Below are 72,089 nucleotides of genomic sequence, written 5' to 3'. Positions count from 1 at the left end.
AAATAGAGAACTGTGGAAGAAACATGATGAAGAAAGAAAAAGAAGAGAAGATGAAGCAATGGAAAGAGAAAGGATCAGGAATCTCATTGAAGACCTTTCTAGTGTAACCAAAGACTCCCCACAGAATATCATTCACAATGCAGCTTTCAAAGTGCACAAGGAATCAGGAAAGAGTTATCAAGAAGGCATGAATTTGTTTGAGCTAATTTCGTGGTGGAAGTCTGGAATTGTCGAAGGTAGCAACATTCGTGAAGCCTATAACAATTACACAAGCCTGAATATCAAAGGAGAACATGAAGAGCTTGTCAGGACCAATCCAATTAAAGTCTTCAGAGCAAGAATCAATGAGAAAATAGACTTCAACAGGATGCTAAAGCAACAAAAGGAAAGGGATGACCGAGAACTCAAGGAAGCTGAATAACAGAAATCAAAGCTCTTAGAAATGTAAGTTAACTTTCGTTTTGTTTCTTCATAAAGTTTTTGTAATGATCACATCTTTATATATAAAACTCTCATTGTCACACATCTCATGTCACTTGTCTGAGTTAATTGTCCTTGTCTTTCTTATTAATGCTTTGATCTAGAAAAAGACTTGTAAACTCTCAAGTATGGCTATTTTATAATAGAAAAATCCTTATGGAACTTTTATCAGCCTTATAAGAAGAGTATAGGTTTTGGCATCATCAAAAAGGGGGAAATTGTTAGGAACTTTGTATTAGGATTTTGAGGATTTTGCCATAACTCCTCTGTAATTTGTGTTAAGCTAGACAAACACACGAAAATGAGTTATGACTAGATGATAGGGTCTCCAAGGCGAAAGAAGACACGAGACATGAAGAACAACAACGAGAGTCAAGCAGAAGTTGTCAACAAGCACGAAAGGACATTCTTGTTAAAAGACGATCTTTATCAAGCATTACTTCTCTTCAACAACGAGAAGAATGTTCTACCTGTCAGATTTGACAACATCCTAGGACTATAAGGACTTCATCTTATGGGACACATTTTTCAAGAAGCATTAAATGAAGATGTACCATCTCCTGGAGCTAAAGGACAAAACCCTAATGCTTTCCATACCTTCAACGACTACATGGTACAACCTCATTAATGGAGCATTTAATGCATGAAGCTCCCCGGTCCTTGTCCACTTGTTAAAAGGTTCAAAAATTTCATCTCCCTCCAACGGATGAATTTTCATCACCTATATAAACCCACCTTCATCAACAAAGAAGGTGCTGGTTCATTATCACTCGACTCATTTACTTGTAAAAGCTCTTGAAACGCTCTCAAATTTCCAAAAGCCTTTGTGAATTCCCACCACAAGATTGCATATGACTATGAGTATATTATTGCACGAGATTGCATATGAGTATGAGTATATTGTTGCACGAGATTGCATATGAGTTTGTTTATAGTATTGCACGAGATTCCATATGAGTATGGATATATTATTGCACGAGATTGCATAATGAGTATGAGTATATTGTTGCACGAGATTGCATATGAGTATGTTTATAGTATTACACGAGATTGCATTTGAGTAAAGTATCGCATGAGAGTACATAATGAAAATGTTGATTTATAATTGTTTTGTTGTATTAGAAGTCTTGTTTATCGAATTATGATATGAGAATATGAAAGCATGAGAATACCTGTTATATGGTTTATTAGCATGATCCTATCTGTATGCATGAATTGCTTGTTAAGTTATTTGAGGAGTTTATATGCTGATGAATTTAAGTGAACAATCTTATATATATATATAAGCATGACAGCAGATATAATAGGGTGTAAGAATCTAGAAAGTATGTGTTCGATCTAAAGATGTTTTGAGTTGAGTTTATTGTTTATAAAGAAATCAAATTTTTTCAAAGTAAATGCCAGAATGCTTTACATGGTTGAGTGTGGTTATACTTAGCTTCGTGCTAATGGGTGTTTTCCTATTTGTCTATGTGTTGCTTGCAAAACCCCTTTCAGGTGGGCCCAGCAATGAGAAGAGATCGAGTTAGATTAGTCTCTTAGTTTGAGATGTCTAAACTCTAGTTTTATTGATGATCATGATATGGATTTTAGACTTATTGACTCTATGTTTTTAGCATGATGTAGACTTGTGGGGTGACGTTTTTCCCCCTTATGATTCCAGTATTTTATTTGGATGCCAGATTTTTATCTTATTTCTAGTTTTACCCCTTAGCCTGTGCAATCACCACGGAGTGGTGGTTGTGGCGGTGACACTCCCACAAATTATCTTTTTAATTATTATTTCCGCTGCTTAGTTATGTAAATGGCTGTTTACAGTTGTATTAAAAGTTAGAAAAGTGGGGTGTTACAAATTGGTATTAGAGCGGTACGAACCGCGGGAGACTTAGGAAGTTTGCCCTTAAGATTGAGTATAGAAACTCTAAGTGAAAGTCCTAGGAAGAACAAGTTAAGGAAAGACCTCTAAGTTGAAGTCTTAAGAAAGACAAGATAAGAAGAGAACATTAGGTGGAAATCCTAAGAAGGATAAGATTAGGGAAAGAGCCCTAAGTTATAAAGATTGAGATAAGAAAGGCTCTAAGTTCAGTGACTAAGTATGAGAATCAGAGTTAAGAGAAGCTCTAAGTATCAGTTAGGAACGCGGTGAGGTTATGAGTTCCCTTGCGTTTTCCTATCTGTTTATGTGCTTTATCAACGTGTTTAAAGTGCTTTTATCTACCTTTTGAAAGTAAAGTAGAGAAGTTAAAAGTGAGAAGTTGAAAGAGAAAAACCAAGAGTTCCAAGGTTGAAAGTGAAAAGCTAGAAGTTGAGACTTTGAAAGCTAAAGTTTGAAAGTGAAAAGCTAGTGTGAAAAGTATAAGAGCTTATACTTGATTCTTGTTTATGTGCCTTACTTGTTGTAAGCCTTGCTTAAAGAATAGAGAAGTTAAAAGTAGTTAATTCCTGAGTATCTTGTTGTACTCATTGTGCCAAATTTCCATTCCAAATCCCTTGTTATTAATGGCATGATAATTCTTGAAATTTTATCATCGAGTTTGAGCTTATGCTTCTGGAAATTTTCTCGTAGCTTGATATTGATCCCTGAGTCATTCTGACTACTTTCAGTTTGCTTTCAATATCTATCGAAGCTATCTAATGTGTAGAGTTGAGTATGAGAAGTTGTTTTGTTTGAGTTAAGGCTTGAATCATTGCTAATGTCTATTCTTGACATTCCACAATTTATTGTTGATCCTGTATCTAGAATGCTTATAAATTCCTTCTAAGTATTCTCGTGAGCTTCCGTTGACTTGCAATGCTAGTATAATTGAATCTTGAAGCTAGTAAGATCTTGTTGAAAGCCTTATTCTTGGGATCTCATTGTATTTGAATTAAGCTTATATCCCTTGAAATCCATATTGTTGGAATCTATTGAGACGTTGAGTCAAGATCTATTCGTTGTTGTTATGCCGTTGGAATCCATATTTATTGAGTAATTCCTATGAGCTTGTATTTATTGAGTATTCTTGAAAGTGTTTTGTTCTTGAAGAGCTATTTTATTGACCATGTGTTCTTTTTGTACACTCGGATCAAGTTGCCATAGTATTGAGATCGTCCAGTGTGACATCCTTTCCTTGTTATTGAGCTATTGAGCTATTGATTCTAGATCATCTCTCTTTTATACCTCCATTTGGAATCCACTAACATTGATCTATTGTTTTGAGATTAAATCCCTATTGCATCTTCATTTGGAATCCGTTAGTATTAAATTATTTCATTGAGATTATTCGTTGTTGTGTCCTTCTCTTGGAATTTGATCCACAGCTTTCGTTTCACAAGACTTTGTTGAATCTTTGGCGTTGATAAGCAGAACTTCGGTTGAAACCCGTAGTACTCTTGAGTTTCAAGTTTAGAAACCTCTTACTTTCTTCTTCTATGGAGTCAATTTCCTTCAAATCAAGTGTACACCTATTTGGTTAATTCAAGTTTGTTGATAAGAAGTTTCTTTGCCCAGTCTTCTTATCATCCTTGAAAAGTGAAAGTTGAAAGTTGAAAGTCGAAAATCGAAAATCATTATGTAGCTCCTTACCAACACCATGCTTACCCAGTTCAAGATCAACAACCAGAGTGCTCTATTATGTAAACATGAATGTTGAGGTTCAATTTGGTTTTCAATTGAGTGATTAGGATTTAATTTAGGAAGTTGGGATTGGCTATTAGGCTTGGCTTGTAGGTGTTCTATGTTTTTTCTTTCTTTCTATCTGCTCTTTGGAAGTCAAAGGCAATGTAAAGAAGGGTAGTTGATGTTATGGTTCTACCAGAAAGTCATGTTAATTAAATATATAGACTTGTTGAAGGATACGCATATGGCAGCAGTAGAAGAGAGCACGTGGCAGCAGAGGAGATGACAAACCAAAAGAAGTTAAATCTGTTAAGAAATAGTTAGGGATTTTTCTTGTAATTTCACATAGCCTTGATATATAACTTATTAATTGTAAGAACACTCTTCATTCTTCAATACAGAGATGCTACACTCAGTTTCCATTTGATATTGGATCATAGTTCCATCTTCATATTCTGAATGTGGCAAGAAAACACCAGCATATTCTGAATGTGGCAAGGGCATTGAGCTTTGAAGCTAATGTTCATCTAGAGTTTTGGGGTCATTTTGTTATGTTTTCCACTTATCTAATCAATTACAGGCTGCCATCACCTGTCATTGATTGGTCAACCCCTCACAACAGACTATATGACAAACCACCTGTGTAACACCCCCTAAAACCATGCTATTTAAAGCCTTAAAACATGCAGATATCTAAACCAAAACATCGAACACAGCGGAAGACTGAAAGAGGATATATATAAAACAGGGGAAACGGGGTGTTATGCCACGCTCACCCAAAGGTGAACGCACAGGCTACATCTGCACTGTTTAACATCTAAACCAACATAACAGAGTAATAAATCTAAATTGGCTCACAGGCCACAAAACATAATAGGGGAGCTATACTAGCTGGCACTAAACCGCGCACTCGTCTAAGCATCACCTTAAAGAAGCATATTAAAACATGGGATGACGCCCGGTCATCGAATAATGCTGGTAACCCACCAATACATGTGAAATATCATACATAGATAAGATATAAGTCTGTAAAGACATTTTCGAAACGGAATACATATATATAAGTCCAAAACCAAGAGTAATAGTCAACACAAGACTCAAACACTATCAACAAGAACACGGGAACACATGCCAAGACTACAAGGAACAACAACGAGTCACAAGAAGTCTCAAGATACAATTTATCATCACACAATAGATTAATACCCGACATGCATAACTCAAGGAATAAAGACACAACAAATGGCAACACATGCCAAGGCAACACATGCCTTTGTGACTACACACGTCACAATAGAAGAACTCACAACATCAGCTACACAAGCCCTCGTGACATCACCTATCACGAGTTGATATGCCTTCCTTATGCCCGGTTCCAACCTTATGGCTACCCCAACCTTATGTCTAGTTCCAACCTTTACCTCCAGGACCCCTGTACACCAAGTCCAACCTTTTCCCTCTGAGGACCGTCGTCCCCTCTCCAATAGATCTCCAACAGAACCACCGATTTCATAGTACACGAGGGTACCGATCACAGACATGGCAACACATGCCTCGGCAACACATGCCTCCCCCAAAATACGTGAACCTTACACAAAGGCCACAACTCCATAATAACGTCATGGCCACCACGAGGACCACTACAATACCTTGGTGACTAGTGTCCCATAACACTAATCGTGCAATCCAGGTAAAGCCACACACACCACACCTCAACTGGAATCAATCAATGGATCACAACGAAGATATGAAACCATACTCAATCAAGGAATGGATCACAGTCCAACAACAACGATGAATAATACAAGTCATCATCAACCAATAGGAAGGTACAAACAACACACACGCTAGCATTTAAACACCGAACTAGCATGCTTATCAAACGGGTAAACCAAACGTAGTTCCGAAGAACACACAAGACTAATCACGGTTCAACGAGACACAATGTTGAACTTAGCACGATTTAAGACACCAAAACCTACATGGATTCCTACCATATAGTTCTAGACATACGAAACATCAAGAAGACACTCAAATAATTCCACCAAAGAACATCGGGAAGTCAAAAGACCAAATACCGAGTCAAAAGAATCACGGGGAACAAATCCCCAACAAGCCACATATTGTACCCCGCGGGTGGGCGACGGGTGGACCTCCAACCCGCCGTTCCGCCCGCCGGCACACACCTGTACCAAAATAAACCCTTCGGGGATTTTCAACTCCAAACTCAAATTCAAGTCCAAACCATGCCAAATCTCACCAAATACAACAAAATGACTTGAATCAAAGGAATAGCCAAGCAATGGCACACATAAACCCTAAACACAAGCTCTAGATATGCATTTTCACAAAACAATGCATAAACACTCACATTTCATAGCAAAACACATGTAGAATCCAAGAAATCATCATATAGGTAAGCAAAATAGATTTTGTAGAGCATGGGTGTGACACCCCAAAAATCCAAATTCGATTCACGGATTAATTGAGTATTTAATCCTATTTCAATTGAATAATTAATTTCTGAAATCCTGAAATTTAATAGTTGGGGACTTGTATTTGACTAGTCAACTCCAAAGTCAAGATGTACCTTAAGCTTTGAAGGGGGTTCCCTTGTTCCTTACACTTTCTAAAGATAGTAAGGCTATTCTTGACCTTTCACCAAGTGTTAGTATTGTAACCTAACCTAGAAGACATCTTCATTTCACCCCTTACACTTTCTAAAATATTAGCTCTACCTTCTCTCTAGAAAGGTGAGTAGCTTTTCCTTCAAGCTAAGTTGAGACCTTGCCAAGACTTCAAGATTTGCTTCCAAGATTCAACCTTTCGCCTATTTGGGCATCTAGGAGGGTAAGATCTAAGCCCATCTTGTGTTTTTGGTTCCATCTTAGATGCCTTTTTCTTAAAAGTAGGATCTTTATGATCTTTTGGTTTGTTCTTGAAGTGGGTTTGGAAAGTGAGCCTTGTGGAGAGCTTGTTGAGGTGTAAAGTCAAGTCTTTTAGTCTACAAGAGGTAACCAATGCTCTAAAAAATCTATTTTGCTTACCTATATGTGATTTCTTGGATTCTACATGTGTTTTGCTATGAAATGTGAGTGTTTATGCATTTGTCTTGTGAAAATGCATATCTAGAGCTTGTGTTTAGGGTTCTTGTGTGCCATTGCTTGGCATTTCCTATGATTCAAGTTATTTTGTTGTATTGGGTGAGATTTGGCATGTTTTGGACTAGAATTTGAGCTTAGAGTTGAAAATCCCCGGAGGGATTATTTTGGGCACATGGATGTTCACGCGGGCGGAACGGCGGGCAGAGCCCTACCCGTCGCCCCACCCGCGGGAACGTGGCTTGTGGGTGTTGGTACCCGTGGGTAGGGCCACGGGTAGAGGCCTACCCGTGGGTCCACCCGCGGGGTACATGTTGTGGTTGTTGGGGGATTTGTTCCCCGTGATCCTTTTGACTCGATATTTGGTCTTTTGACTTCCCGTTATTCTTTTGTGGAACTATTTGAGTGTCTTCTTGATGTTTCGTATGCCTAGAACTATATGGTAGGTATCCATGTAGGACTTTGGTGTCTTGAGTCGTGCTAAGTGTTCGACATTGTGTTCCGTTGAATCGTGATGTGTCTTGTGTGTTCCTCGGAACTATCTTTGGTTTCCCCGTTGATAAGCATGCTAGTTTGGTGTCTAAATGCTAGCATGTGTGTTGTTTGTACCTTCCGAGTGGTTGATGATAACTTGTGTTATTCATCGTTGTTGTTGTTGGACTGTGATCTATTCCTTGTTTGAGTATGTTCCATACCTTCATTGTAATCCGTTGATTGATTCCTGTTGAGGTGTGGTGTGTGTGGCTTTACCTAGATTGCACATTAGTTATTTGGGACACTAGTCACCAAGGTATTGTAGCGGTCCTCGTGGTGGCCGTGACGTGATTATGGAGTTGTGTCCTGAGTGATGGGTCCACGTATTTCTTGGGAAGGCATGTGTTGCCGTGTGTGTGTACGGTACCTCGTGTACTATGAAATTGGTGGTCTCGTTGGTGATCGTTGGTGGGGGACGATGGTCCCGGAGGGAAAAGGTTGGACTAAGAAGTACAGGGGTCCTTGAGGTAATGGTTGGAAAGAAGAAATAAGGTTGGGGGTAGCCTTAAGGTTGGAACAAGGCATAAGGCAAGCATACCAACTCGTGATGGGTGATGTTGCGAGACTATTGTAGCCGGTGTTGTGTGTTCTTCTCTTGTGACGTGTGTAGTCACGGAGGCATGTGTTGCCTTGGCATGTGTTGCCGGGTGTGTAAGTCTTATTCTTTGGCGATGTGCTTGTCGGGTTTTGATCTATTGAGTGATGATAGATCATGCATTGACTCTTTTGTGAGTCGTGTTGTTCTTGTGGTCTTGGGATGTGTTCCCGTGTTGTTTGTTGAGAGTGTTGAGTCTTATGTTGGCTATTGATCTTGGTTTTGACTTATATATATATATGTATTCCGTTTCAAAAAATGGTTTTTGTATATATACCATATCTATGTACGATACTTAACGGTATTGGTGGGTTACCAGCATTATCGCTGACCGGGCGTCGTCCCAATGTTTATCTTTGTGTTCTTTCAGGTAATGTCTAGACGAGTGCGATATCTAGTGGCCAGTAGCTTAGTACCTTTATCCTTGTTTTTTGGCCTGTGTGCCAATGTAGTTTTAGACTGATGTCTTTGGGATAGATGTATACACATTGCAGATTTGACCACCGTAGCGTTTACCGTGGTTGGTAGATGTGGCATAAAACCCTGTATGGATTCCTTTTATCCAGTTATCGTTTTATCTTCCGCTGTGCTAGTTTGTTGTTGTATGATCTGCATGTGTTAAGGCCTTTTTATATAGGTCATGTTTGGGGGGGTGTTACAGTTGGTATTAGAGCCTATGTTTGAGCCTAGGAAGAGTAAGTCTAGACTTTCTAAGTGGGTAAGTGTGGTTTGAGACCTCTAAGCGACCTTAAGAAGCTAAGTGTTAGGCTTAGGACTCTAGGTTGCGCGGTGAGCTGTGTGTTGCCTTCTGTTCTTTGCTTGTTTGCTATCTTTTGGTAACCGTGTTGTGGTTATAGAAGTTGCGATTCCTCCTCGTCCCCGAGCCCGCACCCCGGAGACCTCGACCAACGAGCAGCTCGCTCAGAACCTTCACCAGCTGACTCAGACCATGCAGACGCTCAGTGAAGCTTTGTTGAACAACAATCACGCTGTGTCGCCTCCTCCTCCTGCTGGGCACCGTGATGTAGGTCGTTTGGTGTCGGGACATTGGCCGCCAATCTTCGCCGGCGAGGAAGACCTGGTAGTCTTGGAAGAGTGGCTACGGGTGTTTGACAAGATCTTCAACGTTGTGGGTTGCCCCGAAGAGAGAAGAGTAGAACTGGCAACGTTCTACTTTTGCCAAGAAGTGGATTTGTGGTGGGTCCATGAAGGTCCGGCTCTTCTTGAAGAACCCGAGTTCGGTTGGATCACGCTCAAGGACAGAATGCGCGAGAGGTTCTACCCAGCACATGTGCGCGCCACCATGTATGAAGAGTTCCTCCACCTGCAGTAAGGATCCATGTCTGTGGTTGAATACCACAAGAGGTTCTTGGAGTTGGCACGTTTTGCGAGGATGCTTGTGCCTTTAGAGCTCGCTAAATTCGAGAAATTCGTGGCCGTTCTGAACTATGAGGCGCGAAAAGCTTTGACTGTGAGTAGGCCGAGCTCTCTTAAGGACGCATACGTGTGTGCCGCCGATCTGTATCGCGTGCAGCAGCTTTAGAGAGGATCGTTCGAGCAAGCTAGGAAGAGGACCGAGGGCGGAGGTTCTTCTACCTTTAAGAAGCCAAGACCGAGTTTCCAGGCCAAGAGCGTGTCATCTTCTTCTAAAGGACCTATCAGAATGGAGCACCGGGATAAAGCTAAGTCGGTTGTTTGCCATAGATGTGGGAAGGTGCACGCGGACCAAGTTTGTCATGGCCAGGCGTTTAGGTGTTTCCGATGCGGGGATCGTGGTCACAAAGTCGCGGAGTGTCCCCAGCTTGCCGGTCAGAGAGCGTTGCCTCCACCCCCGAGAGTCGGAGGAGCTTCGGGAGGGAGTTCGGGTCGTGGAGCAGTCGGAGCTAGGCCACCTGGAAGGGTCTTTGTGATGGCGCATTCACAGGCTGAGTCGGAGGGCTTGATGGTGGATGAGTTGGCAGGTAACCCCATTCCTCTAGCCTATCCTTGTTTTTCCGTGATCACCGTGTTCGTTGTTGTCTTGAGTGTTATCCTGTGTCTCGTAGTTGTCTTTTGCTTGGCAATCCTTGGCATGTTTTTCCTTGATAGAAATTCTTTTGGGGCTTAGCGTAAACTCTTCTTGCTAAGTGATTTCTTTAGTTTGGTATATAAGCTTCGTTGTGAAGTTAGCAATCCATCCTTGTAATGTTTTGTGATTTGGGCCAATTCTACAATCCTTATACTTGGTTGTTCTTACAACAATTCCTTGTGAACTCCCTAATTTTCCACGTATTCTTTGAATTTGCAAATAGCAAAATTCATACCAAAAACCTTTCCTTGTGTAGCTTAAAAGCCAAGCCTAATGTTTAAATTATCATAACCTTTGAGTTTCGAACCCAAGCCTATTCTTTGTCAACCCAACCTCTAAACCACTTGAGCCAATTGCCTTTCTTAGAACATATCCAATTTTAATCCCATCTAAACCATAAATTCCCACTTTACCCAAAATCCCCAAATTAAATCATCTTTTTCCCCAATTTCTCCCAAATCGCTAAAATCCCACATTCTCTTTTCTTCTTCTCTTCTCTACCCGTGAGATCACCCAAACCCCACCCCCAACCCGTAGCTTCACCGCTACCACCACCTTCCCGTCGCCCCACCGTCGCCGAACCACCGCCGGAGCCGCCGCCGCTGACCTGCTGTGCGTCGCGTCGCCGTGAGCAGCCGCGAGAGAGAGAGAGCTCGAGAGAGAGAGAGAGAGAGAGGCAGCGTGAGTGTGAAGAAGAAGTTGTGGGCTTTGTTTGTTGAGCTTTGGGTCATCTCTTGCCATGCCTAGAAGATCAAGTTTGGCTAGGAAAGTGGAATGGGTGGATGCCCACTACCTTGTTCTTGAAGGTAAAGCTTTTGACCCGGAATCTTTTCCTAGTGCCTTGTTAGATATGCTTAGATTCCAAGGTTTGTTGGATGGGTTTCTCGCCATAAGGACCGAGACTTACCCAAGTCTGGTTAAAGAGTTTTATTGTCACATGGTTGTGACAAGGGAAGGTGATAAGCTTGAGATCACTACTAAAGTGAGAGGTGTAAAGTTGGTGCTTTCTGAGAAGAGGCTGGCTCAGCTTTTGAGTTTGTCTGCTACCGGAATGGCTTAGTACAGTGGCCATGCTTGGATTAGTATGGATACCATGGGGTACCGTGACTACTTGAGCTATTTGTTGCGCCGTACGAGTGGTTTCACTCAAGCCTCTAGGCCGGAGAAGAAGTGGTTGTCTGCGGAGCAAAGGATTTTGGTAATGTTGGTATCAGATTGTTTGTTGCCTAATAACAACAAAAGCAGTTTGTTGGGAAAGTTGGAGTGCACCTTTGCCTTTTGTCTCAAGAATATGGTTAAGTTCAACTTGCCAGCTTTGATGTTGCAACACATGGTGTTTTGCTGGGATCACAATCGGAAGAGCTTACCGTACGGGATGGTGTTGAGTTGGATCTTGGTTAGGAAGGGTGTCAGTGTGGATGGTTGTCTCCCGAAAGCTGTGGGAAAGATGGTGTTAGATGCCGCCAACCTTCGGAGTTGTAATCTGTTTCAGATGGATGATGGTGAGTACATCGCGCTGGAGGAAGTTGCAAGGAAAGCACCCGAAGAAAGGGCCGAGTTGGCAGGGCATTCATGCAGGGAAGTTGAGCCTCGCCGTTCAGAGTTTGGGAGGTGATGAGGAATCCGAGGATGAAGTCGATCGTGAGGATGTGGTGGGAGCACCGGAAGCTGCCAAAGCTGATGAAAGTGATTCGGATAGTGAAGAGAACCGACGAAGAAAGGAAGCCCACACGAAGAGGGAGCATGATGCCATGGTGCACGAGGAGCGCGTTATCGTCTTGCTTCGCCAGCAGAACCGTTTGATCGAGGAGGGTTTCGCTTTATAAAGACACAGTTCGTTGCCGTGCATCAAAGGCTAGACCAGGTTGAGGCCAGTTTGAGCCGCAAAGACAAAGATGAGGAGGAGTCTGAGAAGGCTGAGGAGTCTGAAGAGGCCGAGGAGTCGGAGAGTGAAGAGTTCTAGCTAGTGTTGTGGTAATCCCGTTTCCTTTTTGCCGTTGTTAGCTTGGTGGTAGTTTTGTTGTTTGCCTTGTGTGTGTGCTTGCTTTGCTTGTTGCCTTGTTGTTAGCTAGCTTAGAAGTTGGTGTTTGGAGTTGGTTGTCTAGTTCTTGGTTGTTCTCTAGCAGTCGGTGTGGGAGTTAAATCTAGAGTTCGTGATGCTCAATTCAACCTTTGTAAACTCTTTCCAATTCTTGATTTGATATAAGCCTTCCCTCTTGTTTTGAATTCTTGTGAAACCTTTTGAGTTTTAACCAAAGAGTTTATTATTGAACCTCTTGTCACAATGTTGTTCCTATCACCGTTTGTTTTAATTCGTCGTACCCAAGCTTCGGGGACGAAGCTTCTTTGAAGGGGGAGAGGATGTGACACCCCAAAAATCCAAATTTGATTCAGGGATTAATTGAGTAATTAATCCTATTTCAATTGAATAATTAAATTTTGAAATCCTGAAATTTAATAGTTGGGGACTAGTATTTGACTAGTCAACTCCAAAGTCAAGTTGTACCTTGAGCTTTGAAGGGGGTTCCCTTGTTCCTTACACTTTCTAAAGTTAGTAAGGGTATTCTTGACCTTTCACCAAGTGTTAGTATTGTAACCTAACCTAGAAGGCATCTTCATTTCACCCCTTACACTTTCTAAAATATTAGCTCTACCTTCTCTCTAGAAAGGTGAGTAGCTTTTCCTTCAAGATAAGTTGACACCTTGCCAAGACTTCAAGATGTGCTTCCAAGATTCAACCTTTCACCTATTTGGGCATCTAGGAGGGTAAGATCTAAGTCCATCTTGTGTTTTTGGTTCCATCTTAGATGTCTTTTTCTTAAAAGTAGGATCTTTATGATCTTTTGGTTTGTTCTTGAAGTGGATTTGGAATGTGAGCCTTGTGGAGAGCTTGTTGAGGTGTAAAGTGAAGTCTTTTAGTCTACAAGAGGTAACCCATGCTCTACAAAATCTATTTTTCTTACCGATATGTGATTTCTTTGATTCTACATGTGTTTTGCTATGAAATGTGAGTGTTTATGCATTTGTCTTGTGAAAATGCATATCTAGAGCTTGTGTTTAGGGTTCTTGTGTGCCATTGCTTGGCATTTCCTATGATTCAAGTCATTTTGTTGTATTGGGTGAGATTTGGCATGTTTTGGACATGAATTTGAGCTTGGAGTTGAAAATACCCGAAGGGATTATTTTGGGCACAGGGATGTACCCGCGGGCGGAACGGCGGGCAGAGCCCTACCCGCCGCCCCACCCGCGGGAACGTGGCTTGTTGGTGTTGGTACCCGCGGGCAGGACCACGGGTAGGCATGGTCAGGGGCCTACCCGTGGGTCCACCCGCGGGGTACATGTTGTGGTTGTTGGGGGATTTGTTCCCCGTGATCCTTTTGACTCGGTATTTGGTCTTTTAACTTCCCGTTATTCTTTTGTAGAACTATTTGAGTGTCTTCTTGATGTTTCGTATGTCTAGAACTATATGGTAGGTATCCATGTAGGACTTTGGTGTCTTGAATCGGGCTAAGTGTTAAACATTGTGTTTCGTTAAACCGTGATGTGTCTTGTGAGTTCCTCGGAACTATCTTTGGTTTCCCCGTTGATAAGCATGCTAGTTTGGTGTCTAAATGCTAGCATGTGTGTTGTTTGTACCTTCCGAGTGGTTGATGATAACTTGTGTTATTCATGGTTGTTGTTGTTGGACTGTGATCCATTCCTTGATTGAGTATGTTTCATACCTTCGTTGTAATCCATTGATTGATTCCTGTTGAGGTGTGGTGTGTGTGGCTTTACCTGGATTGCACGATTAGTGGTATGGGACACTAGTCACCAAGGTATTGCAGCGGTCCTCATGGTGGCCGTGACGTGATTATGGAGTTGTGGCCTGAGTGATGGGTCCACGTATTTCTTGGGAAGGAATGTGTTGCCGTGTGTATGTACGGTACCTCGTGTACTATGAAATTGGTGGTCTCGTTGGTGGTCGTTAGTGGGGGACGACGGTCCCGGAGGGAAAATGTTGGACTAAGAAGTACAGGTGTCCTGGAGGTAATGGTTGGAAAGAAGAAACAAGGTTGGGGGTGGCCATAAGGTTGGAATAGGGCATAAGGCAGGCATACCAACTCGTGATGGGTGATGTTGTGAGGGCTATTGTAGCCGGTGTTGTGTGTTCATCTCTTGTGACGTGTGTAGTCACGGAGGCATGTGTTGCCTTGGCATGTGTTTCCGGGTGTGTAAGTCTTATTCTTTGGCGTTGTGCTTGTCGGGTTTTTATCTATTGAGTGATGATAGATCATGCCTTGACTCTTTTGTGAGTCGTTTTGTTCTTGTGGTCTTGGGATGTGTTCCCGTGTTGTTTGTTGAGAGTGTTGGGTTTTATGTTGGCTATTGATCTTGGTTTTGACTTATATATATGTATTCCGTTTCAAAAAATGGATTTTGTATATATACCATATCTATGTATGATACTTAACGGTATTGGTGGGTTACCAGCATTATCGCTGACCCGGCGTCATCCCATTGTTTATCTTTGTGTTCTTTCTGGTGATGTCTAGACGAACGCGATGTCTAGTGGCCGGTAGCTTAGTACCTTTATCCTTGTTTTGTGGCCTGTGTGCCAATGTAGTTTTAGACTGATGTCTTTGGGATAGATGTATACACATTGCAGATTTGACCGCCGTAGCGTTTACCGTGGTTGGTAGACGTGGCATAACACCCCGTTTGGATTCCTTTTATCCAGTTATCGTTTTATCTTCCGCTGTGCTTGTGTGTTGTTGTATGATCTGCATGTGTTAAGGCCTTTTTATATAGGTCATGTTTGGGGGGGTGTTACATTGGGTTACCTCTTGTAGACAAAAACCTTCACTTAACACCTCACCAAGCTCCTAACAAAGCTCACCTTCCAAACCCACTTCAAGAACACACCAAAAGATCATAAAGATTCTATCTTTAAGAAAAGACACCTAAGAAAACACTAAAAACACAAGATGAACATAGATCTGACTCTCCTAGATGCCCAAATGTATGAAAGGTAGAATCTTGGAGACAACTCTTGAAGTTTTGACAAAGCTTCAACTTGGCTTGGAAGAAAAGCTATCCACCTTTTTAAATAGGAGGTGGAGCTAGAATTTGGAAAGTGTAAGGAGAGAAATGAGGGTGTTCTACTAGGTTAGCTTACATTACTAACACAAGGTGAAAAGTCAAGAATACCCTTACTAACATGAAGGGGTGTAAGGAAACAAGGGAACTCCTTACAAAGCTCAAGGTACAACTTTGACTTTGGGGTTGACTAGTCAATTACTAGTCCCCAACTATTGAATTTTCAGGAATTTAAGGAATTAAATTACCAATTGAAATAGGATTAATTATTTAATTAATTCCTTAATTGAATTTGGGTTTCGGGGTGTCACAACCTGACTTTAATAGTCTCAAAGTATTGAGATGTTTATGTTATGCTTCTACCAGCTCACATTCAAGACACAAAACGACACCAAGGAGTAGGAAATGCATCTTTGTGGGACTACCAGCAAATATCAAAGGATATTGGATATATCCTATGTGATCTAAATGATTATTCTCTTTTCATTTCCAGGGATGTGAAGTTTTATGAAGAATGTTTCCCTTTCAAGACAGATCATATTCATAGGAATGGAGTTGAGCAGATCACAGAAGACTTCAACCCATCCTTACCTACATTACCAACCTCTGGAGCAGATGTTGGTCTTGATATTTGGGTGCCAACAGCAGGCACTACTCCACCTGAGATCTCAGCCCAGCATCAGCCAACACATATCAGTTCAAATGAGAACCCAACACATACTGGTTCACATGAAATATCAGCTCAATCTGACCCAACAGACATTGATTCAGTATGGAAGTCAACATATAATGGTCTTGATTTAGCAGACATTGGTTCATTGGAGATTTCAGCACAACCTAAAAGGTTTGTCATAACAAGGTGTATCCCTACAAAACTACATGATTATTACTGTGATAATGTGATAAGCAACAAGACCTCACCACACTCTATCTCCAAGGTGGTATCCTATAGTCTGTTATCCACAACACATAAAGTTTTTGCTACTGCAGTATCTTCCATCCCTGAACCCAAAACCTATAATCAGGTTATCAAACATGAATGCTAGAAGCAGACCATGCAAGTTGAAAATCAAGCTCTCCAAGCCAACAATAACACTTGGGTACTCACTGAGCTGCCACCTGGGAAAAGTCCTATAGGTTGCAAGTGGGTCTACAAAGCTAAACTGAAAGCAGATGGATCTCTAAAAAGATACAAGGCAAGGTTGGTTGCCAAAGGATATACACAACAGTTGGGAGTTGATTACATTGAGACATTTTCCCCCGTAGCTAGGATGACAACAATCATGACCTTCCTAGCAGTTGCTATGATCAAAGGATGGTATGTTCATCAACTAGATATCAATAATGCCTTTCTACATGGTGATCTAGAATAAGAGATATACATGACTCTACCCCCTAGCTTTCAAAATAACAAACCAAACCAGGTTTGCAAGCTGATCAGATCATTATATGGCCTCAAACAGGCAAGTAGGCAATGGAATGCCAAATTAACTTCAGCTTTACAAACCATTGGGTTTGTGCAGTCTAGATCTGATCCATCCCTTTTTACTAGAACTGGCAGCAGCTTTATGGCCTTTCTCATCTATGTTGATGATATCTTGGTAGCCAGCAATGACGTGACATCAATACTAGATTTGATGAAGTTCCTAGACAGCACATTCAAAATAAAAGACCTAGGGTCTTTGGGATACTTTCTAGGAATAGAAGTCCTCCGGAATGATGACATATTAAATCTTTGTCAAAAGAAGTACACCTTGGATATCTTTGAGGAGAATGGATTTCTTGAATGTAAGCCAGTCAGCACTCCAATGGTTCCAGATCAGCACTTAATACATAATGATGCGGTTCTTGTGAAAGATGCTAGCTTTTATAGGAGGTTGGTTGGGAGGCTACTTTTATTGCCAGCTACAAGACCTGACATAGGGTTTGCTGTGAAACAATTGAGTCAGTTTATTGATACTCCTACAGAGAAGCATATGGCAACAGCACACAGAGTTCTGCGATACCTCAAAGCAGCTCCTGGAAAGGGATCTCATACTCCTCACAATCATCTCTACATCTACAGGTTTTTTCAGACTTAGATTGGGCAACATGTCCTGAATCCAGAAAATCTATTACAGGATATTGTGTTTTCTTGGGGGAGTCACTCATATCCTGGAAATCCAAAAAGCAACCCACAGTGTCTAGGTCTTCATCAGAAGCTGAATATAGGGCCTTGGCTGCCACAGTCTGTGAAATCCAATCGCTGAAATACCTTTTACAGGACTTACAAATCAAGCTATGCAAACCAACCACTTTATACTGTGATAACAAGTCAACAGTGGGAATTGCGGAAAATCATGTTTTTCATGAGAGGACCAAGCATATAGAGATAGACTTCCACGTTGTACGAGAAATGGTAAACAAATGAGTGGTAAAGCTTCTGTCAGTAACCTCACTTAACCAAGTTGCAAATGGGTTCACTAAATCTCTACCTCATGCTCAGTTCCACAGTTTCATATCTAAGTTGGGCTTACAAAAGCAAGAGGAGATCGCAAACCAAAAGAAGTTAAATCTGTTAAAGAATAGTTAGGAGCTTTTCTTGTAATTTCACATAGCCTTGATATATAGCTTCTTCTCGGTTGTATTAATCAGTTTTAGTATTCATTCTTTTAGCTTTCTATCAATTGTAAGAACACTCTTCATTCTTCAATACAGAGATGCTACACTCAGTTTCCATTTGATATTGGATCATAGTTCCATCTTCATCAAGACTGTAATGTGCTAGTGTTTTAGGATCATCTTTCTCAACTTGTTTGATGCCTGTATCTAATGATGAGAACTCAAGAAATCTGGGCAAACATGTGGCATATGTTTTAATCAAGTTACAACCAAAGAGTTTCAATTTCGAATCATTAACTCGTCGGAGAGTATTAGGGTGTGTTTAGTTCTTCATACAAGGAAATCGTAATTAGTGAGAATTAAATACTTAGTAATGGTAATGATTTTGGTGAAAGTATTTTGCATGTTTGGTGGTAAGGTAGAATTGGAATTATAACTAATATTGATGTTTCGTTATGTGTGAACCTATAATAAGAATAAATGTTTTAAAAATATAAAAATAAAAAAATTAAGGCAATTAATCTTAATATATGACACCCAAAGCACCAATATGAAAAAAAAAAATCAAAACAAAAATCTAAAAGCACTAATCCAAACTTTTAAATCAAATCACCAATAAAATGGAATGATAACGGTTTTTAATTATGAAATAGAGTTTTTAATTGAAAGAATAATCAAACCTCATAGTTGTGTTTTAAAAAGTTGTCAACCAAACACAACTATGATTTTGATTTCCATTCCTAATGTGTAAATCCATGAACCAAACACACCCTTACAAGAATGGGATCCCAAATTTAGAACAAAACATTTGAGATTGGATACGGAAGAGGGAAAAGCTAGTTCAAGGCAGGTGTTTTTGTTGGATTTTAAACTTGTATTAAGGTACTATACATGCTAATTATACTACGGAGTATTAAATAATAGAAAAAGTGAAATATGTCATTAAACTTTTATACATACATTAAGTCACTGGATTTTGTATGGCGTCGGGTTTCTGCTCGGTAGTCATACGTCCACCCCAAAATATGATTGAGAAAATGAGCGGAATAGCGAAGAAAATTGCCGACGTTACGTTCAAGGTCGGCAAGACAATCGATTGGGAAGGAATGGCGAGGTTTCTCGTCTCCGTTGAGGTTCGGAAGGTGTTCGCTTCACTCCGACGTGCCTTCGATGAGGTTAACTCCCAGCTTCAGACCAAGTTTAGCCAGGTCCCTCTTCTCTCTCTCTCTCTCTCTCTCTCTCTCTCTCTCCGATGAGGAAGAAGAAAGCAATATAATGAAAAGACAAATTTGCCCCCTAAATTAACGACCAAGAAACGGATGGGTAACAGAAGGACCTTTGGTGAAACAAATTAGAAAGTCAAGTGTCTTTTTCGACCAAATTAAAAGTCGAGGACTAATTTTGGAAAATCGAAATAGTCGGAGGACCATTGATGGAATTAACTCTATCTATCTTAAGCTTCATAGGATAAAACCATATACTAATAGTTTGTTCTAGCTTTGCCAGCTCATATATTTGTTTACATCTCCGCTTGTGCCTCTGGTTCATTGGTACACTGTTAGCCCTTGCATAATGAACCATAACTCTTCAACTCTTATGATCTTCAACCCTTCGAAGTTTCTCCCTGGTTTTTTGAAATGTAACCATTCGGGTTACCATTCTAATTGACTTGACTATTCGAAACGTAACCTTTCGGATTAATCATTCGGACTTATCCGAAATAGAAAAGAAATTTCCTAAGTCTAAAATATAAACTAATTTGGAGACTAAAATTCTTAACTTTTGGTATCATCAAAATCTAAAATACAAATGTTCCTAACAATTACTAGTAAATACCATAACACCTTCGCTGGATGGTCTTTCTTACTCCCACACTGATGATTGGTTTTTCGTACTAGTGGTGGAAGGTGTGTGGTGAAAGAGTGTAAACGAAGGTTGTGAAACCCCCGAGTGTCAAACTCAAGGACGGCAAGTCGGAGTAAGTGAAATGCAAGACAATCCTTTAGCACAATGCATCAATGGATGAACAATGTGCAAGGTGGGGGGGTGTTGGTAGTTATGTGGAAGTGAGAAACATAAGAAAGGGAAGGAAAATAAAGGAAACAAATAAAAACAAGTAAAACGGGGATTTGGATGGAATTGGGATTGTGGTTTGTGCACTCATTGATCTTAAGTAGACAAGAGTGGGTATATGGCTTGGCTAACCAAGGGAGACCTAAGGCACCAACATTAGGTTGCGTCAAACCTAAACTCTCATTCCCTACGTCGAGTGAGGCATTCTATCAAACACTTGGTGGATGGTCTACCGTCTCTTTCCCTAAGCTCGCCCTCTCGGGTCGTAGAAAGGGGATTGCAAGGGCAAGACTAAAGAGAGTGCAATCTCTTGATAAACTCCCACTCTCACACTCATCTAACCATTGGGTACCTCAATGGAAAGAGATCAATATGCACTCCTCTACAACAAAGGCATACAAGGCCACAACATACAACCAATCTCATCATTCATACATTCAAAGCATAAGAACACAAACACAATCCAACACCAATCCAAATCCTAGAAATCTAGTAATTCATCATCATTAATAAGATTATAAAGCATAAATTAGATACGAAATATGAAAAAGGAAGAGTGGTTACCCAAGTATTCAATCTTGATGCTTGTAATCCAATAGCAATGTTGAATAATGAATTGTAGAAAGGAAAGTAGATCTAGTCTTAAGAAAATGAAAAGAAAAGATAAACCTTAATCTAACCTAATATAAGAGTGCTAAATTGAAAGGTAAAAGAATGGGAAAAAGAGTGGTTGTCTAAGTGATTCCCTTCCAAGCCTTTAAATAGGCTAAAAATTTGAATTTTCTGCGCTGGGCATCTCAACTAATTCACAACTCACGTTGTGAATTTCGTTGTTCTTTCGGCCTTCCCGACAACGCGCTTACAACGCAAGTTGTGAGTCGCGTTGTTGCGAATTTGACTTTCTTGCCTTCACCAAAGTTGTATCCCTTGAAGTTGTCGAACCATGGTCACTGGAATCACCTGATTTGGACACTCCTAGCTCAAGATATGATCAATCTACCAAACTGTCGCGGAATGCCCTGAAATTTGCAATGTTTTGTTATTTTTCTACAAAGGCAATAGAATTAATCCTTAATCCTAATGTGTTAAGGTTATTTCTCGTCCTGTCCTCAGATGTACAAGCACGTCTCGGCTTTGGAATGTATTCGGGTGCATCGGGTCCTTGTGCAGCCGCATTTTCATTTACAATCATTATTTGGAATGACCCCTCGGTGATGACGTCCCACATCTCATCGTGCAAGGCCGAAAGGTGCACCTGCATGTGTACCTTTCAGTTGTCAAATTTATTAAGATTGAACATAAGTTCTTAGATGCATAATGATCCATATTTTAAAGAAAAATTTACATGCAATTTAAAATGATTTTGATTTTGAAATGCAAATGAATAGACATGTTTAATTTGAAAATTTTAACGACTCATTCAAGCATTCCAGGAGGTTACTTAAACATTTCATAGAGAATGCATACTGAAAATTTATTAAGATGTACAACGATTTGCACGTATTTTGTTCTTCTTAAATTATTAAGATTTAATCATGAGAAAGTATGAAAAAAAACATAAGCAATAAAGTAGAGAGAGAGAGAGAGAGAGAGAGAGAGAGAGAGAGGGGGAGAGAGAGAGAGAGAGAGAGAGAGAGAGAGAGAGAGAGAGAGAGAGAGAGGGAGAGAGAGAGAGAGAGAGAGAGAGAGAGAGAGGTTTTTATAGTGGTTCGGCTAAACAAAGTGTTAGGAATAAATTGTAATAGATTTTGATATGCCAAATTGTAATTTTGTAGAAACCCAAATTTTATTCGTCTAGGTCTAATTGTTTCTTTGACCAAGACCAGGAAATTATTAAATAGAATTAAAAGAGAAAAACAGAATAGGAAGATGTATGAAAATGGAAAAAGAAGATATCAATCCTAAAATCAAGAATTTGTCTGGTGAAAATGGCAAACAGAAGAAGATGTATGCATATGATATGTATATTATGAACTTCACCCGAATACCATACTCAAGAAGAGTTCCAAGAAGAAAATTCTATGAAGAAGAACGTGATCGGAAGATTGCATGAATTTGACTTGAAGATCAAGCATCAATGGAAAGAAATGAGTATATTAAAGAAGATTGGAGATATCACCAAATGATCGTACGGACAGATTGGAAGATGCCTGAAATATTATACACAATGTCTAATGCCCAAATCTCATCATCATTAAATAAACCAGGAGAAGTTTGGGGGTGGTTTGGCCAAGGAGAAATAGTCAACGAGTTGAAGTATGGGAAAATTGGGCAGAGATGAGATTTTGCAGTTTGAAGTCAGATTACAATTCTGATTAATCCCAGAAACCCGTGAACTACATTACAGAAAATTGGAGAAGCCATTTTTCGTGAAACTGAAGCTCTAGAATTCCCAGAGGTTCACATGAACTTGGAGCTCAAACGGCTAGAATATCTTTCAGAAACATTGCCAGAAGATAAGATAAGATCTCTGACAAAAGATACAAGAATTCAAATTTGAGATTGTCTTTTTCCAACAGGCGAATTCTCAAAACCAAGTTATAAAAGGATGAAGATTGAAACATAGGAAGGCAACGAATGAACAGGCCAGAGAGCCGAACACAAAATTACGGAGCCAAGAGTTTAAGAACTAAAGAGTTCCAACGATTAAAAATAAGAGCAGAACATACGAATAACAGAGTGCTTTACACGAGATATTCAAGTGAGAAAAATACTCAGAGATACAGAGCTTACAGAGAAATATTAAAAGAGTGTTAGAATCTTCATCACAAAGAGACTTGCTGCACATTAAAGATCATCTACAAAGTCTCAAAGTTGGAAGCAAGAGGAAGTTTGTTTTTCTACAAACAAGTGAAGTCCCTACGTAGTGTAGGAAGAGATTGTCACATGGAGCTGTGAAGTCTTGGAGAAGGGAAAGTAGCACGGAGTTGTGAAATCCAAGTTGTAGTTCTACCGGAGTGTAGAAACGGGGTTGTGAAATCCTAGGAAAGTAGCACGGAGTTGTGAAATCCAAATTGTAGTTCTACCAGAGCATAGAAAGGGGAGGAAAGTAGCGCAGAGTCCTGAAATCCTGTAGCAGTGTTGTAGGCACTAGGTTGGGCGTGATTAGTGCGGGCTTGGTGATCAAAGCAATAGATCACGAAATTGATTGTATCTTGGAACCAAGAAGTGGTGGATATAGTGAATTGCTCTTGGAGATAGGAGCAAGTGGACTAGGAGGATTACGCCACTTCCGAACCACTATAATTGCCTTGTGTTTTTTACTGCTTTATTTACTTACTGCTCCTTGCTTGCTTTTCACGTGGATATATTTGACACAATCACACAACACTTATTTCACTTATTCCGTTGTGCAACAGAATCTAACAAACAATTAAGATTTTTGGTTTCTCTGTTGCCTTGCAATTGTTGTATTTGGCAAAACAGTTTAAAAGTCTATTCACCCCCCCCCCCCCAGACTTTTACCATACCTCTTTTGGGACCAACACAAAGCCTACTCCGCTCTTCTCCTTAAATCTCCTAAGGAGGTTTGGACTAATTTTCTTTAGTAGAAAAGATCACTCAAGCATTGAACACCAATTTGAATAGCCCAAGATTCTAAAATCTGGATAGATCTTTGTAGCTTTATATCTCTCTCACTGGTCATGAAATATGGAACTTGAATGCTTTTTAATACTTAATGAATTTTCTCTTGATTGACCAACACCTTCTTCACTCTTGGAAGAAGATATTTACTGGCGTTTTGAAAAGGATCCATTGTAAGGAAAACTCATTTTAAAAAATCTATTACCCAATGAGTAAAGACCAGCATGTAATCTAGAAAAAGTAACTTTAGCATGTCAGACATTCCAGCCGTTAGACTCCTTGTTTTGCTCTGAACATATCTTTTTGTTCTACACAAATGTCTAGACTTTTTTTAAGAAAAAATCTACCTTGGGATGTTTACCTAAGACTTACTTTGCCTTGTTCACATTTTACCATAAAGCACTAGCATTTTAAGCTTTCAAACTGTTGGCTCAAAGAATGTCTCGAGTAGTTCTCTTCAGAAGGTTAACTAACACTATTCGAGTTAAAGTTTCGAACCTTAACACTTTGCTACTCCTTGGTTACTAATGATTGTCCTTACTATTTGTTCCTTTTCTTCTTACTTCTTCACTTCAAATGTAGGTCCTTCCACCATTCAGCTTTTGCAGCCTTTCGGTCTTGTAGTCTTGAACTCTTCAACTCTAATGATCTTCAATTCTTCGAAGTTTCTCCATGGTTGTCCGAAACGTAACCATTCGGGTTACCGGATTGTAGTATATTTTCAAACAAATAAACTCTGAGTAACGAGTTATCGATCCACAGGCAAGTGGGGTATTAAACACCAATTACTAATTGATTCACGAGAAACTAATCCTAATGATTATGGGTGAAGGATGCAAATAAATAAATAAATAAATTAAAGCAATGATTCAGGTTTTGAAAACGATAGAGAGAGAGAATGAGATTCCTAGAATTCAAGTGTTTAATCCCCTAGTGCCTAACCTAATGTAATATTAAATCTGGGTTTAAACGAGTGTGAGGATGCAAAGTGGTATAGAGCTACTCTCGTAGTCACTAACACTAGTGAATATCCACTCTCGTGTTATAAACACCCAATAAGAACGAGAACAAGCATCATAATAAATTCCTAACTACTACCATCTCGATGTGCAATAATCAATAATTAAACTCCCTAACAAAATTACCCTTTCTCAAGGTGCAACAGTTAGGTGCAATTGTGTGCGCCCTAAGTTATGCCCAACTCTCGTTGTGACACAAACAAATCTATGAAACAAGTAATTCGGGCCCTAAACTACTAGCAACCAGAATAATAAACATAATTGCAACACAAGTATTAAATTCAAATAATAATATATTAAAGAATCTGAGAGCTCAAACACATAGGTTCATAAAGACTTTTACCCAAGAATCTCTAAAGAATTTAGCCAAGCATGGCTAAATTATACATAGCAATTAACAAATTTATTTAAAGAATTACAAATCATCAAAGAGAGTTCAAGAATGAGCCAAGCGATTTTCCCAAATCTCCTTAGCTATCTTTTCTAGTTTCCCAAGACAACTCATGACTCTTGATTTTCTCCTCTTTTATGTCTCCAGAGATCTCTTAATGAATATTAGGGTTGAGTAATGTGGGATTTTATAGCTAGAAGCCTAGAACCAATCCCGGTGAAAATAAGAATTCTGTGTAAAATTGGACGGAAATTGCATCTCGGCCGAAATCGAAATTGCCGCCGATTATTTGGAAATTATGGCTATCCTTTATGAAATTCAATGCCTAATATTATGGATAATGTTGTAGCCGTTTTAAATTTGGAGGAAGCCACCTTTTTTTATATTGAAAGTTGCGCCTTTCAATTTGGAAAGCTGCTGCCCAATTGATTTGCCGCCTTTTAAATTTCCTTTGCAATTCAGCGCTTCTTCGATTTCTTGAGAATTAATGCCATCAACGAATCTCGACTTCGACGCGTCGAACCTCCTTGCTCAATTTCTCCATGCGTATTGGAAATTTTGGACACGCCGATTATTTGGCTCGACGCGTCGAACGTGCTGTGTACACGCTCTTCGGTCCATTTTGACTCTAAGTTTGCCCTCGGACTTCCCTTGCTTTTAACCTTGACCTACAATGGTTCAAAAACATTAACAAACACCGTAAAACATTCAAAACAAGTGTGAACCATAACTAAATGATAAAACAAGGGATTGAGCAATTGAATTACAAAAATTATGAATTGAAGCCTAACAAATATAATTAAATAAATACTAAAAATATGCACAATTGGACTAACATCAACTCTCCCACACTTAAGCCTTTGCTTGTCCTCAAACAAAACCAAGAAATAAACCACAAGTCTAGCATACAAGTTACTCCTATTCTCTCTTGCACAACCTTTCAAACCACCAACCAACTTGCTACACACCAACAAGCTTCAAGAATCAAATTAGCTTGACACATAAGACCCATTCTCAAGCCAATAACTAAACACCAAGAAGTTAAAGTATGTGAGGATCAATGTGTACAAATACTCAGTTGAGATTATGCAAAACACGGCTTATTAATAAGATCCCATAGGCTTTCCCTTCATACTCCCCTAGCTCAAATCTAAGAATGCATGCTAAGATCAACTAGGACTTTATTTAGCTTGTAATGGGGCTACGGGTAATGGCTAACAAAAGGAGAGAATATCACAATTATCTATCTTCTCGAAATTTGGAAGAGATGAGACAATCACAATTCAAGGAGCAAATTTCTTTCAAGAACTAAGCAACTCTTTGGTGAAGAAGGGGTCCAAAATCAACAACTTTCTTTCATTCATTTATTCCTTTATTCTTTTCTTTTCTCTTCTTTTCTTCGATTCTTTTCTTTGGATTTCTTTTGAATACTGCAAGACAATTTTAATCCAACCTTTAATGACCCCCACACTTTGAACAATTGTAATAACAACTGCTTTTTGACACAACTCCATAGAACTCATCTTACAGAAATAATAAAGATAAAAGTTTTGTTCTCTCAAAGGATGGAAGGGAAACATTTGGCCAAGAGCTAAGGGTTTAATAATGGGGGTAACTGTAACACCCCAGATTTTCAAGACATTTAAAACTTATAATAAAGGTAGAATCTTATTAAATCCCAAGATATAAATACAAGCGTTCGGGGTGCTATGCCACACTTGGGCTAGAGAACCCAAGTGCACAGGCTAACTAACTAATATCCTCAAAGCGTAAATACGTAAACGTGGCACGCAAGCCAAAAGGGAAACTATCTACTTCTAAGTTCTAGCGCACTCCAGTGACTTAATCTTCTGTGCCTGAAAGCCAAATATATGTTCAGCGAGAGATGCTGGTAACCCACTCCAACGCGTTGAAATACAATACATATAGAGATATATATAGATATACGAAAACCATTTTGAGCATGAAGATATATCCTACGAACTATAGCTTTAAAACCGGGAATGACTCGACAGGTAAGGCCAGACACAAGCAACAGTTATAACGAGCATATGCAGTTCACAACAGATAAGGCAGATAAAGCAAAGCATAAACAATGATCATAACCCAACATGAACAATCCCCAATATAAATCCCATAGTCACATCCCCCAAGACACTCGTAATCACAACTCGTCCATGTCACAGCACATAACACACTTTGTTGGCGCCACAGGACCAATCGCATGCCCATACATGAGGGTCAGCGCATATAGCTCTGACACGGCCCCGCAGCACCCTGCCCCGTATCGCAACACGGAGGGGTCGATCGCAACCGACCGATGAACCGCAGCTCATCATAGTGTTTGTTCGCAACCAAACAGTGGAACGCAGCCCAAGAGAATGTCATCTGACCGCAGCCAGGAAAAAGGACGAACCGCAGCTCGTATAGAAACGTTTGATCGCAACCAAATGGTGGACCGCAGCCCAAGAGTATCAATCTGACCGCAGCCAGCTTCTGAACCGCAGCTCAGGATAACCAATCCGATCGCAACCGAATTGGGGTAACACACACACATAACACATAGCAAGCACATGCAACCCATATTACACATTGGGAAGGGGGAGAAAGCGCATAACAAAACCTATGCGTGATCCATCACATATTAAGAATAGTCCTAAGGGGTTCATACTCCTTCCACCTAGGTCAACGGGATACCAATTCAACTAGCATGCAATATAATAGACTCATAAACCTACGAACGGTACCCGAAACATCAAACTAGACATAGGCACGATAAACGGAGTCCGTTGGGACACCACTGGGAACGGGGGAACATCAAACGGGGAAGCCGGGAACCCAAGGTGGGGGAATTTCCAGCGGGTAGCCGGTGGGTGGGGGGCCACCCGCCGGATAATACTGTTCCGGGCAGCGGGTCGCCGGCGGGCAGCTGCCCGCCCGCCGGCTACCCATTGCCGTGCGGTGTTTCTCGGCCGTGGGTAGGTGGCGGGTCCCCTACCCCCCACTGACTCTTTTCATCACTTTACGCCCCGGGAACCGTTGTGGAACCCGAAACCATGCTTAGACACTTTACAACGCAATTAACGACAACACGTAGACAATTAACGAATCAAATACAAGAAACGGACGGCACATAACCTATCATGCTTTTCTAAATATAATCAACACCCAAACATGCGATTTCCCCACCTGATAATCCAAGAATAAGATCATACGATACAACCTAGGGTTCTAATCACTTTTATATCAACAAGTATACGGTTCGTCTTCTAATTGCAAGATTCGGTAAGAATAACACATAAACATCAAGAGCATCACACAATTATCAAGAACAACACATAATCATCAAGAACTCTATATAATCATCAAGAATTCCATAATCATCAAGAATCTTCCAATATCAAGATCATCAAGATCCCTCATGGGATCATCACATCAAACATAAATAATAATCATCATATCTCGCCAATACACAATAATATGGGGGAAACCCTAAGGGGGAATCATAGCTATGAAAATAGGTTTTGTTGAGACATGGGTTACCTCTTAGCCTTAATTAATTCCTTGGCTATGAAGGATCTTTCTTTAAGCTTCCTTGCTTTCTTGATTTCTCCTAAGGGATTCTTGGAGCTCTTTTGGGGTGGTGGGGCGTTATTCTTGTGGGGGATTCTAGGTGCCTCCTAAGTTCCCTATTTATATATTTAAGACTCCTAGTTAGGGCCTGAATGGTATGGGTTTACTAATTCTATTCCTTATAGGGCTAGGGCTTGTTTTAGGGATAAGGCTCCATGGTCCATAGTGGACCATATTAATTAAAGAGGATCCTAATCATAATCTGAATAGTAAAAGGCCTACTTCCTTTATTCCTAACAGGCTTAAGATTCTTATTCGGGCAAGGGTCCACGGTTCATGGTGGACCTTACTAATTAATTAAAGGTAAACCTAACATAATTAAATCATATTTAATTATTATTAACGGGATTAATTAAATAATTAATCCAGGATTGAAGGCCGTAACAACGGGTGTTACACTCTCCCCCCCTTACGAGAAGCTTCGTCCCCGAAGCTTGGAAATCATTGCAGGGTTAACGAGTCAAGAGAAGAACCGTGGTCCTATAGAAAAGGTATTCCACGGGGAAATTGTATACTTGTACGCCTATGTGTGTTGGGTTTTTGGGAACGATTAGGTTTACAGGGCTAAGAGAGTGGGTTTCAAACTTGAGGACACGGTGAAATCAGGAATTAGGATCAAGTTTTCGAGGTTGCCACTTGTATGGAATCGTTAAAACATGGGATTGAGAATGGGGTCTGAAGGGTAGAAAGGGTTTTGAAATAAGGAAGGGGCCGATTTTCCGAGGGAAGGAATGGAATTCGGCTAGGATGGGTTAAGGTTTCTCGATCCCAAGTGAATAATCTGGTTAGATGCTTTGATCACGATGCGCTGACGAGCTGATGATCCTCCTTCCTTGGTGTTGGTGCTTGCTTGACTTTAAGATCCTTGTTAGACCTTGCTTCCCAGGCTAAGGTTTCATCCTTCTCTTCTTTCTTGAGGGAATTTCCCGTGGTGATTCAACACTTACTTCTTTAATGCGCCCAAGGTCTTGACCGAGTTGGGTCAACCAAGCCAATCTCTTAGGGCGCACTTCCCAAATTCTTCCCAAAGTCTCTTGGGAGTCGATGGACTTTGGGTTGAATTTCTCTTCTTATTGAATTTCATCTCCTCTTTAGTGGATGAAATTCTTAGTAAGACTTCATGTCTTACCCGAGGTTCGGCATTGTTTTGCCCTGTTTGTGTTATTTTTAATGATGAAGGTGTCCTTGCGTGCCCTTTTTCTTTTAAAGCGCAGTCGGTTACCAAATCTCGTTGTGGGATGACTCGGCGACTTTACGAGTCACCTCATTTCCTTGTGGGTCCTTAATGACCCTTGAAGTCTTGGCGCGAATGTGTTCTTCACCCTTTTGCTTAGCACCATGGGCTACGTAGTTCTTGATTCCATACAACTTGTAAGGAGTCCTCTGATTTGCTCGAACGATGTTCATGGTTTGGAGGAGTCCCGGTCCCTCCTTAGCATTTTGACTTTTAAGGTTTTCGTGGGTTCTTAGTACGAGTTCCCAACTCGCCTCCTTGGTTTGTGCAATCCTTTACGCCAAACATCCCTAGTCGGTTGTATCGTAGGATCCGATTTCAATTACTCGTGCAATGTAATTGATTGTGATCTCCCGATGGTGTCTCGTGCGTTAAGGTCTTTTACGTAGGACACTATGTTTGGGTGGTCCATGGTTCCTTACCCAAGACTCACATTCCTCAATCGAGGCACACAAGTGCGCCACAAATCAATAAAATGAGGGGTTAAGAAATCAGTACATTGTACCAGTGGGCGCGAGGTGGGCGGTCGTCCGCCTGCCAAGCTCCTACCAAGGACCCGCCAAGGTCCCGTCAAGGACCCGTTGGGGACCCGCGGGAAAGTGACTAGGAATAGTCAATTCCTTTGGGAAAGACCCCAAAAATGCACAGATTCATGTTCTGACAAGTCTCATGCCCTTGTGCATAATAAAAGGGAGTTGGATACATAGGATGACCCATCGTACAATGTTCATTGATCCTTAAGCACGAGTTCTAGAGGTAGATATACATACATATATATATCTATGTTTTCTTGGTCTGGGTTTAAAGGGGTGTAAGAAGTGCAAGGGCTAGGTTTCAAAGTCGAGGGGCGGATAGGGTCGAAGTCTCAAGGTCGTAATACAGGAAGGAAGGTTGCCACCTTGTACGGGTTTGTCTGTAATGAGGGATCAAGAGCGAGGTTTGGAGTGATAGGACGGATTCTTTAACGAAATGGTACTTGATTTGGCAAGGGGAGGGAAAGGGGCTAAGGGCTCTTGGCTTCGAGTGATTATGCCTGTTTGGGGCTTGGTTGTGGCGTGCAGTCGAACTGGTGATCCCTTTTCCTTGGCTTTGTTTGATTCTAAGATTTTCATTTGATCTTCTCTTCCCGTGTCGAAGTCCCCTTCGTCTCTATGGCTTCCAGGGGAATTCTCGTGATGGTTTCCGTGCACGTTCCCCTCGGATGTCCAGAAGTCTGGACCCAGTCGGTTTAGTGGGTCAAACCCCTAGGTCTTGACTCCTAATCCTTGCCGAGGGTTCTTAAGGGTAAGGGGGGTTTCGAGTTAGTCTTTCTTGTTCTATTGGGTTTCATCCCTTCCTTGGTGGATGAAATTCTTAGCAAGGCTTTATGTCCTCCTTGAGGTTTGGCCTGTTGCACCTATTTGATGATGTTTTCTGTAGCGAGAGCCCCTGACACATTGAACGTATTTGTTTGCCCGCTCTTGTCAACGCATGGCGTTTTTCGGTGGCGTACGTACAGGCTATGGTTTCTCGTGAAGCCTTCACGGTTTTCGTGTAAGGGTGGGGTGATACGTATTCGTAACCTCCACCTACTTCGCCGATTCCTATCTAACAACTTATTTTAATATTGAATCAATGAATGTCAGTTCTTCACGCCCCTGGGCAGGGTAAGGGCCTTATGCTGCTCTACGGTTTTTAACAGGGTTTCCAAACGGAGTGGGGATATGAACTTAGAGTAAGGGCAATAACAATTTAGGGTTTCCGAGGGTTTGGGTTAAGCGCAACAAAGGGTGAGCAAGGTCATAACGGTTGCGAATTTGCTCTTAAGGTAATTAAGGATTCGGGGTGGGAGTTTTCAACAAATAGGGGTATCAAGATGTTGGGGTTTCAGGGCGGATGATATTTTAGATTGGGGTGGTGGGGTCGCAAGGTGTCGCGATATACTTACCTTGCACCCAAGGATTCGACTAATGGTGTCGTTCCTTCGCTACTTTAATAGGTGTCCTAGTTCTCCTTTCTGTTTGTTGTAGCCGCAACCCGGGTTTGCCGAGATAAGGCAACTTGTCGGAAGGTGCATGTCATTTGTCTGACTCGGGGGTTATCGTGGTTACCCTGGGTTGGTGCGTATTGCAGTCCGTCCCTTTTAGCAGTCCTGACTGTAACACCTCTTCTTAGTAGTCATCCAAATCTTCCTTTTCTTTGGTCAGGGTCCTTGTCAAGTCTTTTGACGGGAGTTAGAACGAGGCGATTTATCGGGTAAGTGTACGTTACCCAGTTGTGGAAGTAAACTTCTCTATTTGCACCTTTACCTGGTGTGGTAAGCGTAGGGGGGGGTTCCTTTAAGTTAGAGAGGGATGAAGTGAGGGGCGGATATGTGTAGGTTTCACAATCTCACTGCGCGTCCTAAGATTCCTGGATCCTATGTTCCTAAGTACCTAGAGTTCAAGCCTAGTGTCCTAAAGTCCAGTCTTAAGAGTCTTATCCTAGGGTCAAACTTAAGCTCTGATACCAACTGTAACACCCCAGATTTTCAAGACATTTAAAACTTATAATAAAGGTAGAATCTTATTAAATCCCAAGATATAAATACAAGCGTTCGGGGTGCTATGCCACACCTGGGCTAGAGAACCCAAGTGCACAGGCTAACTAACTAATATCCTCAAAGCGTAAATACGTAAACGTGGCACGCAGGCCAAAAGGGAAACTATCTACTTCTAAGTTCTAGCGCACTCCAGTGACTTAATCTTCTGTGCCTGAAAGCCAAATATATCTGTTCAGCGAGAGATGCTGGTAACCCACTCCAACGCGTTGAAATACAATACATATAGAGATATATATAGATATACGAAAACCATTTTGAACATGAAGATATATCCTACGAACTCTAGCTTTAAAACCGGGAATGACTCGATAGGTAAGGCCAGACACAAGCAACAATTATAACGAGCATATGCAGTTCACAACAGATAAGGCAGATAAGACAAAGCATAAACAATGATCATAACCCAACATGAACAATCCCCAATATAAATCCCATAGTCACATCCTCCAAGACACTCGTAATCACAACTCGTCCATGTCACAACACATAACACACTTTATTGGCGCCACAGGACCAATCGCATGCCCATACATGAGGGTCAGCGCATATAGCTCTGACACGGCCCCGCAGCACCCTGCCCCGTATCGCAACACGGAGGGGTCGATCGCAACCGACCGATGAACCGCAGCTCATCATAGTGTTTGATCGCAACCAAACAGTGGACCGCAGCCCAAGAGAATGTAATCTGACCGCAGCCAGGAAAAAGGACGAACCGCAGCTCGTATAGAAACGTTTGATCGCAACCAAACGGTGGACCGCAGCCCAAGAGTATCAATCTGACCGCAGCCAGCTTCTGAACCGCAGCTCAGGATAACCAATCCGATCGCAACCGAATTGGGGTAACACACACACATAACACATAGCAAGCACATGCAACCCATATTACACATTGGGAAGGGGGAGAAAGCGCATAACAAAAACCTATGCGTGATCCATCACATATTAAGAATAGTCCTAAGGGGTTCATACTCCTTCCACCTAGGTCAACGGGATACCAATTCAACTAGCATGCAATATAATAGACTCATAAACCTACGAACGGTACCCGAAACATCAAACTAGACATAGGCACGATAAACGGAGTCCGTTGGGACACCACGGGGAACGGGGGAACATCAAACGGGGAAGCCGGGAACCCAAGGTGGGGGAATTTCCAGCGGGTAGCCGGTGGGTGGGGGGCCACCCGCCGGCTGCCCGCCGGATAATACTGTTCCGGGCAGCGGGTCGCCGGCGGGCAACTGCCCGCCCGCCGGCTACCCGCTGCCGGGCGGTGTTTCTCGGTCGTGGGTAGGTGGCGGGTCCCCTACCCCCCACTGACTCTTTTCATCACTTTACGCCCCGGGAACCGTTGTGGAACCCGAAACCATGCTTAGACACTTTACAACGCAATTAACGACAACACGTAGACAATTAACGAATCAAATACAAGAAACGGACGGCACATAACCTATCATGCTTTTCTAAATATAATCAACACCCAAACATGCGATTTCCCCACCCGATAATCCAAGAATAAGATCATACGATACAACCTAGGGTTCTAATCACTTTTATATCAACAAGTATACGGTTCGTCTTCTAATTGCAAGATTCAGTAAGAATAACACATAAACATCAAGAGCATCACACAATTATCAAGAACAACACATAATCATCAAGAACTCTATATAATCATCAAGAATTCCATAATCATCAAGAATCTTCCAATATCAAGATCATCAAGATCCCTCATGGGATCATCACATCAAACATCAATAATAATCATCATATCTCGCCAATACACAATAATATGGGGGAAACCCTAAGGGGGAATCATAGCTATGAAAATAAGTTTTGTTGAGACATGGGTTACCTCTTAGCCTTAATTAATTCCTTCGCTATGAAGGATCTTTCTTTAAGCTTCCTTGCTTTCTTGATTTCTCCTAAGGGGATTCTTGGGGCTCTTTTGGGGTGGTGGGGCGTTATTCTTGTGGGGGATTCTAGGTGCCTCCTAAGTTCCCTATTTATATATTTAAGACTCCTAGTTAGGGCCTTAATGGTATGGGTTTACTAATTCTATTCCTTATAGGGCTAGGGCTTGTTTTAGGGATAAGGCTCCATGGTCCATAGTGGACCATATTAATTAAAGAGGATCCTAATCATAATCTGAATAGTAAAAGGCCTACTTCCTTTATTCCTAACAGGCTTAAGATTCTTATTCGGGCAAGGGTCCACGGTTCATGGTGGACCTTACTAATTAATTAAAGGTAAACCTAACATAATTAAATCATATTTAATTATTATTAACGGAATTAATTAAATAATTAATCCGGGATTGAAGGTCGTAACACGGGGTGTTACAGTAACACAAGAAAAACAATCACAATGAGGGGATAAGTGCTTAGCACTTATTTAAACAAACGAAAGGCACAATGGGGACACAAAGGATAAAACATATGTAGGGACAGGTTTAAAGGTCATGGCTAAACAAAAATGGCCTAAATCACTTCAAAACATGCAAAACTTAGACTTCACTTAGGGAGTAATGAGGCAAGTTCTAGCAAAACACCCATGACCAGAATCTCACAGAAGCCTTCACTAGCACTGCATAACACACAAGATCAAGAATTAATCAAATTATTAAGTGGTTAATAAAGCTATTGGCATGAGAATAAATCAATTATGTGTTACACCTCAAATCATCAATCACAAATTCAGATGCAGCAAGCACCACTAAAACAAACCGCAAATCAATAAAAGAGAGTAATTGCAATTGCATGTGAGACAAGTGACTTATTCACCAAAAATATCATATGAGTCATCCAAGCAAAAGCAAAAATTTTAAAATTACCCCCAAATTATTGACTTCTCCTCCACACACAAAAATTTGCATCGTCCCTGATGCAAAACAAAAGAAATGATAACAAGAGAAAAGAAAGAGAAAAAATAACACGAACTAAAAAGAAATAAATAATAAAATAAGAAGAAACTAAACAACAATAAAAACTAAATAAAACGAAACTAGAAAGCAACAAATGGGAAAGTAATAAAAAATAACATGGGGTGCCTCCCATGAAGCTCTAAGTTTAACGTCGTTAGCTCGACGTAACCTCATTAATGAATGCTCATCCTGGTTGATTCTCGAGGTTGTCCTCATCCCATCTCATTAGATGTACCATGTTGCATGAATTTTTCTCCTCGAAAGCATTAAATTCCACTTTTTCTTCTCCAAAGTCAAAAATCATTGCTCCCTTCCTTGCATCAATTAATGCTCCGGTTGTAGCCAAGAAAGGTCTCCCAAGATGAGTGGAATGTCTAGATTTTCTTGAGCATCTATTACAATGAAATCAACAGGGACAAAATATTTGTCCACATGAACTGGAACATCTTCAAGTATACCAACAACGGTTGAAGTAGACTGATCCGCCATGAACAATGTGAGTTTGATTGGTTTAGGATCTCCCAAATTTAGCTTCTTACAAAGTGAAGAGGCATGACACTGACACTAGCTCCAATATCACAAAGAGATCCCTTTATAGGACGGCCACCAACAATACAAGGAATTGTGAATTTCCTCGGATCTTTATATTTAGTCAATCTTCTCCCAACTCCTGGTGTCAAAGCCCTATACTCTTGTGTCATTGCAATCATCTCATGTTCCACATATTTTCTCTTTCTAGTAAGTATTTCTTTCAAGAATTTCCCATAAGAGGGAACTTGGGAGAGCAAATGAAGTAAAGGGACAAAAATCTTCAAATTTTCAACTATTTCTAAAAATTTCTTCCATTTACTTTCTTTTCCTTGCTGCCGAATTTGTAGAGGGATGGGAAAGGGGTTTTCATACCTTCTCACATGCTTCTTTCCTTCATCAATGACTTGGTCATTGTTTTTCACAGCAGTTGGCTCAACCTCTTCATTCTCAAGTATCTTTTCTATCTTCTCCTCCACAGTTCTATTTGGAATTGATGCTTTGGTTGGAGGAGACGACTCTTCAAGTACCTTGCCACTCCTTGTAACAATTGCATTCACAAGCTCCCTGGGATTTTCAGTACTGGCTGGTAACTTCCCTGTGACTCTACTCTGGTGCTAGATGTAGAAGCTTGATTTGCAAGATGATTTTCAAGCATCTTGTTATGGGCACTCAATTGTTCCAACCTCTCAGACATTTGTTTGATCCTTTCATCACTTTGAATTTGGGATTTTAATAACAAGCTGATCATGGCCTCCAAGTTTGATTGTGAGGGAGCCTCCAATGTAGTTGATTGAGAATAATTGAGATTGAAAGCCCGGTGGTCCTCTATTGGCAAAGTGTTGAGGATTGGCAGCCCCCATCGGGTTACTCCATGAAAGTTCTGGGTGGTTCCTAGAATTATTAGGATTGTAGGTCACTTGAGGTTGGAAAGATTGTTGATGCGGCCTATTATATCCCACCAAATTAATGTGCTCCATAGGGTTTTGGGAATTTAAATCGTTGAGACATTCTCCCAAATTATGTCCACCACCACAGAAATCACACATCAAAACTTGTCCCAAGGGAGAAGGAGGTGTAGGAACATGACTCACATTGTGTTTTTGAACGGTGATTTGGGCAAGCTTTTGAACCATGGAAACCACATTATCCATCTTTGTTGACAAATCGGTTAATTGCTCCACCTCATGAATTCCTCCTAAAGCTTTTGTGGAGACCTCTCCGAGTACCAAGTAGACCCATTCATAGCAATCATCTCCAATAGTTCCTCGGCTTGTGTTGGCTCCAGAACTATGAATGAACCACCCGAATAAGCATCCACCAAGATTTTAGAACTATCGAGCAACCCCTCATAAAAATCCATGGTGTGGACACTGCCTCTTCAACTCCTTAAACCTCTCCCAAGACTCAGTTAGGGACTCAGTTGCCAATTGTTTAAAGTTTTGAATTTCCCTTCTCATCCTTTGAGTCTTGGAGATAGGATAACACTTCTTCAAAAATTCTCCATGCAATTTTCTCCAAGTGTCAAAATGGTTATCTGGATGTGAGGATAACCAATCGTCAGCCTTGTCCTTTAGTGAGAAAGGAAAAAGCCTTAGTCTAATAGCATCTTGAGTGACTCCATTCATCTTGAAGGTGCCACAAAGTCGTAGGAACTTTATGACATGAGCATTGGGATCCTCCGTGGGTGACCCTCCAAATGGATCCGAAGCAGCCATATTGAGTATGTCCGACTTGATCTCAAATTAAAGTTGTTGGCCTCCACATCTGGAATAATATTGATGTTACCATACTCCTCCACATTCGGAGCAAGGTAGTCAGACATTGATCTTTCTTCAGCTTGGTTTCCTTGTACTCGTATCATCCATCTCTGTTTTCTAAGTAACCTGGCTAGCTTTTCGATCTCAGGGTTTAAAGGCAATAATCCTTCACTTCCCGAAGATCGCGTGCGCATAAAAACCAATTACTTAGATTCAAAGCAAAAAATCACACTCAACAAGAACAACTCGTTAACCGTTAGCCAAAATAAAATAAAAATGGACTAGACTCCTAGAATAAAGATTTCACTAATGTTAATACTAAACGCCACTTCCCCGGCAACGGCGCCAATTTGATTGTAGTATATTTTCAAACAAATAAACTCTGAATAACGAGTTATCGATCTACAGGGAAGTGGGGTATTAAACACCAATTACTAATTTATTCACGAGAAGCTAATCCTAATGTTATGGGTGAAGGATGCAAATAAATAAATAAATTAAAGCAATGATTCAGGTTTTGAAAACAATAGAGAGAGAGAATGAGATTCCTGGGATTTAAGTGTTTAATCCCCTAGTGCATAACCTAATGTAATATTAAATCTGGGTTTAAACGGGTGTGAGGATGCAAAGTGCTATAGAGCTACTCTTGTAGTCACTAACACAAGTGAATATCCACTCTCGTGGTATAAACACCCAATAAGAACGAGAATAGGCATCATAAAAAATTCCAAACTACTACCATCTCTCGATGTGCAATAATCAATAATTAAACTCCCTAACAAAATTATCATGTCTCAAGGTGCAACAGTTAGGTGCAATTGTGTGCGCCCTAAGTTATGCCCAACTTTTGTTGTGACACAGACAAAGCTATGAAGCAAGTAATTCGGGCCCTAAACTACTAGCAACAAGAATGATAAACACAATTGCAACACAAGTATTAAACCTAAATAATAATATATTAAAAAATCTGAGAGCTCCGGCACATAGGTTTATAAACACTTTTACCCGAGAATCTCTAAAGAATTCAACCAAGCATGCTAAATTATACATAGAAAATATATTTAAAGAATTACAAATCATCAAAGAGAGTACAAGAATGAACCAAGCAATTTTTTCAAATCTCCTTAGCTTTTTTCTTGCTTCCCAAGACGACTCGTGGCTCTTGATTTTCTCCTCTTTCGTGTCTCCAGAGATCTCTGAATGAATATTAGGGTTGAGCAAGGTGGGATTATTTATAGCTAGAAGTCAAGAACCAATCCTAGTGGAAATAAGAATTCTGTGCAAAATTGGACTGAAATTGCATCTCGGGCCGAAATCGAAATTGCCGCCGATTATTTGGAAATTATGGCTATCCTTTATGAAATTCAGCAAATTATATCGTGCACCACGGTGCATAATCAATTACGCACCGCGCATCAAAACGACGTCGTTTTATTTAATGAAAAAAAAAATGGAATCCGCAAAAAATAACTCTATTCTTCAGTTTCATTTTGTATACACTGCAGTTTCAGTTCAACACAACTACAGTTTCATTTTGATATAAGTACAGTTTCATTCAATATTTATACACTCAAATATGTGAAAATGTTATTGAATTTTATTTTATACTCGTCGTTTTCTTTAATGAAAAAAAAAAACGGAATCCGCAAAAAATAACTCTGTTCTTCAGTTTCATTTTGTATACATTGCAGTTTTAGTTCAACACAACTACAGTTTCATTTCGATATAACTACAGTTTCATTCAATATTTATACACTCAAATATGTGAAAATGTTATTTAATTTTATTTTATACACGATAGTTTCATTAAAACACAACTACATGATCATTTCAATATAATTACAGATTCATTGTACAATATACACTCAAATATGTGAAGTGTTATTCAGTTTCATTTTATATATACTGCAGTTTCATTTCACCACAACTACAATATCATTTTGATATAACTGCAGTTTCATTTGATAATATAAAAATAATACGTGAGGTAGTGTCGGTTTAGATACTCTGTAGTGTCACTCCGTTTTGATGTGTGGTGCATAATCGATTATGCACCGTGGTGCATGATATAACGACCCATGAAATTCAACGCCAAATATAGGTGCAAGTAAAATTTACACTGAGCATCAATACTAAGTGCACCTATAGTTATAAGTAGTTGTACCTAGGTGAATGAATGTTTGCGGGTGGTTTTATGGGTACTACTACCCGCTGAACTCCTGGCAAGAACAAAAACGATGCCAAACACAACGAACTCAGATCAAGGCAAAATTACATGCACTTGGAGGCGAAAGTAGGTGCACTTGTAGGTGAAAGTAGGTGCACCCGATCAATGAATGCAGGCAAAAACTACATGCACTTGCAGGCGAAAGTAGGTGCACTTCTAGGTGAAAGTAGATGCCCCCGATCAATGAATGCTGACACGTGGCGCGCGCTGATTGGTTCGCATTTCTCTCCTGGACACCTATCCGCACCTGAACGCGGCCCTATATATATATATATATATATATATATGTGTGTGTGTGTGTGTGTGTGTGTGTGTGTGTGTGTGTGTGTGTGTGTGTGTGTGTGTGTGTGTGTGTGTGTGGAAAATTAATTATGTAAAAATAATTTTGTCCGATAAAAATAATAATAGTATAATATTTGTAAAGTAATGTAAATTTGTACCATTATAGAAATACGGACAAAAATTATTAATCTACTAATAACATAAATTATTCCCGATAATGCAAAATCATAATCAAAATATTCAGTGTTTTTTAAATAATTAAAAGAGGATTAATTAAACAAAAAAAAAAATTAACCTTGATTTGTTTTAAAAAATGTAAGAAAATGATTTTCAAGAAAAAATATGGCATTGATTAGGACAATTATAAAAGTAATAAACGATATTTAGAGCCTTAATTTGCGCCAATGTTCACGTTATTCAACCTATAAGCTGCCTACATATGAATTGCATTATATAAGTTCATGCTGTATACCACCAGTCCTCTTCTCCGCAACACCTATGCTTTGAAGCTAGAGTACGCAAGAAATTAAACAACAAATAAGGAACACACAATTGCCAGCATAAAACCACTCGTTTTGGCTTACCACCAATTTTTAGTCCTTAAGTAAACATTTAATTGTTTTCAAAAAAAAAAAAATATTTAATATAGATCGAAAAGTCAACTTTTTCATTTCGGGTTAATTAATTACGTGATATATTTGATTAATTGACAGTATATAAGATTAATACGTTAAATAAATATAATATGCATTAAAGAATGCAACAATAGTTTTTATATTTTATAGGTGACATTCCACGAGGCAGGTTTCTTTTATGATTAATGTTATCCTGTGGATCTATAGATCCAAATACCCTTTTCTAACTGGTTGTTTCTCTCAAATTTCTTTCGCTTTGTTTCCTTATTGTAGGGTTGTAGTTAAGTTTTTATTTTGATTCATGAACGCATTCTTATGCTGCATAATAGAACAACGGATCGGATAATATTAGTATTATATTCGTAATCCTTGCTGGCTAGCAATTGTCCTGCTAGCTTCGGAGGTGTGGGCTATGGCGCACAAGCAGTAATGCAGGCTGCTACTGCTTGGTGAAGAGTGAAGATTAAAGTTTGCGGTTGAAGAAAGCTGAAGAAGATAGAGAGGAGCTAAGGAGCAACTATAAATAAGTAGAATGTGATTAAATGGTTAATGTCCATCTACTTGTCATCAATTGATTTTAAATAGAATATGATAATCAGATAGTCAAAGAATTTTGTGATTAAGCGTGCTTGAATAACTGACATATTGGAATGTAAACAGGGTGACACATTTGAATGTAAGCATAGTGCAGCGCTGATATCATATCAACACAGAAATGAGAACTATAATATAATCCGTAAGTACTCACCAAAACTAGACATGCAAGGATAAGTTTTTTGGGTGGTAGCTCGGATGGGTTTTAGAAATTGTATCTATGGTAGTTCAAATTTGTATATACTATATATCCATATAAGGCTTGACATGTCCCACTATTTTATTAGTTATTTTAATGCGCACACTACTTGCAATTTAAAGTTGTCTAGAAGAAAGTATAAAAGTAAAGGCACATTTTCCATTTTCGTTGATTATATATTTATTTAGAAAAACTTTTATTTTCCTTTAAAACTAAATATTAACTTAGTTACCAGGACTATGTGGTCCAATGGTACTCGGGTTGAACTTCTATTTGGAAGGTTGTGAGTTTGAGCCTCAGTGGAGGCGTTATTAGCTCTTTGTGTTTCAGTAGGTTGAGAAAGTATATGAACAGATACTACATTGTAGGCGTTATCAGTGGAGGCGTTTTTAACTCTTTGTGTTTCAGTAGGTTGAGATACTACATTGTAAGCGTTATTAACTCTTTGTGTTTCAGTAGGTTGAGAAAGTATATGAACAGATACTACATTGTAGGCGTTATTAGCTCTTTGTGTTTCAGTAGGTTGAGAAAGTATATGAACAGATACTACATTGTAGGTGTTATTAGCTCTTTGTGTTTCAGTAGGTTGAGAAAGTATATGAACAGATACTACATTGTAGGCGTTATCAGTGGAGGCGTTTTTAACTCTTTGTGTTTCAGTAGGTTGAGATACTACATTGTAGGCGTTATTAACTCTTTGTGTTTCAGTAGCTCTTTGTGTTTCAGTAGGTTGAGAAAGTATATGAACAGATACTACATTGTAGGCGTTATCAGTGGAGGCGTTTTTAACTCTTTGTGTTTCAGTAGGTTGAGATACTACATTGTAGGCGTTATTAACTCTTTGTGTTTCAGTAGGTTGAGAAAGTATATGAACAGATACTACATTGTAGGCGTTATTAGCTCTTTGTGTTTCAGTAGGTTGAGAAAGTATATGAACAGATACTACATTGTAGGTGTTATTAGCTCTTTGTGTTTCAGTAGGTTGAGAAAGTATATGAACAGATACTACATTGTAGGCGTTATCAGTGGAGGCGTTTTTAACTCTTTGTGTTTCAGTAGGTTGAGATACTACATTGTAGGCGTTATTAACTCTTTGTGTTTCAATAGGTTGAGAAAGTATATGAACAGATACTACATTGTAGGCGTTAATTAGCTCTTTGTGTTTCAGTAAGTTGAGAGATACTACATTGTAGGCGTTAATTAGCTCTTTGTGTTTCAGTAGGTTGAGAAAGTATATGAACAAATACTACATTGTAGGTGTTATTAGCTCTTTGTGTTTCAGTAGGTTGAGAAAGTATATGAACAGATACTACATTGTAGGCGTTATTAGCTCAGATACTACATTGTAGGCGTTATTAGCTCTTTGTGTTTCAGTAGGTTGAGAAAGTATATGAACAGATACTACATTTTTCAGTAGGTTGAGAAAGTATATGAACAGATACTACATTGTAGGCGTTATTAGCTCAGATACTACATAGTAGGCGTTATTAGCTCTTTGTGTTTCAGTAGGTTGAGAAAGTATATGAACAGATACTACTTTGTAGGCGTTATTAGCTCTTTGTGTTTCAGTAGGTTGAGAAAGTATATGAACAGATACTACTTGTGTTTCAGTAGGTTGAGAAAGTATATGAACAGATACTACATTGTAATAGAGCTAGTACAGATACTACATTGTAATAGAGCTAGTAGCATTCAAAAAATATTAACTTAGTAGGTCAGTAGGTTGAGAAAGTATATGAACAGATACTACATTGTAATAGAGCTAGTAGCATTCAAAAAATATTAACTTAGTAGGTTCAAACTCTGATGATGTAGGTTTAGATTCTTTGAGTTGAAATTGTTTGAGAAAATATAGAACAGATACTACCTTATAAAGAATCATGAATATTTCAAAAAACAAAATAATATTAATGAGAATCATGTTACATTCAGTTTACAATTCCTTTCAGGCCATTCATGATCATTATTCTTTTTCCCCTAAAAGGTAATTGAATCCTCAACCCTAATGGTCTTCCACACTTCGGCCTAATAGAACTTTCTTAAGAACTCAATAAGAGGTAAATCTTTAAAGGCTAATTATTAGTTAATCATGGGATTAATATAATCATCTTTGTGTTGTGTGCATAAGAATATACGATTAAGGTTGCGATTCTCATTCTCCACTTGTGTCATCTGCATAGTGAATTGTCCATGTGGCAAAACCCTTGTGGATTTAGGTCATCTTATGGCTGCCACGTAACGACGTTTTTTGACGGCATGTGGGCCCAATGACTGAATTATATGCTTACATTTTAAAGACTAAGTACATCTATGATTAGAACAAGTGTTGGAGAGAGGGTCCACGAGCACAATTATAAGCATAAGATCTGGATGGTTTTTTGACTTTTAGTTCTTAGAGATCGTGATGGATGATGAATGTTTGAAACTAATAATTTTTAATAATAAAAATTGTGTATATGATTATGTAATGACAAAAACTTGTATGAGATTGTCTCACGGATTTCAATTCGTAAGACGGGTCGAATCTTTTATTAATGCGGTTAAAGATCTGGCTCATTAATCTATAATTTGACCCATTAATCAAAGATTTGACTCGTCTCACGGATTAAAACCTTGTGGATTATAGTTTACAAATATTATTGCTGATTTTGTGATTAAGTGATATTAACTTAAAAATTTAAATTAGAGAAAATTTCAATTTTGATCATATGACTATAGGGGTCTTGTTAATTTCAGTCCTTAACTTTTAAAAGTGTCAATTTAGTACTTTAACTATGCAATTTTTGTCAATTTTTATCACTCCAGCCAAATTGCCGGCCAAATTTCGTCGGAAAATTTTAATTGTTTAAATAATGAGGGTATTTTGATTATTTCACGTCTCTTTTTTTCTTCCCACGCAAGTCCATCACTTCCTCTCCCGTTTCCGGTGGATGTAATGAACTAAGATGATGGGGAAAGGAGGCTTGATGATATTAAACATAGGGTTTAGAGGGATAAAGAACGTCGGAAATGGGAGAGAAAGAGATGGACTCGCCGGGAAAGAAGAAAAGAGGCGTGAAATGACCAAAATACCCTCATTATTTTAACTATTAAAATTTTTCCGGCGAAATTTGACCGGCAATTTGGCTTGAGTGACTAAAATTGACAAAAATTGCATAGTTAAGGTAATAAATTGACACTTTTGAAAGTCAGAGACTGAAATTAACAAGACATCTATAGTCATATGACCAAAATTGAAATTTCCTCTTTAAATTACTCAATTCTTATTTTTTGTTTCAAATATATCCTGAAAAATAATATGTAAATTGGGCCTCACATACATACATACATATATATATATATATATATATATATATATATATATATATATATATATATATATATATATACATACATACATACATACATACATACATACATACATACATACATATATATATATATATATATATATATATATATATATATATATATATATATAACCACTTTCGATTGGAATCGAGTCAATCTGAATTTTGGTTCTTCGATGTGAGATGAAGAAATTAATATACTGTATGTTCAAAATGAATAATTGGTAAATGAGAAAATGATTATCGAATTAGATCCATTTGAGTTAAAAAATGAAAATGAAAAGGCTTGTGATAAGCTTTTGTCCAAATTGGATTTCAAAATTGATTTGCACAAGTATATGTATAATACCCTTTTAAAAGGAGTTTGAATTGTATAACATAAAAGCTCTCTTGTTTGCAAAGGTTTAAATCAAATTCCAAAGACATTGATAGAATCCGATTTATTTTTCTTCTCCCATCTTTATTTACATCTAGTAGGTCTTTTTTTTTTCTTTTTTTCTTTTTTTCTTTTTGCTTCATTTATTTGGGAACATTTTCTTGTTTATTATGGTAATAATTGAGTTTTTAGTAATTATACTTTTTGTATGGAATTTATCCGCACGTTTAATTTAAGAAATGAATTTTGAAAATAAAGCAATCATTTTTGTTAAATGGCATAAGTTCTATCACCATCCCCATGAGTCATGAATGTGATGGTGCATTGGTGCTTATACATCAAGACATTTTTGTTAAACATTTACTCGATCTGTACAATATACTTTTAAAAACAAATATGTTCAATTATGTAATAAAAATAAATATTCTCAATTATATTGCAACAAAAAATTACAACTTTAAAATCATAAAACTTAATGTTGTGTTTTTTTTTTTTTTTGATATGTTGTGTTTAATTTACTCCAATTTTGTATAATTCATTTTTTATTTTTTTGAACTTGCGGAGAAATGTATAAGTAAATATATTATCATTTTTGTTTCTCCTATTTCTATTTATTTTCAATTAATGTATAGATCAAATTAATCCGATTAATACATACTCTAAATAATTCACATCAATCGTTATACCGTGCACCAGGGCGCACATAGCACTGTGCGTCCCGCGCATCTCAAAACGATGTCGTTTTGTTAAGTTGTTAAAAAAAAAAAGCATCTGTTTCGAATACACATAAACTCATAACAGAATACACATAGTCTAACATATATAATACATAATACACATAAACTCATAACACAATACACCTAAATTTTTAATTGAATACACATAATGGGTTTGGTTAACATAATACACATAAACTCTTAACTGAATACACATAAACTCATAACACAATACACATAAAATTTTAATTGAATACACATAATGAGGTTTGATCATGTTCGAATGGACTGAGTGACATCAGCATGACGTCAACATGAAATGCGCATTTTGTGTCTGAGTGCACATTGCTATGTGCACCATGGTGCATGATATAAATTGCCAATTCACATAATGTAAAACACGAAATTCGATTATACTATAGAATATATGAGATTTTATCATTTAGGATCCTTCTCAATAACTCAACCGAGCTTTCACCAACTCTATATTTTGTATAGGCCCGCTTTGGTAACATAATTAGCTTATCAGCTAATTTTAGCTTACTTGATGACTATTAGCTGTTTAACTTGGTTAAATAATTAATACGAGTGTTTGATTAATTAATTTTTTATAATAGCTTATTGCTCCAAAATGCTAAATTCAAAAAAAGACTCAGAACAGCTTTTTCGATCAATTTTTTTGAAAAAGTCATTTTTACATGTAATCAGCTATCAACTAACAGCTAATTTACCAAACAGTCCTCTACAATCAGCTAATGCTATGAACTAGTCAAATCCACTAACCTAATCAGCTAACAGCTATTTACCAAACAGCTCACTAACCCAATTGCTCAACACTTCAAACTTATATTTGATCATGTATTCATGTTACTTGTGAAATGTCGTGACTAAGAAATGTGGACAAGTATACACTAACCTTTAATACAATATTGCATTATTATTTTTTTAGATGCATACATCAATCCTGAAAAGTACACTTCTCTTATAAGATAAAGATACAAGCTGGCTACTTAATATGATTGGTTAATCAATAAAGCATGAGGCATGAAACCCTATCAGTCTATCATAGGTGGTGCGAGGTAATCCGTATATTATTATGGAATATGAAATAATTAAATGGCTGAAGCATGAAATGCTGCAAAAAATCTTGGCAACTTGATGACAAGACGACCTTGCCGGTGAGGTGTGTGAAAAAAACCAAAAAAATTTGTTTGTAGCGTCCAATTAATCATTAGGGGATACATTCATTAATTATATTCAATGTATATAAAAATATATATTTTTTGATGACCAAAGATCTATGAAGTTTTTAAATCATTATTTTATTCGAGAAATGTATTCATTCAATTATATAGTATACCAAATTGATCATGAAGACTTATGACTTAAATTTTAGTATAATAATATATTAAATATAAAATTAGTTTGGATGTGTTGTTAAATCTTGACATTTAGTATCTAACCTTACATGGGTTTCTTCTCACAAAAGTAAAACAATCAGAGAATTGAGGTGGGAAAAGACCTTGTGGTCAAGCAGCATACTGTGACTCTTTTAAATGGGAGGGCACATGTTTGAACCATAGTGACGACATTGACTCTTTATGTTTCACTGGGTTGAGAAAGTATGTATGAACATATACTACATTGTAATAAAGTCCATAGTACTAAAAAAATAAATAAATAAATAAAGGGGAAAATGGCACTTTTTCCCCCTGAGTTATATACTTATAGCACTTTTCCCCCCTCAATTATTTAGGTAACACATTAGCCCCTTCAATTATTCTAAAAGTGGTGGTTTTTCCCCCTAATATATTAAATTGACATTTATACCCTTCAAATAAACATTTTATTTATTTTACTTCTCCAACAAATTATTGCGTATACGTAGGGATGACCACGATTCGGTTCGAACTGAATTGGACATTATAGCAATCGAATTAAAAATTTCCGGTTATGATTCAGATCTAGAACCCAATATTTGGATTTCAATTTATTAAAATTATGAATCAAAAAAATTGGATCATGAACCGTGAACCGGCGGTTCTGGACCCGATTCGCGATTTTGAACCGTTTTTATTTTAAAATTTTATTTTTATTTTAAAAATAGTCTAAATTCAACAATAAATGTATTTTATTTTTTCAGTTCGGAACATGAACTGTCCGTTTCGGGATTTTAATAAACTCTAAATATCGAGTTTCGATTCTAAATTGTAATTGGAATATTTCGGTTTGGTTGCTATAGTGTTTATTTGGTTTGAACCAAATTATGGTCATAATTTGTTGGAGAAGAAAAATAAATAAAATATTTATTTTAAGGGTAAATATGTCCATTTAACATTTTAGGGGAAAAAACATCCACTTGAATAATTGAGGGGGGGAAAGTGCTATAAGTATATAACTCAGGGGGAAAAAGTGTCATTTTCCCTAAATAAAGTGATATAAAATGGGTAGCCACCAAGTGGAGGGAACGAACATATTTTCTCATATATGATAGTTATTATGAATTTGATTCGATCGTGCTAACATCACTTGGTTGAGCCCGTCGCTCTAATACAATTTTAGCTCTCATGTGTTATCCTAGAGTAGTGGTGTAGAAGAGAACTATAGTTACGAGAGGGAGAGAGAGGCTTTCAAATAATATATATATATATATATATATAGGGAAGGGATTAGGTGCATTTGTTGCTTCCCGTGCGGATGTGCGGTGGATAATGTGCGTGAGGTTTATACTTAATGTGCGTCATGTTAATATGCATGAGTTTTGTACTTAATGTGCCTGAGTATTGTGTTTAATGTGCGTGAGATTTGTGCTTAATGTGCGTGAGTATTTCAGAATTACAAGCTCGATCAGAAGGAAGCAGAACAGAAACTCACGCACATTAACGCCCAAGCTTCTTGTTACTTCTTCCTTCAATTTGGCATTGGATTCTGGATTATCAGCTACCTTCAATGAAGTTGAATGTTTATATAAATGACGCACGCACAGTAAATTTTGCACAGCAGCTAAGTGTGAATTTCTGTTGTATTATTCCCATAATTCTTAACCACCATAGCTTGCCCCCGCATCATCATCAACAAGGAGGGGGCAAATGGCTACTGGGGATGGAGAATAAATTGACATCAATATTTTCTGCTGCATTTTACACATTCACGCACATTAAGTACAAATCTCAGACACATTAAGCACAACACTCACGCACATTGAGTACAAATTTTACGCACATTAATTCACTGCACATCCGCACGGGAAGCAACAACTGCACGGGAACCTTTCACTATATATATATATATATATATATATATATATATATATATATATATATATATATATATATATATATATATAGAGGCGGGTTCAGGTGCGGCAGTGTCTTACGGTGCGGTTATTTCTTACGGTGCGGCAACACCAATAGTTCACCAAATATGCACCATCAACGTTAGGAAATACACCACACAAAACAGAGTAAACAGAGCCCTGCATCACCAAACACACACCATTAGGTGTGAGTAAAAACACCATACACTGTTCGGAAATACACCATTGGGGGTGGTGAGTTATATGGTGTGTTTTTTTGAGTCTGTGGTGTATTTTGTGATGTTTTATTACATTTCATTGGGGTGTGTTTTTATTACAGTGTTGGTGCATATTGTTAACACTGTTGGTGTATTCTGGAATTTGACCGCACCGCCGCACCGTAAGACCCCGCCGCATATGAGCGCTCTTCTATATATATATATATATATATATATATATATATATATATATATATATATATATATATAGATGTGTATTCAAATGAGGACAAGTATATTATAGAGGATTGTGAGGACTGATGTAGTGTGTGCCATTAGGCGGTATGTCGTGTGCATGGCCAAATGTAGTCGTGTGCCACAGTTTGTATGTTGCGTGCTAGATTTGTTAATTTATAGAGCCTGGGTTCGAAACCTGATGTTTAAATTTATTCTTGTGTGCCATTATGTATTAAGTTGTGTGCCTGGTATTAATTTGTTGTGTGCCCATTATTTGTCCTCACAGTCCTCTATATATTGTTGTCCTCATTTGAACTCAACCCTATATATATATATATATATATATATATATATATATATATATATATATATAATTCAGAACCACATCCTAGGTGAGAACTTGTGGACAAATTCAATCCATTAATCTGCAAGACCTGATCGATGGGAAATCAAGTAAAAAATGAGATGTGTCATTTTTATAAATATTGCAAATTTTTAAAATGAGCAGGGTCATTTTCATAAATATTACAAAATTTTGTTTATTTTCAACCGTTAGATCTACTAGATCAACGGTTTAGATTTGTCCACAGGTTCTCACCTGATTATGGACACACACACACACACACACACACACACACACACACACACACACACACACACACACACACACACACACACACACACACACACACACACACACACACACACACACACATATATATATATATATATATATATATATATATATATATATATATATATATATATATATATATATATATATATATATATTGGATCATATGCGAAGGAAGGCTTTAGGTAAAAAAAAAAATAGGGTTACATTTTTATGACTTCAACAGTTCAAAATGAAGAAGAATTAAAAAACACGTGGTGGCATTGTTGTAATTTTGAGTAGGTAAGTTTAATTTAGATGTTCTTTTTCTTCGAGTGCATATTTTTTTCCTTCTTCGAGTGCATATTTTCCTTTCTTCGAGTACATATTTTTTGAAAGCAACCATAATGGTTATATTATAGATATGCAGAAATGGAACCGGGGGAACAATGTCCCAATACATAGCTGTAGCATAATTAAAAGCAGTAGAAGCTAAACTTTGAGCTAAGTAATTCTGAGATTTAGAGACGAAACTAATAATAGCAGTGTCAAAACTTGACATGTGAGCCTTACAGGCTTGTAAAACGTAACCTACGTATGATCGGGGTATAGACACGGATGAAGTTAGGTGCCGTTGCAGTATATGACAATCCGTATATACCCGTGCCAGATGCTCGCCACGATCTCGTAACCACGCAAGCGCTTCCTTGCACGCCATTGCTTCGGCCATCAGGGGGGAGAAGCATGCTGTGAGTGGAGCACAAAAAGCCGAGAGATACTCGCCATTACCAAATAAGATCGCACTTGCCGCTGCCGTGTTGGTTTGATGCCGGTACCCGGCGTCGATGTAGCATTGGACCGGCTGCGGATTTAGGGGTTACTGTGATGATCCGGCAGTGTGCTGTGGACTGTGCGTCGCCAGTGTAGAGTGCTGTGGGGGGACTTGATTATCCGCGGGAGGCGGCTGTCCGGTCTGGGGTGGCACGGCAGTTAGCCGGTGGACACGGACCCATGCGTGCACAGTTGTAGTTGCGATAGCCAGGATCTTCGTGGGTCTTTGGAGACAAGCATCCCAAACCGCTCCATTTCGTGCCCTCCATAAGTGATAGAGGATTGCAGCTGCAAACATAATTTCATTAGAGTCTAGAACATTTAATAATGCACTAAACCATTCATGAAAACTATCCGTTATAATATTGGGGATTGGAAGGTTAGATTGTGCCCATATGGACCTAGCATAGTCACATGATACCAATGAATGCATTATACTCTCATGATCCACACCACACATAGCACAAGTCGGGTCCACTTCAACCCTCTTTAAAAGCAAATTATCGGTTGTAGGAAGTATACCACTCAAAGCTCTCCATAAAAATATCTTCCATTTGGGTGGGATTTTCAGGCCCCATAGGTTGAGCCATTTATCAAAATTCCCATTAGTAAGGGTGCCATAATTTCCAACTATCAATTTATACCCATCCTTGACCGAATAATTTCCGTTTGGGTCCCCATGCCAATACCACGTATCCTCATATTTTGGTGAAATTGGTATTTTTAAAATCCTAGGCACATCATCTGGTTCGAATATATCAATTAAGATCTGGTGGTCCCATTGGCCAGTTTCTTGATCAATCAAACCCATCACCCTAGACCCAGCCAGCTGTGGTGGCATCTCAGTATGAATCATCGGGTCCGTATCATCCTGAAGCCATGGGTGCTCCCATATGAGTGTAGTAGTTCAATTCTCAATACGTCGCCTGACCCCATTACAAACCAGTTGTTTGGCTGCCATAATACTTCGCCAACAATAACTGGGATTTCCTCCCAAAGATGTCTCTGGTTCGAGTACATATGATCTGTCTCAGTACTTAGTTTTTCCTTTGTGTGCAAATCTTTATAACGTTGAGTGCAAAAATTTGGCTTTAGAGTGGACATTTTTGTGCTCTCAAGTGCACATTTTTGTGCATTCAAGTGCATATTTATGGGCCAATGTTTATTATATGTTTTTCATTCTTTTCAATAATCTATAACTAAATTTCTAATTAAATTTGTGAGATTTACAAATGATTTGTATGGGCAATTGCTTCAATAATAACACTTAAGTTGAATAACTTTTCTTTTTGCTACCATAAATTGCTTTGATTGAACATATTTATGCCATCGTGTGCAGAATTTGGCCTTCAAGTGTACAATTTTATGCCTTCAAGTGTACAATTTTATTCCTTCAAGTGCCTATTTGTGCCTTCAAGTGCATCATTATGGACAAGTGTTTATTATATATTTTGACTTCTTTTCAATAATCTATAACTAAATTTCTAATGCAATTTGTGAGAGTTACAAATGATTTGTATGTGCAATTGCTTCCATAACACTTAAATTGAATAACTTTCCTTTTTGGTACCTTAAATTGCTTCGATTGCACATCTTTGTGCCTTCGAGTGCAGAATTTTGACCTTCAAATGCACATTTTTGAGTCTTCAAGTGCATATTTTTATGCTTTCAAATGCACAATTTTTGTTAATTCGAAGTGTAACTTTTTTTTTTAAAGAGTTGTAGATTTGGATGAATTTAATGGCTGAGATTTGTGCACATTTTTCACCTGAGGCATCCTTCGCACCTGATCCAAGACATATATATATATATATATATATATATATATATATATATATATGAACGCTCTCAGATTAGAACATATTTTTAAGAAAAAACTAAGACTCAATCTCAACTAACCTATATGAAGCAATTAGAGGGAAAAAATGGTGACATTTTACTAATTTTCTTAAACTTTCAAAGTACAGGGAGCAACACTACAAACTGTTATTTGTAATGCGGTATAAAGTGTATTTGTTGAAAAACCTTAATGTTTAAATAAAATAACTAAACCCTAAAGCTAAACCATAAATGATAAATCTTAAGAAGTAAAATGCGAACCCCTAAAATAAACTAAAAAAAACAAAATTCTATATGAAAAAGAAAAAGAACTAAATTAAATCATAACTCAAAAAGTGAATCCTAAGTGTGTTGCATTTTCACATTGGGCGCAATGCATTGTATAACGATGCATTAGTGCACCGTATAATGTTGCAAAGCGAACTTAAAAATTTTGAACTATTTATCAAAATGTCATTACGTTTTTATTCTTACTTTAATCTAGAACTGTTAGATTTTGGTAGATGAGCGGCTGAGTTTAATTCTTAGTTTTCTTTTATTAACAAGTTTTAATTTTTAAAGTGTAGTATGAATCACTATATGGTGCAATTTGCAAGACTACAAAGTTCTTCTAATGTTATGTGAAAGTGCACTATGCAATATTGCAAAGTCCATCGTATATTGTTATAAAGTGTGCTTTAAAGTTAATGTAAAAGTGTGCTTTAATTTGCAATTAATACTATAGTGTATATTTTGCAAATTGTGCTTTGTATTGTTCCGATTTGTTGCACTTTAAAATTGGAAAAAATTATCAAAATGTCACTGCATTTTATTTTTTGTCATTGATGTAGTGTTCTCTTGGAAACACTCACGCACGCACACATATAGGAAAATGATCACATTTGAACTTGTTCTGAGGAGAAACTAAGAACCAATATCAACTATTTATATGGATAGATCTAACAGTTCTAGAGCACAGAGAGAACAAAAGTGATGGTACTTTAAGTTCATTTTTTAGATTTAATGAGTCAATTTTTTTATTTTTTTTAATTTTTTTTTTTGTATATATCACTTTTAATTTAGTTTAGAAGTTCACTTTTTACTGTTTAGGATTTAATATTTATGATATAGGTTTAGGGATTTAGTGTTTTGGTCTCGATTTTAGGATTTATCCATAAATGTACTCTATATTATTGTTAAAAATTACACTATATATGTTACGAATTACATTTTTAAATTGGAAAAAATTATAAAAGTGCCAATGCAGTTTTTTTTTTTTTTTTTTAATTACTTCAAATATGTTATATTTTTTTGAGTTAATACCCAAAATCGTCCTCGACTATAGTGGTTTTTCTCAATTTCGTCCGAAACGACTTTGGTGACCTAATATCGTCCAAGACTTTTGTGTTTCGCTCAATTTAGTCCCAGAATTTTGTGTTTTTGCTCAATTTAGTCCCTCATTTGCTATTCTGTCCATTTGGTGTTAAATAAATATACAATTCAGTAATTTTAATATTGGCATCTCTTTACTCATAGACATGTGAACTGCGAAATCTTTTTTTTTTCTACGAATTACCCCCAGAATTACTCCTAAAACTGTGAATATAAAATTTGATTTGCAGGTTCGGGAGTAATTCTGGGTGTAATTCGTACAAGAAAGAGGAATTTCGCACTTCACAAGTTGAAAGTAAAGCGAGATCAATATTGACATTACTGAATTGTCCCTTTATTTAACACCAATTTGACGGAATAACAAATGGAGGACTAAATTGAGCGAAACACAAAAGTCTGGGACGATATTAGGTCACCAATGTCGTTTAGGATGAAATTGAGAAAAACTACTATAGTCGAGGACGATTTTGGGTATTAACTCATATTTTTTTAAATAGATAGTTGTGATTGATTCTTAATTCTTCTTTTAAAAAAAAACATATATGTTATATGTAATTATGCCACCTCTATATATATATTGGTCTTTGAATTCTTGATAAACGTAACAAAATGTACACGTTATCATGACATCACCAAGGCCACCGTGTAAAGTTGTGATAGACTTATGATGTTAACTGTTAAGTGCTTCGACATTCTTTTTACGTGTTAATTACAATCAAAATAATCACTTTTATCAAATAAATTTTGAACCAGATATTTTATTTTTTAGGAGGTTTCAAAGTCAAATCTAATATCTCAATAAAAAGAAATTAAAGATTATTAAATTAAATTAAAATGCAATAATCTTCAACTTTCAATTCTCAAATAGAACACGCATATTATACTAAAAATAATTAAAATAAATATTCAATTATAATAGTCTATAGAGAATAAGTAGCAATATCGATTTAAAAAAAAAAAAATTACTCACAAACGGTTCATGACTGCTAATGCTACGTACCAACATCGCCGCTGCCACTGGTGGTCTACGAAATTGCTACAACGGCCCCCTCCTCTTGCCTCATCTTAGATATTGCCTCTCTTCCTTCCGCCCCAAAAAATACCCAAAAGAAGAAAGTCCCTCATTTTATCTCCATTAAACTTACTTCCTCAAACTATCTATTTTTGATAACTCAGCTTGTTTTCTTTCTCCGCAGTCAGCCAGTCAAAATCTCATTCCTTCTCCCTCTTATTGTATTATTGTAAAATATACCTTTTATCTTTCCTATCAAGACAAGGACAAATCGTTGTACTCTTATAAATACTTCTTTTCCTGTATTTTGTAAATTAAATTGATCAATATGAGATTCTTGACAGAATTATTGTTCTCATCATATGCACTAGTTAGTTTGGTCTCCAGTGGTGTGAGTGTAATCCTAAGTTGTGTTATGAAGATGCAATTTTAGTCTTCGATGTTGCATTCTTTTAGTTCTATCTTTGTCCTAGCAACTTCTGTTTGTTTTCAATAGTCATTTCCTAAATTAGTCTAGTTCAATTTTGCAAACGTTAACCCAAAAGCAAATAATAACACAGAGACAAACAAGAGATATTGCTTTAAAAAAAAAAAAAAACAAGAGATATTATGACAAAATTAAAAACTAGAAACACAACATTGAGAAAGAAAAAAAAAATCATGACACAACAAAAACTAAATTTACAAAGTGAACAATCAAAAATAAAAATAATTGAAAAATACAATTTCTCCAAAAAAAAAAAAAAAAAAATACTACCAGGAGTAATTGCTCACGGGTGTCCTATTGCCCTTGTCATAGAGCCTTGTGGTCTTGTGGAGGAGGTAAATCATGGAATGTGTGACGCAGCAGGCATGAATCAAACCTGTGATTTCAAGGGGGCACCGCCATCAATAGGATCACCCTTTGCTATTGTGCTATATGCCTCAGGATGTAGGAATTTAACTCCTAACCTTATTCCATGTGACTATTAAAGAAAAAAAAAAAATTAAAGATGCAAAATGACTAACAAATTTACATGAGATTAGGCTTTCGTCACTTGTGTGATTGTGATTATACATATATATATATATTAAAAGGCATAAGTTGATTGCTGATTTATAATTGAATTTATGTCAAATTTTAACATGTTCGGATTTTGTCCAAATTGAGTACAATGATGGGATATCCTAGTTTAGAAGGGTTCCTACGTAATTGCATGAATTCAATTATTAGCCACCTTAATCAAATCTTACAGCTCACTAGTCCTTTTCCCCGGTCACTAGTTTTCCCCTTCTATATATTCCCTCCTCCTTTGGAACTCCCTTCACCAACTTCATCTTCCCCACACTCCCTCCCCCCCACCCCCGCCGCTCCCCGCCACACCACCTGCGTCTCAGAACATGGAGACAGCCGCGGCGCACCCAACAAACTTATCAGAAAATCCCACCAAATTCAGAAAGAAACATCAAAAATCAAATGGGATTTCGTTCTGGGCTTTCCTCCTATCCATTTTCATATATATTTCCATATTCTACACCTTCAAACTCTCCCCAATGAATCTTTTAAGAAGCACCAAGTTCTGGTTCTTCATATCCAACACTCTTATCCTCATCATCGCAGCCGATTTCAGTGTTTTCTTTTCGTCGAGAAAGTCCGATGATTTCTACCAAGATTACCTTAAAACGGCGGGACCCAAAACTGCCTGTTTTTCTCCCTCCTTTGAAGGCCACATGCAACGTCGAAACTCGGTTGAGAAAAACAACACTCAAGAGAAAGTGGTTCCTGAGATCACACCACCCGAAGAGATCAAATGCGTGATTTCCCATGCAGCAGCGAGAAACGAAGAACATGAAGTCGTCGCTAAAGAAATGGGAACCGTCACAAACAATGACTCAGAAAAATGCTACGACTGTGAGAGTTTTCGAGGAGCGAAGAAAGAGGCGAAACGTGGACGAAGCAATTCGGAGGTAGGGATTGTTTTAGAAGAAAATGAGGAGGAGGAGGAGGAGAAGAGGAATAATAATGGTCTTCAAAGGTCACAGTCTGAGAAATATAACCTTAAAAACGTCGAAGAAAACAATGAGTTTTCGGACATGTCTGTGGAGGAGTTGAATAGAAGAGTGGAGGAGTTCATTCAACGATTTAATACGCAGATTAGGCTTCAAGCTGCATCAAGAAAATTCCGGAATTAGAATAATAATAAAAATAGCATGGTAGAGCCAATAAAAAAAATGATTTTTGTAAATTAAATAAAACAATTATGGTACAGCGTTGCTATTTTTTCCTAAATTTTTTATTTTACAAATGAAAAATAGAGACTAAAAAAAATTATAAGTAAATGAAAAATATTAAAAAGTATTATTAAAATACCATGTATGTACTAAGTATTATTTTAGTAGAGTTTAATAATTTTATGATCCATGGTTAAAATTATAATTTTTTTGAAGAATTAACGGGGCGTTTGGTTGGAGGGGGAATTATGTGAGAAAAGAATTGCAATTCCATGAGAGTTGAATTATTGAGAATAAAGTGGGAATTTAAATTCCAGTGTTTGGTTGACAGGAATAGAATTACTGGGAATTTCAATTCCAATGTTTGGTATACATAGGAATTGAAAGGGAATAAGTAGTATAAAGTCAAAAATGTCCATTATTGTTGTTAGACATTAATTTTAGGCTAAAAAAGGAAGGTATAAGTTTGACTCATCACTATCTTTTTTTTTTCCAGGAATTAAAATACTAGGGGGGACATGATATTTTAATTCCATGAAAATGGGAGAATTGCAATTCCAAAGGAATTGTAATTCCCTCCAACCAAACTACGGAATTTAATGGCTTTTGAAATTAGGTGGGAATTAAGTGGAAAGAGAATTTAAAATCCCTCCAACCAAACGCCCTGTAAGGGTGTATATTGTAATGGTAAAATGTTAGGACTAAAACGGCAAATAAGAAACTATTGAGAAGTTGAAAATGCATTTTTTCCATAAATAAATTAATATATGAATGCTTTAATATATATATATATATATATATATATATATATATATATATATATGAACTGCTTTCAAAAAAAAAAATAATATATGAATTATACTTCAATGTGTTAACTAGTCTCTAATATTTTTTGTCTATCTTGAGCGGAAGGGATTCATCTATCCTTAATCAGAGGTCAAGGGTTCAATTCGATCCTTGGCTTTGGGTATGCTCATGCAATATTTTTGTCTGTATCTTGTCTTCAGTTTTTGTTTTGTTTTTTTTTTGTTTTTTGTTTTTTTGTTTATTTGTTTTTTTAAGCAATAACTAGTGTACAAAATGCTTTTAGAGTTCTCTTTTGATGGAGAGTTTTTACGTTTGGTAGAGAAATCTTCTTTCCTTACATACGCCAAATCTTCTTTACAAGTACGAAATCTTCATTTGCTAATTATAATAACCCACAAAGAATTTAATACTATACTATTTATAGCAATCAAGCAAATTGTTCGGGAAGGAATAAAATTATGATATATACATAGCTTCTTTTTTTTTTTTTTTTTTTTTTTCTTTTTTCTTTTGCAAGAACATTTCATACATTTTGATATAAGTCACAAAATGAGTTTAATTAAATTCAATCCTATAAGTGTATAAATGATACACGTTAAACTTTATTATAAATTATTGGCTAATTTATTTGTCAAAGGTTCGAATTTATTTTAGTTATAATCTTTGGACCGACTCCTATCAAGTTATATCTCAGCATTCTAGCACAGCCTCTGGATATGCTCGATCTTAGTCGCGTAGATCCTTCAGTGGCCTTCTAACCAATTTCAGTTGGTCTGATCTATTATCAATGGGTTGTGATCAGCAATTATTTGGGAAAGTTGGTTTGATGAAAAACAAGTATAAAATGATTGTTTCTTTATCATTTCACTTCACGGATTTCAGAGGTATTATTTAGAGGGATATTCTATTTATATTAAATCAATTTATCAGATTATAATTTTAGATTGAAGAGATGATCTCGCCGGATCAATCTACCTGAAGCTGGTTCAGCTGTATGCTTGTATCTGCGCCTGAAGAAGAAATAACCAAATAGGCATGCACGATCCTCTCCTAATTTAGATGTTGTGAATATTAAATTTGGTTGTTGTGGCTAAGGCTGTGTGTATACAAACCCCCTTGTAATCTCAGTGAACATCTAGTAGATTGGGCTGACGTGAGTTGCCCTGCAGACATAGATGATTTTGCTCTGAACTACGTGATCAATTTCTGTGTTCCGGATTTTAATTTCTTACCTTTAATTTGTTATTTGTTCATTCAAAATTGACATAATTAATGGTACGTTACTTCCTTAATTAAAACCAAGTAGAACTTTAAGTATTGACTTGCACTCAAGACCCACGATTTAATTAATTTTAATTGATATTAGAGCCCGAAGACTTAATTTATTAGTTTATCGATCTGGCTATTCTGTGTCTCTTGAACTCAAGCTTTTAGCGGTTTTTAGTGTTATTTCTTTTATTGCTTTGTTCAATCTCAAGGTGTGTTAAGTGTTTCAGGATGGATCGATTTAAGCCTCCTCCCCAGTTAACAGGTGACAACTACGCCTATTGGAAAGCCCGCACGAGAACTCGTTTGGCGTTGTGTTTTAAGAGGGTGAACACATCATACCAAGGCTGGACCTACTTCAGAGGATCCCCGAGTGACAAAACCTGAAACTGAATAGACTCAAACTGAAATAACCAATGCTGGATATAATGATAAAGCACTTGACACGATTTATTCATTAATGCATGAAAGCCAATTTTTTTTGGTTACAGGTATTGATTCAACAAAAGTTGCATGCGAGATACGTGAAACAACCTACGAAGGTACACGTTCAGTTAAGCAATCGAAACTGCAACTAGTCCAGTCCGAATTTGAGGAACTTCGAATGCATGAGGATGAAACCATTATAAGTTTCCATGGCCATGTCCAAGAATTGGTCAATCGTCCAACGGTTCTTGGAGAACCCTTCTCCAAACCGAAGCTGGTCAAAAAATCCTAAGGTCTCTACCACCACGATTCAAGATGAAGGTATCTGCTATACAAGAACATGATGGTTGGGAAAATAAGTCAGTGGCTCAATTAATGGGAATTCTACAAACTTATGAAATGGAAATCATTGATGATCACACTAAAAAGTAAAAAACCATTGCCTTTACCGTTGAAGAACAGGAAGCTACGCCTGATCTAGAGGAACCAGGTGATGGTCCAATTGTGTTTTTAACTAAACATGTAACACCCCCTTAAAAACATGCTATTTAAAAGCCTTAAACATGCAGATAACTGAACTAAACAACAAACACAGCGGAAGGCTGAAAGATAGATAGATAGACATAATCCGGAACATGGGGTGTTATGCCACGTTCACCAAAAGGATGAACGCACCGGCAACATCTGCAATGTTTACATCTAAACCCATTGTCTCAAAGTTCTATATCTAAGCTGGCACACAGGCCACAAAACGAAAGGGAGAAGCTATACTAGCAAGCACTAGACCGCGCACACGTCTAGACATCACCGGAAAGAACACAATAAAACATGGGACGACGCCCGGTCAGCGAATAATGCTGGTAACCCACCAATACATGTGAAATATCATACATAGGTAAGATATACATTTGCAAAATCATTTGCGAAACGGAATACATATATATAAGTGAAAAACCAAGAGTAATAGTCAACACAAGACTCACGCTCTCAACAAGAACACAGGAACACATCCCAAGACCACAAAGGACAACAACAACTCAAAAGGATAAAGACAAGACTAACGGAAACACATGCCTAGGCAACACATGCCTTTGTGACTACACACGTCACAAGAAGAGAACTACACAAGCCCTCGTGACATCACCCATCACGAGTTGATATGCCTTCCTTATGCCCGGTTCCAACCTTATGGCTACCCCCAACCTTATATCTAGTTCCAACCTTTACCTCCAGGACCCCTGTACACCAAGTCCAACCTTATTCCACCGGGAACCGTCGTTCCCCCTCCAAAAGTCCCTCCAACAAAACCACCAAATTCATAGTACACGAGGGTACCGTACACACATACGGCAACACATGCCTCCCAAGAAATACGTGAACCTTACACAAAGGTCACAACTCCATAATCACGTGATGGCCACCACGAGGACCACTGCAATACCTTGGTGACTAGTGTCTCATACCACTAATCGTGCAATCCAGGTAAAGCTACACACGCATCACACCACAACAGGAATCAATCAACGGATCACAACGAAGATATGAAACCATACTCAATCAAGGAATGGATCACAGTCCACAACAACAACGATGAATAACACAAGTTATCATCAACCCATAAGAAGGTACAAACAACACACATGCTAGCATTCAAACATCGAACTAGCATGCTTATCAAACGGGTAAACCAAACGTAGTTCTGAAGAACACACAAGACTCATCACGGTTCAACGAAACACAATGTTGAACACTTAGCACGATTCAAGACACCAAAACCTGCATGGATTCCTACCATATAGTTCTAGACATACGAAACATCAAGAAGACACTCAAATCGTTCCACAAAAGAACAACGAGAAGTCAAAAGACCAAATACCGAGTCAAAAGAATCACGGGGAACAAATCCCCAATCAACCACACTGTGTACCCCGCGGGTGGGCCCACGGGTAGGCCCCTACCCGTGGTCCTGCCGGCGGGTACAGGCCCTTCAACAACGTGTACCTCGCGGGTGGGCGGTGGGTTGGACCCCTACCCGCCGTTCCGCCCGCGGGTACACCCTTGTACCACAATAAATCACTTCGCGGATTTTCATCTCCAAACTCAAATTCACGTCCAAAACATGCCAAATCTCACCAAATACAACAAAATGATTTGAATCAAAGGAATAGCAAAGTAATGGCATACAAGAACCCTAAACACAAGCTCTAGATATGCATTTTCACAAGACAATGCATAAACACTCACATTTCATAGCAAAACACATGTAGAATCCAAGAAATATTCACATAGGTAAGCAAAATAGATTTTATAGAGCATGGGTTACCTCTTGTAGACTAAAGACTTCACTTTACACCTCAACAAGCTTCTCACTAGGCTCACCTTCCAAACCCACTTCAAGAACATACTAAAAGATCATAAAGATCCTATCTTTAAGAAAAGACACCTTAGATAAAACCAAAAACACAAGATGAACTTAGATCTTACCCTCCTAGATGCCCAAATATATGAAAGGTTGAATCTTGGAAGCAACTCTTGAAGTTTTGGCAAGGCTCCAACTTGGCTTGGAAGAAAAGCTACTCACCTTTTTAGAGAGAAGGTGGAGCTAGATTTTTAGAAAGTGTAAGGAAAGAATGAAGGTGGTCTACTAGGTTAGATTACAATACTAACACCAAGTGAAAGGTCAAGAATACCCTTACTAACATAAGGAAGTGTAAGGAACAAGGGAACTCCTTACAAAGTTCACGGTACAACTTTGACTTTGGGGTTAACTAGTCAATTACTAGTCCCCAACTGATAAGTTTCAGGAATTTAAGGAATTAAATTATAAATTAAAATAGGATTAATTACTTAATTAATCCCTTAATTGAATTTGGATTTCGGGGTGTCACATCCTCTCCCCCTTCAAAGAAGCTTCGTCCCCGAAGCTTGGGTACGACGAATTAAAAGCAAACGGTGAAAAGAAACAACATTATGACAAGAGGTTCAAGAACAAACTCTTTTGGTCAAAACTCAAAAGGATTCACAAGGATTTCAAAGCAAGAAAGAAGGCATACCAAAACAAAGATTGGCTAGAATTTAATAAACGGATGTTTTGAGCACCACGAACTCTAGTCTCAACTCAAACACCGACTCCTAGTCAACAACTAAGAACTAAACAACTAACACAAAACACCAACTACTACTAAGCTAACTAAACAACAAAGCAACAAGCAGAACAAGCACAAAAGCGAACAACAAACAACCTACAAACTGCAACAACGGCTAAGAAGATAACAACAACTAGGGAAGGGCGAACAAGGCGGCCAACAACTCCACTCTAGAAGGACTCGCTCTCCGACTCATCGGTGCTCTCCTCGGATCCTTCATCATCCTCCCCTTTGCGGCTTGAACTGGCCTCGATCTGATCTAGCCTTTGGTGAACTGCGACAGACGACGTCTTCATAAAAGCAAAGCAACTAAACCAACTACTCAAACTACAAGCTAACAACCCCGGCAAACAAAAGAGGAAGACTAAATGCACAACTGAGCAAACAACTACCAACGAACCTACTTAACAAAACAAGCAAGGGACACAACAAGGTTCCACAACGAAAACGGTCGGCTTGCGAAACGGATTACAAAGCTTAAGAGATGGGTTGCAAACAAGGTTTTAAGCAACAAAGTTGTTCGCCACTAACCAAAGTTAGGGAAAACAAGGGTTTAAAGTAAGGTAGAAAGATTGATAGGCTTGGTCACAACGAAGTTCAACACAAAAACCGTCGGTTAACAAAACGAGTGGCAAGGCTTAGAAATAAGCTGAGGGTTCACAAAGGTAAAACAAGAAAGAAAGACAAGGTGATTGATAAAAGGTTTGCTGGAAAGGAAAGCTAACTCCACACCGAGCTAGACTTCTGCCCAAAACTAGCCAACGATTTACTCAAAACGAGACGGCTCAGCTAAGGAACAAGCCACAAACAGAAACTGACACCACAAGAACCCTAAACTAGATCACTCGGGATCACAGGACCAGGGTTGCATCTTCAACTGATCTCCGCTAACTTCTTCAACCAAAGGAAACAAGGTACTCACACTACACAACTTGAGCTCGGCATCTGCTTGAACTTGATCTAACACTTCCGACAAAGGCTACAACTGCTAGATCCAAAACACGAGTTGGATGTCCTTATCTCCGGCTCTTGGGCTAACTTGATGCAGGCTACCAACTTAACACTTGCATTAGCATACAACTTCCAACTCTCTACAAAGCACGCTTGAAACCTCAAAACTTCGGTCCGGATGAAAGGTTCAAAACAAGAACGGTAACAAAGGAGAAAGGTAACTCAGGGGAAAGAAGGCTCACAAGAAGATATGCGGTTCAACGGTAAGGATTAGAGCGAAAGGTTTGGGTTCAGAAACTCAAGGACCACGTGACATAGGAGTAGGATCAAAGTCATCAAAGTTGCAATTTAGGAATTAAGGCTGCCACCTTGCACATAATCGTTAGAAGCGGGGAATACAAGAACGAGGTTCGATTCAAAAGGGAAGATCAAGGTGGGAGTTCAGGTTCAGCAATTCGATGACCATGTTGATTAAGAAGAGAAGAAAGGTAAACAGGGCTACAACTTAAGAAGTAAGGAATCAAAATGGGGTTTTAGGGAGTTGAAAAGAATTTCCTCATGGGGGATATCCGATTTAAACTCTAGGATAGCGATAACTAGGAAGGGAATTAAGATTCTCAAAGTCACAACTTAAGAAAGATGAGGTCGTAACCTTGAACAGAGTCAAATCAAGAGAGGAACATGAACGAGGTTTGAAAGAATTGAAAGGATTTCCCAACGAAGGGTACTAGATTTAGGCTAAAGAATAGTGTAGGTTAGGAAGGAAATCAAGATTTTCAAGATTACAACTTAGGAAAACGAGGTTGTCATCTTGTATAGAATCAAATTAAGAAGGAAACGAGAATGACGCTCGAAGAGATAGGAAAGATTTCTCGGAATGAGACAATTGGTTTGACAAGAAGATGATAGAAATATGGCTTAAAGAGGGTTAAGGATTCTCGACTTCAGGCTACTTCTTCGACTTGACGCTTCGATCACTGCACTACTGAAGGCTCCCTACTTCGACTCGGATGCAACTTAACTCTTAAACCTTGCCAGATTCTTCAAAAGCAGATGTCACCGCCGTCTTGCACAAGATGGTTCAGAAAGAAAACAAGAACAAGGTTCGGAATAAAAGGATTACTTGGCAAAAAGGGTGATAGGGTTTGACCAGAGAAAGGAAAGATTAACGAGGATCAAGGGTAACACTCAAAACAAGCTAACGTCCGAAGCTAACATGCAGGAAAGGCACAAAGACGAAGGAAGGTGCAATAAAAGGGTACAAAACTTACTTCCACGGTTCCCACTTGCATCTGTCTCACAACTGTTGATCTTGCCTTGCCGAGGTTGTTGATGAGTCCGTTGAAGTCTTCCTCTTAGCCCTACACTCAAAGGACCGGTGACCTTTCTTGCCACAAGCAAAGCACTCTATCGGTTTCCCATGACAGACGACACCGGGGTGGTCACTTCCACACTTCTTGCAAACTGAGCGCCTTCCTTTAGCCTTCTTGTTCCGGATTGGTTAAGGAGCCTTACCTCTCTTAGAGCCATCTCTTTGAAAACTTCTTGTTGATTCGGCATCGGTAGCCATCAAACTACTAACCATTGGTGAAACACTTCCGTCAAGCTTCCTCTTACGGTTCTCCCAGATTCCTTTCTGAACTTGCTGAACTCGGTAGGGGTCGGTTGCACAAAGGTAGGCCTCCTTGACATGCGCAGGATAGAACCGCTCATGTAACTTAACCTTCAGGTCTTCTCAACCGAACTCCGGATCCTGTCTACAGGCTGGCCTTTCAAGCATCCACCACGAGTCTGCTTCTTGCCGAAGGTAGAACGTAGCCAACTCCACCTTGCGATTCTCCGGGCATACCACAACTTCGAAGATATTGTCAAACATCCAGATCCACTTGTCCAGCACTGCGGGATCTTTTTCACCGGCGAAGATCGGGGAACGAAGACTTGCGGCTTGACGTACTACATCCCGATTCCCATACTGAAGAGGGTTGTTGATGTTGAGGAGGGCACTGCTCAGCTTCTGGGTGATCTACGTCAGTTGATGAAGGCTTTGAGCTAGCTGTTCATTGGTGGCTGCTTCTGAAGACCTTGCACGACGTCTCGATGGTGCCATCCTCGACTTCTACAACAACAGCACGATCACGGGAGGAAACTCAGGGCCTGCACCCTTACCGGGTGCCTTAACTAAAGAGAACCAAAGCTAAAAGGAAAACAAAGCACAGAAAACACAACAGAAAACGACACAAGAACTCACAACCTCACCGCGCGTCCTAAAGTCCTAAGTCCTAAACACTTAGATTCTTAAGGTTGCTTAGGGTCTCAAACCACACTTAGCCACTTAGAAAGTCTAGACTTAATCCTTCCTAGGCTCAAACCTAGGCTCTGATACCAACTGTAACACCCCCTTAAAAACATGCTATTTAAAAGCCTTAAACATGCAGATAACTGAACTAAACAACAAACACAACGGAAGACTAAAAGATAGATAGATAGACATAATCCAGAACACGGGGTGTTATGCCACGTTCACCAAAAGGATGAACGCACCGGCAACATCTGCAATGTTTACATCTAAACCCATTGTCTCAAAGTTCTATATCTAAGCTGGCACACAGGCCACAAAACGAAAGGGAGAAGCTATACTTTGCATTGAAGATTTGGTGGAATTATCTCTACGGGGTGAGATGTAAGATATATATGGACCACAAGAATTTAAAATACATCTTCAAATATAAAGAATTGAATATGAGGTAACGTCGTTGGTTGGAGCTGATCAAAGATTATGACTTGGAAATTCAGTATCATGAAGGGAAAGTGAATGTGGTAGCTGACGCTTTGAGTAGGAAGTCCAGTCAATCGTTGAATGTTGTGTGGGTACTTCCCGGCGAGTTATGCCGAGAGTTTCAGCGGTTAAATCTGGAGGTGAAAAATTATGGTGAAGTTGATCAAGAGACAAAGTTGTACACAATGAAAATCACACCAAGCATATTTGAGGTGATTAAGGAAAATCAGCTCGGGGATGTTAAATTGGATTGATTAAGGGCAAAGATGGTTGACGGAAGGTGTGGACCTTTTGAGTTGCATCATGATGGGAGTATTCGATACAAGGGTTGATGGTGTATACCGATGAAGTGTGAATAAATCAATAGACAAATTATGGAAGAAGGTCACTACACACCCTACTCAGTTCATCCTGGGGGAGAGAAGTTGTGTACGGGGATCTTAAGAAACAATTTTGGTGGCCGAAGATGAAAAGGGAAGTAGCCGAATTTGTGCAGAAGCGTTTAAATTGTCAAAAGATCAAAGGTGAAGGGAACAAGCCTAAAGGATTGATGCAACCCCTAGAAATACCGAAAAAGAAATAGGATTTGATATCTATGAATTTTGTAGGAGGTTTACCCTTAACCAAAACATGTAAAGACAAAATTTGGGTAATTGTGGATAGATTGACTAAGACAGAAAGGTTTATAGCAATAAAAGGGAATTGGACTATGGATCAGCTGGCTAGAGCTTATGTTGAGAAGGTGGTTAAATACCATGGAAAACCACGAGATATAATATCAGATCGAGATTCCCGTTTCCTATCAAAGTTCTGGAAGGCCTTGCAAACTGCTTTTGGGACTAAGCTTAAGTTAAGCACTGCTTTTCACCCTGAGACCAATGGACAGACAGAAAGGACTATACATGTAGACTTTGGAGGATATGCTCAGAGCCTGTATGATGGACTTCCAAGGCTCTTGGGATGAACACCTAGACTTGATTGAATTATCTTATAATAACAGCTATCACTCAAGCATTCGGATGGCTCCTTATGAAGCTCTATATGGACAGAAGTGCAGGAGTCCCTTATGTTGGGAGGATGCGGTTGAAAGTATTACACTAGGACCTCAGTATTTACAAGACACAGTGGAAAAGGTTAAATTGATTCAGGAAAGAATGAAAGCCACTCAAGATAGGCAAAGGTCCTACACTGATCAAGGAAGAAGACAAGCCGAGTTTCAGATAGGGGAAAAGGTAGTCTTCTAAACCCTCAGTTTAATGATTGAAAAAGTATTAGATGTTTAGATCTCTCAAACTATACATTAATATTATGTATTGCTGAAGGTGTCTCCCACAAGGGGGGTAATGAGATTTATAAGAAAAGGGAAATTAAATCCCCGTTTCATCGGACCTTATGACATATTGGAAAAGATCGGGAAAGTAGCATACCTGTTAGCCCTACGCATGGAATTGGAAATGGTCAAATATATATATATATATATATATATATATATATATATATATATATATATATATATATATATATATATATATATATATATATATATATATATATATATATATATATATATATATATATATATATATTTTAAAGTTAAGAATGAGGTTGTTTGGAAGTTTATTTATCGTGGTAACATGGAATCGGGATTCCAGGTACATGATGTATTTCACGTTTCCCAACTCAAGAGGTATATACCTGATAGTTCACATGTGATCCAGCCAGGGGAAGTGGTGTTGGATGAATCTTTAATCTATGAAGAGAAACCGGTGCGAATCCTCGACCATAAGACAGGAGAAACTCGAAGGAAGAAGGTGAAATTGGTAAAGGTCTTGTGGTCAAATCGGTTGTCCGAGGAAGCTACCTGGGAGACTGAAGAGGATATGCGGAAGCGCTACCCAAGTCTCTTTGAACAGATACTACATTGTAATAGAGCTAGTAGCATTCAAAAAAAAAAAAAATAACAAATTCCATTTAGTAGTTGGAATATAATTGGTATTTGTGAACTGTAAATGCTTGAATGCTTATCCTAAATCCTTATCATCCAAAAAATTACAAGAATTCTTGAGTTCAATATTACGATTTTGCCTAATCCTTATAGTCTTAGAATTCTTTTGCAAAATTCCCGAATAATTCGTGTAACACCCCACTTTTCTGAATCTTAATTACATCTCTAAACAGTCATTAACATAAACTAAGCAGTGGAAATCTAGATGATAAGTAGTGGTAGTGTCACTACCACAACCACCACTCCTGGGTGATTGCACAGGCAAAAGGGGTAAAACTACAAATACCGTTAAGTCTGGGAACTAAAAGTAATAACTGGAAAAGTAAGGGGGAAATACGTCACCCCAAAACAGTCTACAACAATCCATCATCACGAAGTCATAAATTCTAAATCCATAACATCATGATCAATAAAAACTAGAGTTTAGACAACTCAAACTAAGAGACTAATCTAACTCGATCTTTTCTCACTGATGGGCCCACCTGAAAGGGGTTTTGCAAACAATACATAGACAAACAGGAAAAACACCCGTTAGCACGAAGCTAAGTATAACCACACTCAACCCTGTAAAGCATTCTAGCATATACTTTGAAAACATTTGATATCTTTATAGCAATAAACTAATCTCAAATCATCTTTAGATTATCGTTTTCATTCTAGAAGCTTGCACCCTATAATAACAGCTGACATGCTTATATATGTATAAGACTGATCACGTATATTCATCAACATATAGACTTCTCCAATAGCTTATCAAGAAATTCAAGCTCACAGATAGGATCATGTTTAAGATCATATAACAGGTGTTCACATGCGATCACACTCTTATCACATAACCTATTAAGAAGAATTTCTACTACATCACAATGATCAAGCTCAAGGGAATATCTCCAATTAGACTTCTCATTAAACAATCTTTTACGATGCTCTATTCGCATACAATCAGGTTTAACATTATGATCATGCTTCTCACGCAATCTAGTGCAACAATATAGTCATACTCTTATGCAATCTAGTGCAACAATATACTCATGCTCTTATGCAATCTCGTGCAACAATATACTCATGCTCTTATGCAATCTCGTGCAACAATATACTCATGCTCTTATGCAATCTTGTGCAACAATATACTCATGCTCTTATGCAATCTCGTGCAATAATATAATCATACTCTTATGCAATCTAGTGCAGCAATATACTCATGCTCTTATGCAATCTCGTGCAACAATATACTCATGCTCTTATGCAATCTTGTGCAGCAATATACTCATGCTCCTATGCAATCTCGTGCAATAACATAATCATACTCTTATGCAATCTAGTGCAACAATATACTTATGCTCTTATGCAATTTCATGCATCAATATACTTATACTCATATGCAATCTAGTGCAACAATATACTCATATTCTTATGCAATCTCATGCAACAATATACTCATACTCATATGCATTCTAGTGCAATAGTATACTCTTTTTCATACGCAATCTATTGCAATAATGTAATCATACGCTCATATATAAAATAGAGTACTTTCTGTGGAGGTTTCTTTGTTACTTTCTCGAGTCTTTCTTGACTCTCTTTCTTTCTATCGAGTCTATATTGACTCTCATACTTGAGTCTCTGTTAACCTTATTTCTTGAGTCTCTGTTGACTCTCTTTCTTTCTCTTATACTCGTAGACGGCTTAGGGTCTCACAGAAGTGTGACTTACCCCATTGGGAACGGCATAATTCCAACCCAATATCTCCTACCGTCTACGGAACCAATCTCGTGGTTCAAACTATGTGGAATCAGGTATCGAACTATTAGTTCACATGCCCCCTAACTAGGATTCCAAGCCTGGCGGGAAGTTTCCAACCTCGTAACGTGGGAATACGCCGCGTTACATACACTGGGACCGCAATGTCTATAATAATCTCCCGAGAGGAACATAGTCCAAACGGTATCCTCCAAAACCTCACCGATATAGATAATACATAAATATATCTCTCATGCATCAATCTCATGCATGCAACAATTCTATTATTTCTCAATGCATCAAAGAATGATATACCACATGCTTATGGTTTTTGAAAGTATTCTTGGACTCACGTTGGTCCCTTATGCATTTTTGAAATATGCATCATGTGAAATGTCAAAATGCTCTATAACATGCTTTTAAATCATGTATACACTAACATGTAGTATTCAAAAATGTATCAACATGCTCGGTTTGCAAAATAGCAACTTTTACACATTTCACTCAACAAGTAATCATCCATTCTCATTGATCAATTAATACAATTTAATCATACTTTCATAATAAATCCTAATCTCAAAGGATCATGCTTCTCTACTCAATAAAATCATCATTTGATCAAAAAATCAACAATTTCTCAAATACAGAGAATTTAGCAAAATATGCACTGTGTAACATTTCTTCACAAAATCCTTTTTACATATTTGTTTTTAATCCAAATTCCACGAAATCGAAGCCATAACGTGCGTCAAGACGATCCCGAAGAGCCGAGCCACAAAGGGCCCGTAACACTCGGTCCAAAATGACACGTAGTTGAGCCACAAGGGCCCGGCCATTGCACAAAAATCTCATTAGTACACAACTCAGGGACCTGGGCAGGACTCTTCATGGTCTGCCCCAAGAGCCCCGTTAAGAAGACAGGACTAGGAGACGCCCTCTTCTAGGGCCGTGCCCTATTCCCGTGGTGGCACGGCTCTAGCCGGCGGCGCTTCTGATGGGCCGCGGCTAGGGCCGCCACTCTAGTCTGGTGCACACTGTGTTGTGCACCAGATAGCATTTCTCCTGCAAAAACTTATCCAAACATGTCCAAAACAATCCCAACAACTCATAAACACATACCAAAGCATTTCAAATCATAAACACATCAAAAACTCATAGTTTCTACTTATTTCTACTCAAAACTAGG

General features: G+C 38.4%; 3 protein-coding genes and 1 long non-coding RNA gene across 4 annotated transcripts; 3 read left to right on the top strand and 1 right to left on the bottom strand.

The window, feature by feature from the left end:
• Positions 1 to 16,510: 16,510 nt before the first annotated feature.
• Positions 16,511 to 17,865, top strand: LOC109166518 (uncharacterized mitochondrial protein AtMg00810-like). The gene is made up of 3 exons (XM_019315461.1): positions 16,511 to 16,773; positions 16,855 to 17,520; positions 17,562 to 17,865. Exons 1-3 carry the CDS (start codon positions 16,511 to 16,513, stop codon positions 17,863 to 17,865), a joined length of 1,233 nt encoding a protein of 410 aa, XP_019171006.1.
• Positions 17,866 to 36,019: 18,154 nt separating this feature from the next.
• Positions 36,020 to 37,738, bottom strand: LOC109166517. Its single transcript, XM_019315460.1, has 3 exons — positions 37,416 to 37,738; positions 37,115 to 37,310; positions 36,020 to 36,637 (listed from the first exon to the last, which is right to left on the bottom strand). Exons 1-3 carry the CDS (start codon positions 37,736 to 37,738, stop codon positions 36,020 to 36,022), a joined length of 1,137 nt encoding a protein of 378 aa, XP_019171005.1.
• Positions 37,739 to 42,004: 4,266 nt separating this feature from the next.
• Positions 42,005 to 47,826, top strand: LOC109166514. Its single transcript, XR_002051671.1, has 3 exons — positions 42,005 to 42,024; positions 44,717 to 44,719; positions 47,743 to 47,826. It is a non-coding gene; the product is annotated as an uncharacterized LOC109166514 (long non-coding RNA).
• Positions 47,827 to 56,955: 9,129 nt separating this feature from the next.
• LOC109166516 lies at positions 56,956 to 57,747 on the top strand. Its single transcript, XM_019315459.1, has one exon. It carries the CDS (start codon positions 56,956 to 56,958, stop codon positions 57,745 to 57,747), a length of 792 nt encoding a protein of 263 aa, XP_019171004.1.
• Positions 57,748 to 72,089: the final 14,342 nt, after the last annotated feature.

Source organism: Ipomoea nil, unplaced genomic scaffold (assembly GCF_001879475.1).
Source record: "Ipomoea nil cultivar Tokyo-kokei standard unplaced genomic scaffold, Asagao_1.1 scaffold3100, whole genome shotgun sequence".
Classification (NCBI taxonomy): domain Eukaryota; kingdom Viridiplantae; phylum Streptophyta; class Magnoliopsida; order Solanales; family Convolvulaceae; genus Ipomoea; species Ipomoea nil.
Note: the sequence above shows the minus strand (reverse complement) of the source record. Positions and strands in the feature narration are given on the sequence as shown.

What these genes read in the sequence shown, in the direction of transcription:
- LOC109166518 (XM_019315461.1), top strand. Translation starts at nt 16,511, where the DNA reads ATGCAAGTTGAAAATCAAGCTCTCCAAGCCAACAATAACACTTGGGTA. An exon ending in GTTGCTATGATCAAAGGATG is followed by an intron (nt 16,774 to 16,854) that starts GTATGTTCATCA and finishes TCTACCCCCTAG; the next exon opens with CTTTCAAAATAACAAACCAA. An exon ending in AATCATCTCTACATCTACAG is followed by an intron (nt 17,521 to 17,561) that starts GTTTTTTCAGAC and finishes TCCTGAATCCAG; the next exon opens with AAAATCTATTACAGGATATT.
- LOC109166517 (XM_019315460.1), bottom strand. Translation starts at nt 37,738, where the DNA reads ATGGCTGCTTCGGATCCATTTGGAGGGTCACCCACGGAGGATCCCAAT. An exon ending in CTAACTGAGTCTTGGGAGAG is followed by an intron (nt 37,311 to 37,415) that starts GTTTAAGGAGTT and finishes GTTCATTCATAG; the next exon opens with TTCTGGAGCCAACACAAGCC. An exon ending in TCACCGTTCAAAAACACAAT is followed by an intron (nt 36,638 to 37,114) that starts GTGAGTCATGTT and finishes TTCTACATCTAG; the next exon opens with CACCAGAGTAGAGTCACAGG.
- LOC109166516 (XM_019315459.1), top strand. Translation starts at nt 56,956, where the DNA reads ATGGAGACAGCCGCGGCGCACCCAACAAACTTATCAGAAAATCCCACC.